General features: G+C 39.0%; 6 protein-coding genes across 21 annotated transcripts in view; 1 reads left to right on the top strand and 5 right to left on the bottom strand.

The window, feature by feature from the left end:
- The first annotated feature begins 13,592 nt into the window (after positions 1–13,592).
- On the top strand, positions 13,593–21,041 carry mfap5 (microfibril associated protein 5). Its single transcript, XM_046847546.1, has 7 exons — positions 13,593–13,705; positions 14,936–14,998; positions 15,111–15,140; positions 15,264–15,296; positions 15,387–15,474; positions 16,580–16,653; positions 20,309–21,041. Exons 2-7 carry the CDS (start codon positions 14,956–14,958, stop codon positions 20,407–20,409), a joined length of 369 nt encoding a protein of 122 aa, XP_046703502.1. The 5' UTR covers positions 13,593–13,705; positions 14,936–14,955; the 3' UTR covers positions 20,410–21,041.
- An 11-nt stretch (positions 21,042–21,052) lies between these two features.
- Positions 21,053–31,946, bottom strand: necap1 (NECAP endocytosis associated 1). The gene is made up of 8 exons (XM_046847545.1): positions 31,815–31,946; positions 28,330–28,430; positions 25,674–25,778; positions 25,494–25,575; positions 25,302–25,410; positions 24,986–25,133; positions 24,411–24,510; positions 21,053–22,191 (listed from the first exon to the last, which is right to left on the bottom strand). Exons 1-8 carry the CDS (start codon positions 31,907–31,909, stop codon positions 22,134–22,136), a joined length of 798 nt encoding a protein of 265 aa, XP_046703501.1. The 5' UTR covers positions 31,910–31,946; the 3' UTR covers positions 21,053–22,133.
- A 218-nt stretch (positions 31,947–32,164) lies between these two features.
- aicda (activation-induced cytidine deaminase) lies at positions 32,165–42,885 on the bottom strand. Of its 12 annotated transcripts, none has more exons than XM_046847528.1 (8): positions 42,580–42,885; positions 42,274–42,357; positions 35,456–35,545; positions 34,766–34,845; positions 33,883–34,048; positions 33,354–33,633; positions 32,489–32,604; positions 32,263–32,395 (listed from the first exon to the last, which is right to left on the bottom strand). In XM_046847528.1, exons 1-8 carry the CDS (start codon positions 42,697–42,699, stop codon positions 32,345–32,347), a joined length of 987 nt encoding a protein of 328 aa, XP_046703484.1. In that variant the 5' UTR covers positions 42,700–42,885; the 3' UTR covers positions 32,263–32,344. The 12 variants fall into 12 exon arrangements, with proteins under 12 accessions (XP_046703491.1, XP_046703489.1, XP_046703493.1 ...); XM_046847532.1 differs by having other exon boundaries at positions 42,274–42,344; XM_046847537.1 differs by lacking the exon at positions 42,274–42,357 and having other exon boundaries at positions 32,166–32,395; positions 35,493–35,545.
- A 106-nt stretch (positions 42,886–42,991) lies between these two features.
- On the bottom strand, positions 42,992–44,892 carry nat14 (N-acetyltransferase 14 (GCN5-related, putative)). Of its 3 annotated transcripts, none has more exons than XM_046847541.1 (3): positions 44,746–44,892; positions 44,215–44,360; positions 42,992–44,088 (listed from the first exon to the last, which is right to left on the bottom strand). In XM_046847541.1, the coding sequence occupies exons 2-3, from the start codon at positions 44,293–44,295 to the stop codon at positions 43,303–43,305; spliced, it is 867 nt and encodes a 288-aa protein (XP_046703497.1). In that variant the 5' UTR covers positions 44,296–44,360; positions 44,746–44,892; the 3' UTR covers positions 42,992–43,302. The 3 variants fall into 3 exon arrangements, with proteins under 3 accessions (XP_046703497.1, XP_046703498.1, XP_046703499.1); XM_046847542.1 differs by lacking the exon at positions 44,746–44,892 and adding an exon at positions 44,586–44,735; XM_046847543.1 differs by lacking the exon at positions 44,746–44,892 and adding an exon at positions 44,515–44,722.
- A 4,254-nt stretch (positions 44,893–49,146) lies between these two features.
- Positions 49,147–55,954, bottom strand: znf628 (zinc finger protein 628). Of its 3 annotated transcripts, none has more exons than XM_046847900.1 (7): positions 55,671–55,954; positions 54,683–55,558; positions 54,533–54,605; positions 53,360–54,451; positions 52,857–53,217; positions 52,496–52,650; positions 49,147–52,300 (listed from the first exon to the last, which is right to left on the bottom strand). In XM_046847900.1, exons 2-7 carry the CDS (start codon positions 55,060–55,062, stop codon positions 50,075–50,077), a joined length of 4,287 nt encoding a protein of 1,428 aa, XP_046703856.1. In that variant the 5' UTR covers positions 55,063–55,558; positions 55,671–55,954; the 3' UTR covers positions 49,147–50,074. The 3 variants fall into 3 exon arrangements, with proteins under 3 accessions (XP_046703856.1, XP_046703858.1, XP_046703855.1); XM_046847902.1 differs by having other exon boundaries at positions 54,683–55,549; XM_046847899.1 differs by having other exon boundaries at positions 54,683–55,220.
- A 1,071-nt stretch (positions 55,955–57,025) lies between these two features.
- Positions 57,026–62,857, bottom strand: part of il11a (interleukin 11a) — a 6,929-nt gene continuing 1,097 nt past the window's right edge. Inside the window, exons 2-5 of the mRNA XM_046847494.1 lie at positions 62,751–62,857; positions 59,504–59,596; positions 59,091–59,252; positions 57,026–58,521 (exon numbers count right to left, since the gene is read on the bottom strand). The exon at positions 62,751–62,857 is cut by the window's right edge and continues 54 nt beyond it. Of these exons, the coding sequence (XP_046703450.1) occupies positions 58,348–58,521; positions 59,091–59,252; positions 59,504–59,596; positions 62,751–62,857 (536 nt within the window). The 3' untranslated portion in view covers positions 57,026–58,347. The remainder of the gene's footprint in view (positions 58,522–59,090; positions 59,253–59,503; positions 59,597–62,750) is intronic.

Below are 62,857 nucleotides of genomic sequence, written 5' to 3'. Positions count from 1 at the left end.
TAAACACAGATACACAGCTATGGTGTCAGATTAATATTGCTCAGGGACTTAGGGGCTCATTTTAGACATGTGAAACCAATTTCTCAATTCCTGGCCTCAATCCATCACATATACATATTCAATAAAAATTTCACAATTTCACATAAAGAAGGTAATGCTTTTATGCAGTCCATTACCAAAACTCTAGATTTCTTTTTTTTTCAGTTTATTTCTTAATTCTGCACTGGTTCTGAACCCGGCTCTTTTGGCACTCTCTCTTTCTATTGGCGCTGAAGTTCACTGTGAGGAGCACCGTGAGCCTCTTTGGAGTTGAGAAATAGTTCTTGAAATAGTAACAGCCCCATCTAACACTGTCTAACACATCAGCACCTCGTACTGTCCTGCTCTGCACTCCTTCACAGTGGTGCCACTACTCTTCTGCTTTTCCCTCTCACTCCCTCCTTCAGGTTTCCACATGCACTCATTTGCTATAGTGCCATCCAGCATTATACGAGCACTGGTAAGGAAATGATTAAGAGTGCAACACATACACTCCTCAAATAGCCTCTATTTGCTCATATATCATTGCTGTTTGAGGAAAAGCCATCCCTCATGTGAGCATAGCTTTTATATATTTGATGTTATTACCAATTCATTACACAATTTAGATAGAAACAGTAAACAAATGTTTAATAACTAGTGTAGCTTTATAGCAGGCAACTCACTTTAACCCATGTAAACAATATTTCATAGAGCTGGCTTTTTTTCTATCTTACCTATGCAATGTTTTCTAATTTCTGTTGGCTATATTTCCTATAATATTTTATCAAAATAGTGGTCTATAGTCTAGTGTATTCTTTAGTAAGCAAGTAATGCATCTGGTGGTATTATACATGCACCATATACTGTATACACTTCTGGGGAAAAAATGGGCCAAGCCCAAAAAGTCAAAACATGAAGCTTTTAATGTGCCTAATGTAATTAATTAATGCACTCCTGAGACTCTCCTGTCTTACCTTTTGCTTATTGATTTTGCTGTCTACCTAGAAACAGGGAAGGGAAAGCCACTGATATAGTTTTCTGTACACAAAGTTACAACCATTGTAATGATTAAAATGTTTGGTCCAGAATTTAACTCACATTTAAATTCACAGAATATCCAAAATATATTCAGCCCAACTGTATTACCGTTGTTTTTCTTAGCTGCTTTGGAGCATTTCTCAAATCACCCTTAATATTTGCAGACCAGTGAGTGCATTTTCAAAACAATTTGTACAAACAGCACAAAACATTGGATTTCTTGCAAAAGCCTGCTCTGTCTGCATACACACTCCAATTAAAGGTTCACAAGATTCAGCTTTGACCTGTTTTAGAGATTATTTGATGATCTGATGTCATTCATTCTCCTTCATTTGTGACATTCAAGATTCATCTACACAATTCATCGATTCAAGTCACATTTACAAATAAAAGTTTAATAAACATCTTAGATGACAGATTCTGACAACTGTATATAATATATAATATGTATAATATATTTTGATCAACATCACATAAACAACTGATAATGTTGGAAACAGTAGACACTTGTACACAATCGATTAAATGAATTTACCAAAGCATTCGCAATTTGATCAAAGCAACAAGAAATGTTGAACTAAATGATGTGGAGTTTGAACAAGTAGTTTTAAGAATTTCATATCTGATCTGACATACACTCTAAAACAACTGAGAAAAACATTAAGCACCAACACCAACTGAAACAAAATTGCTTCGTCTTTTGTTAAAACTTAGATAGATAGATAGATAGATAGATAGATAGATAGATAGATAGATAGATAGATAGATAGATAGATAGATAGATAGATAGATAGATAGATAGATAGATAGATAGATGTTTTGCACATGAATAAAAATGCAAAAGAATAAAACTAACCGGGAATTGGCTAGCGGCTAACGCAATCGCTATGGATTCTTTAGCATATTTCCAGCTTCAAGAATTTCTCTTAAATGGAGAAAATTCTGACAATAAAAAAAAAAATGAAGGATGGAAGGAATAAAGACATTTGTTAAAGTATTCTGAAATAAGTAGAACAGTTAAAAGGTTAAACACACACACTTACATACACATCTGTATTAGCCAAATATAGTCTAACAAATTAAATTTAGTTTTTCCATTTATTTAATTTTATCTCACAGTTTAATTGATTACTCAATTAAATGAAAATAAAAAAGTGTATTGCATTAATTTATATCATTCCAAAAATCTAGGTACGTATTGAACCCTGAATTTTGTGTACCGTTAACCCCCTAACCATCTTTGAGATCTCAAAACTCTGGACTTCTAGTAGCAAAGTCCACTAAAGGTGGTAGAGCATGCTTACATTTAGCTCCTAAACTTTGGAATAGTCTTCCTGACAGTGTTCAGTGCTCAGACACACTCTCCTAAGTGTGTTAAGCCCAGATTAAAGATGTATCTTTTTAGCGAGTCCTACACATAACACACATCACATATCATAAACTTATGCTCCAGTACATCTGATCAAATACACATAATCATGTGTGCGTGTTAATATTATGAACAGCAGCTACATTAATTCCACCTCACTGCTTTTCTTTTCAAAGAAGTAGATGCCGAGCCCGCAAACATCCTGAACCATCTAGAGACGTACCAGCGCCATTTGGATCCCACTTCATGTACTGTTTGGACATTGAACCTCTTCAAATGTTTAAAGGCTCTGGCATGGGGAGTTGGTGTTGGATCTATGCTGATCTCAAATGTTAAGCTATTTAATGATTTGCTCAGTAGCTCCTGGTTCCACAAAGTCAACTGACTATAATACTGTAGAAAGGACATCACTCATAATCTCACACTCTGGTACTGATAGTAGTTCCCACTCTCCGATGTTTTGTACTGTTTTAAGATTTATAATTATACTCTTGATATCACCCAAATGAGGATGGGTTCCACTTTCGAGTTCGGTATATTGTTATAATGGTATATACACTTTTGGTATATTGAGCAAATACTTATTTTTTACTATAATTTGCAAATAAATTCTTTAAAAATCAGACAATGTGATTTTCGGGGTTTTTTTTCTCATTTTGTCTTTCATAGTTGAAGTGTACCTATGTTGAAAATTACAGGCCTCTCTCATCTTTTTAAGTTGGAGAACATGCACAATTGGTGGCTTACTGTATATATATATATATATATATATATATATATATATATATATATATATATATATATATATATATATATATATATATATATACAGTACATACAGTGGGGTATGTACTGTAAAAGTATTTAGTCAGCCACCAATTGTGCAAGTTCTCTCACTTAAAATGATGAGAGAGGCCTGTAATTTTCAACATAGGTACTGAGGAATTTTCATCATATATACGTATATATATATATATATATATATATATATATATATATATATATATATATATATATATATATATATATATATATATATAGTACTGTATATCTGTATATATCTGTATATCTATTATTTTTAAAGTAATTTCTGTTCATATTTAAAAGCACATTTTGCACACATTATTTGTTTACTTTAGAATTATATCAATAAATAATTATTTCAATTTCTATTCATAAGACAATGCATGCATAATACATGCAATACAATCTATGATTTTATTTAAATAAAAATAACCGGATATCGCTATTACATGCAATTTGTGTGTGTATGTTTGTGTGTGTGTATGTGTGTGTGTGTGTGTGTGTGTGTGTGTGTGTGTGTGTGTTAGACAGTAACAGTAAAAACATATGGGCCATTGAAGCGCACTTGCAAATCTCATTTCATTAATTGAAGAATATAAACGAAAGATTTGCATGATGTTAGATTCTCTTCAGCCCTTCAGCACTAAACTCCAACCCAAAAGACAAAGATGATAGATGTACCTTACAGATCTTACACAGAGCAAAAAATGCTGTACTCAGCTGCATGCCAGTACACAGCAGGTGGTCTAAATAGGAGTCTGGAGTCAACAGAAGGATAGAGTGACAGATGAATGAAGAAAAAGATATGGCTGATGATGCCAAGAGGTACCGAGAGGACGACTGGCTGAACGTAGCCAAGGAAAGTATACGTGATAAGCAGAACACCCAAGACCCAGGAAAAAAACAAAACAAAAGAAATAAAAGGATTCATCCATTTCACCTCTGCCTATATAATACCTCATAATGTTAACTGGGTGCATTTTTATGTCATATATTGTCATATACCATTGTCAAATTTTTTATCAGATGTAGATAAAGTATGGATAATGGATCTTGTGTGATATGACCTATTACCCGGAATTTTGCTGGAATTAACAAATTTCCAAAGGATGCCTTTGGATATGGGAGCATGAGATTTTCCCTTTAATTAAACCAGGAGACCCAAAACTGTTCCAGGATGACAATGCCCCTGAGGCAGTTCCAGAAAGACGTGGGTTTACATGGGTTGGAGTGGAAGATCTTAAGTGTCCTGCTAAAAAGCTCTAAATCTCAACTTTTTGAAAACCTTTGGCATAACCTCCTCTGAATGAACACAAATCCCACAAGTACGCTCCAAAATCTAGTGGAACATCTTCCCAGTAGAGTGGAAGTTATTATAACAGCAAATCTTTGTGTAGTATTGAGCAGTTATAGTGCTTGAAGGAGCAGTTGCTCTCTGGTGTTCAGTTGAATTCAACACACAGCTGTACAGTCACTATACTGTTCAACCTTCACTGACCTACAACTACAAATTGAATTTTATGTGCTAATGCTTCTGGCAACTCATTGTGCTGCCATGCTACAGCGAGAAGCTGATAATCTCTCTTTAGGCAAGATCAAGTAGTATTATGATCACTGGCGGTCAGATCTCAGTGGGTGATTATTAAAGAAATCCAAAGATCTACATATGGCACCAGTTACACCTTAGATTTGGGACAATTAACACGGGCTAAATGTTTATTTAAATTGGTTATATTTACTTTCCAGCCGAGCTGTTAACACAAGCCTTTAGCTCGGAATAATTGGGGGATCATTTAACCACTTATATTCATCTCTCTCATAACATCACTCTTTTACTATCAGTTCTTCCGTAGTTATTATATAACATGCTGTATAATATTCTAAATGCTACATAATATGTAAAGGCAACTACTAAATATTCAGATGAATATTACATACACAGATGATCTTGCATTGTTCTTGCCTTATATGGTCTTTTTTTCCTGTTAATAACTTCAAAGTTCAAGGTTTAATGTTGTTTAATTGTCACATAATCAGTAAAAATGTGATAAAACATAGTCAACAGTTATTTTTTTTTATGTGTTCCCCAATGCAACAACATACAGAGAACATACTCACACATAATGAAATATATTAATAAAAATAAAAAACATTTAAAAATTAAAATATTAAACATTCCTGTGCAGTATATACAGAAACTATACAGTGTGTAAAAAGATTTTGTGTCTAGTCTCTCTCTGTGTGTGAGGTGGGAACATGCAGACTCTGGGAAGTGTCCTTTTTTAATTACCGGGAATGCCTGAGGATAGAAACTCCTCCTGTGTTTCCCTTCATTAGTCCTTAGGATCTGGTCGATAACTATTATGACTTTCATATTGAAAAATCAAGCTTGTGTTTAAAAAAAAAAACATCATTACATATTCACACATTGATTTCTTTACTTCGAACCTGCTAAGAGATACTGCACCATGAAATCGAAATTAACTGAGTGAAACAGGTTTTCAGGGTCAACTAGTTTAGTTTCAATGTCTGCTTGTATGTTCATGGTTTCTACTTTCTTCGATCTGCTCATCTGCTCCTGTGCCGCTATTTCATTTGCTTAATTCAATTCAATTCATTTTTTATTTGTATAGAGCGTTTAACAATGAACATTGTCTCAAAGCAGCTTTACACAGATAATGTGGTAATAAAAATGAATAAGATGTTTTTTATAAGTTTGTCCCTGATGAGCAAGCCAGTGGCGACTGTGGCAAGGAAAAACTCTCTGAGATGGCATAAGGAAGAAACTTAACAGACTCAAGAGGGAACCATCATCATCTGGCTTGCACTGAATGTCCATTTATTACAGATAAACGATGTTGCGGGGTACACTGATGGTGATCAGAAGCAAAATGTAGTCCTGAGTCAGTGTAGCAGACTGTTGACATTAACTACAGTCCAAAGTTCCCGTTCTTACTCTGGAATTTCATGAAACCCCCAAGGCGTTGATGAGAAACCGTCCCCAGCTTCACAGAGTGGCCTTCATTCGAAGAGGACACTATCCAGAGGCAGGCCTGGACGTAGCTTACTTCATGCTTAATGTTACTACATAGTTGCTTGTTAGCACATCTGAAGTAGCCTGTGAGTTTGTTGGCATAGAGAGCTGTTCAATTATCAAAGTTTTCAGTTATAGACACGGGGTTCCTATGTTTTTTCTTAGAAACCTCTTTCATCATTATTTACAACATATACCTTGGTGTTTCACTTGATGCCTTTTTTGTGGTTGTTTCCCAGAACAGTTAGAGAAATTTTAATTACCATGCCAAACTGGAAGTCCCCTCTGGATGTTTTTTTTAATAGTTTTCACCTGTTACATGTTACCCCTGACTTGTTTGTCTATTTATACCTCCTGTGTTGCCAAATAATTGCATCAGTTACACTGAGTTCTTGACCTATGCACATGTCAAAGTCTTTATCAGTGATACTGTGATTTAATCAGTGTCTGGTGTGCTGGTAAATTAGCCCATTTATAATGTGCACTTATAACCTTCACTTCTTTTTCTCTCATACATACAAACATGTAACAGATGCAAATAAACAATTTGTTTGTCGATAATAATGTTGGTGAATTAAAGGACAAAGCACTATTGACTAGAGATGAAATGGATGCCCATATACAATATGTGTGAATGTGTGCAATAAAAGCAGGTCAAAATGTACCTGCACATTTAGATGTGTTGGGTTGTTCCACTAAAACCATAACCAGCCATTTACCCATAGTGTATGTGAATCTTCCTATAAAATATATTTGAGTTATGTAGCATTATAGTACATCTGCACTGGAACCAAGAGGCCCAAACACTGTTCTGGCATGACAATGCATCTGTGTGCAACAGGAGGATCATTAAGACATCATGTGTTAAGGTTGAAGTGGAAAATGTGTGTCCTCACAGAGCACAGAGCCATGACCTCAACCCCAGTGAACACCTTTGAGATGAAGTGGAATGCCAATTGTGCACCAGGGGCCTGACCTCACTGATTCTCGGGTGTCTGAATAAATCCCTACAGCCATGTTCTAGAGTCTATTGGAAAGCCTTCCCAGAAGAGTGGAGGGGGTTATTATGACAGTAAAAGAGGAACAAATTATGGAATGGCATCTTCCCCTTTCACACATGACCAGTGGTAGACAGTAACAAAGTAAATGTAGTTCTCTCGCATATCTGTACTTTACTCACATGTTTCCGTTTTGGGAGACTTTTACTTTAACTTCACTACATTTCAAAATCTTTTAACTCATCTACATTTCATAAAATCAGTCATTCCTTTATATTTATGAGTGGATAAAAACTTAACTGGTCAGGCAGGCACCAATTAGGGTAGAGCACACACTCTGTTTTAAACTTGATCTGACTGCTGCTTGGCAGTGGCAGATTTGAGCATAGGCGTCATGGGCAGTGGCCCAGGGCGGCAGCGGCCCAGGGCGGCATCTTCCCATCTTTTTACCGCTCATTTGCAGGGTCACGTCAAATATATCATGTCACAGTCAATGAACCTGGTCGGAACTGAGAGTTGTGTGCCCACCACTTGAAGAAGTTTCCTCAGTTATACACTCAGAAAGGCAGGGGGTTGGTAACTTCACCTCAGCCTTCAGGGTTTCCAGTGGAAGAACTGACAAGACCTGGAGTGACGTCATGTCAGAAAGGAGAGAGCTAAATCCTAATTACAATTATAGATGATAAAAAAAGTTGAAACCCTTAAAACACCCAATTCAGAAAAAAAGAGGAAAGAAATAGAAGGGAAATGTGCAAAAGATCATCTTGTTAACTTAGAAACATAGAGCTACAATATTTCTTTTAGCTTGCATAACATTATAATTTATAGTTTGTAGTTGTTTACAAAAAAACACCTCTCCTTGGATTTGCCCGCTTCCTCCTGCCTGCCTCTGGATGGTGTTCTCTTCAATTGAACTTCACTCTGTGCAGCTGGCGATGATTTTACATCAACGGCCTGGAGATCCATAAAATTACAGAGTAGCACAGGAGTTTTGAGGATGGATTTGGACTCTACTTAATCTCAACAGTCTGCTACACTGACTCAGGACTACAGGTTAAATTTTATCATCACTGCACACCTCAACAACATTTAACTGTAATGACTAGACATTCCGTGTCACCCAGATGATGATGGGTTCCCTCTTGAGTCTGCTTTCTTCCTTATGCCATCTCAGGGAGTTTTTCACTGCCACAGTTACCACCGGCTCGCTCATTAGGGACAAACATACACTTATATAGAACAATCTTATTTATTCTTTATTACCTCATTATCTGTATAAAGCTGATTTGAGACAATGTCCATTGTTAAAAGCGCTATACTAAGGGTCACTGACCTTTTTAAAACTGAGAGCTACTTCTTGGGTACCGATTAATGTGAATGTCTACCAGTTTGATACACACAGTTTTCAGTTCGATTTAAAATGACAAATTTGCTAAATTTACCTTTTATTATATGTTGTTTTTAATAATTAATGATCTATGTGAATACACTGATCATGTTAATGATTTCTTATAATAATTATCAACAATGATTTGGCAAAGTAGGAAACAGCTATTTTTAGAAAAGGCCCGCTGGCTACTCATGTGGTCCTTGCAGGCTACTCATGTGGTCCTTGCGGACCTGGTGCCCACGGGCACCACGTTGGTGACCCCTGCGCTATACAAATAAAATAGAGTTGAATTGAATAATGTGTGTAGCTTGCAACAAAACAATTACAACCTACTAGTCTAGTTGGTCTGATTCATTAAACTAACACTAACATTAATTAATTAGGGAGATGTTGGGTCATGGTGTGGTTCACCCAGGGAATCATTCAAGCTACAACCACCTTTGGTATCTACTTATAACGAACATACAGTTCAGCCTCAGTTCAACAGCAAGCAGAACATTTTGAGAGGAATAAATTATGGAAGAAACTCCTGACTCTAACTTGACGCAACACCTGTGGTTTTATATATTTGTGCAATTTTTCTGAAGTCGTTGAAAAGATTCATGATCATTTTTTAGATATCAATCAGTGTTTAACTCATTAATATAATTTCGGTAATAAATTGGTGTGCTAAGAGTAACATTAGAGTCTTTTAACATAAATCGAGTTGATAAGTCTTGTCTTGAAGTCGAGTGATAAAAATGATAAGACATTATAGCCATTATAAATCATATAACTTGTATACATAAATACATTTGAAGGCAAATACTTTTGTACTTTTACTCAAGTGTAATTTAAAAAGAATGGGCCTTTTCTGCTGCTTCGTGATTGTCATTCCGCTTTGTTTAAATACGCCATTTACGAGAAACAAGAACAGAAAAAAAAAGTGAACCGTTAAAGAGAGGTTAGGTATGTGCTCCTCTCAGGCCTCGAGAAGCAGCTTCACAGGTGCTGGGGAAAAAAAAATATGGCTGTTCCTAATAAACAACACTGGAGATGATCCAGTGTTTACAACCTGGAATGTAGCCCTTGTGTGTGCTTTATCAAAAGCCTAACACCCCACCATTCCTGCAATACCTGAGTAGAACAACAACAATAACAAAAAAAGCAGCTTGCACATGCTACACTGTGCTTGGTGCTAGGTATTGCTGAATTTAGCCGTCGGTGTGTTCTAGGGTCTGTGCGCTGGTGCCGCTCCGTGCAGTAAAAACAAGCTGTGGGAAGAACAAGCAAAATGTCACTTGTGTCTGGGTTTTTATGGGCTGTGCAGATCATGTTTCAATACTAAATTGGGTCACCTAATAATACCACAGCAATTAAAGGTTAACTTAAAATCACTTTCTTATAATTTATGTGAAAACTAACAATAAGCCAACACTGTTGTGAAACATATACATGACCTATGCATGTAAAATGGCCTGCTTTAGAGAATCATAGCTTTTATTTATGGGTTATGGTGGATTTATTAGGTAAGAAATCAAGCCGAGCAAACCGCTAGCATTTCCTCAGAGTTAGTAAGATCCAGTCGGTGGCCTCTACTGATCCCTGGTGTTCAGTGTGTGTAGCTGAAGTGTTTGTTACACTAGTACCTTTTCTTACATCTCAACTTCCAGAGAGGCTTCAGAAGTGTGTGTGTGTGTGTGTGTGTGTGTGTGTGTGTGTGTGTGTGTGTGTGTGTGTGTGTGTGTGTGTGTGTGTATGTGTGTCTCTTTTAATTGTATTGTTTACTCCATTTTTCTTTTATTTATTATTGCTACCAATTATTACCAATCTATCTATCTATCTATCTATCTATCTATCTATCTATCTATCTATCTATCTATCTATCTATCTATCTATCTATCTATCTATCTATCTATCTATCTATCACTCTTCCCAGAAGAGTGGAGTTTATTCTACAAACCCAATTCCAAAAAAGTTGGGACACTAATAATAATTTACTATCAATAATTTACAAATCTTATAAACTTATATTTGATTCACAATAGAATATAGATAAAATATCAAATGTTGAAAGTGTAACATTTTAAAATGTCATGCCAAATAGTGGCTCATTTTGGATTTCATGAAAGCTACACATTCCCAAAAAGTTGGGACAGGTAGCAATAAGAGCCGGAAAAGTTAAATGTACATATAAGAAACAGCAGGAGGACCAATTTGCAACTTATTAGGTCAATTGGCAACATGATTGGGTATAAAAAGAGCCTTTTAGAGTGGCAGACACTGAAGAAGTCAAAATGGGCAGAGGATTACTAATTCCCCCAATGCTGCTGCGAAAAATAGTGGAGCAATATCAGAAAGGAGTTTCTCAGAGAAAAAATGCAAAGAGTTTGAAGTTATCATCACCTAAAGTGCATAATATCATCCAAAGATTCAGAGAATCTGGATCAATCTCTGTGCGTAAGGGTCAAGGCCGGAAAACCATACTGGATGCCCGTGATCTTTGGGCCCTTAGACGCCACTGCATCACATACAGGAATGCTACTGTAATGGAAATCACAACATGGGCTCAGGAATACTTCCAGAAAACATTGTCGGTGAACACAATTCACCATGCCATTTATTTTGTAATAAAAATTACACATAGGTCAGTTCCTGAGGGAGCTGGCTGCGCAAATTCGGCGCAGTACATTGCAACACATACTTAATGCGCCGCGCACATGCTGCTCACATGTCTATGCGAAAGATCTGCTCCCGGGGAGCACTCCTCTAGGGGGTTGTTATCACTCCTGCACCTACATCACGACCTCCGTGTCGGGGTCGATGCCCCGGGCTGAAGTCTACGCCAGCCAGCTATCTTTCACACGTGTTTTAGTGGGTCCTGCACACTGTAGAACGAGGCTATTCAAATCAATTGGGGTCTTGTCCGCCCCGTTTCGACTGGGTCCTTCCCACAATGGTGGGAACCGAGCAAGCTCTGGTCATGGAACTGGAAGTAAGCACTCTCCTGAGGAAGGAGGCTATTGAGGTGGTACTTCATAGTTACCAAAAAGGACAGTGGGTTGCGTCCTATTTTGGATCTACGTCAGCTGAACCGATAGGAACTAAAGGAAGTGTGACCAACTGCTCATTTGCTACGGCCCTTCAAGAAGTGTCCTTCCTGCATAAGCAGACCTTGATCAGATGGATCATTAAAGCCTCTTATGTGTCCTCCAGTCTCCCCGCTCCATTCAGGGTCAGAGCTCACTTGACCCGGAGTGTGGCAGCCTTTAAGGCTTGGTATTCTGGAGTACCCCTACAAGACATTTGCAATGCTGCAGGCTGGTACACCCCACTGACCTCAGTGCCACTCCTGGGACGCAGATCGAGTTCTTGAAAGGAAACGTCTCTAGGTTACGTGTGTAATTCTAGTTTCCTGAGGAAAAGACACGCTGCATCTCTATGCCACACTTCCTTCTCTTTTACAGAAGCTGGTGCCGGCTTCACTTCATGTGCGTTTTATACATTCTGGTCATGACGTCACCCCGCCAGTGACGGCCTGCTTCAAATTTTGACTGATTACACAGATTATTTGAGAAAAACAAAACAAATTTTTAATTTTGTTATCTAATGAATGTATCCAGGCTGAACAACTGCCATATAAAACACAAGTAGAGAAAAAATTATGATGTTCAGGTAATCATGAATGTCTCTGTTTACATCGCTAACTCCCTCTGTCTCACCCACGTTAACCTTAAACTTCTTGTTGCCTTCTGTCTTGCTGAATGTAGCTTCATACACTAGTCTATGTCAGTGGTGTGTGGGAGCCACTAAATGATACACCAGTGGTAGATTAAAAAAGCCGCGCAATAACAGGAAGTAAGTTGATGGGCTAAAAAAGGCAAAATAAAACGAAAAAATACTGACATTTCACCAAATATATTAAAACTAAAGTAACAAGCCTGTTTTAAAAATGTAAGAAGTAGAAAGTACAGATATGTGTGTAAACAAGTAGTGAGTGAAAGTAAAAAGTTGTCCAAAAAATAGATAGTGTAACAAATTACTGATACTAGAAAAATCTACGTAAGTGCAATTACTTCCCACCTCTGACTGGGACACCTGGAATTTCCAATTTGAAGGCACATAATTGTATAGGATGTCTTTTATATCTTTTTTTCATGGGTTGTAGTCTGACCTCAATCCTATTGAACACTTTTGGGAATTGGAACGTTGACTCTCTTGTGACTGAATGAGCGCAAATCTCCACAAGTACACTGCAAAATCTAGTGGAACATCTTTCCAGAACAGGTGGAGGTTATACTTACAGCAAATATGGACCTAAATGTGGAATGGGATTCAAAAAGCATATACAAATCTTATGTTTAGGCGTCAACAAAATTTTGTCCATGTACTGTATGTATGTATGTATGTATGTATGTATGTATGTATGTATCTATCTATCTATCTATCTATCTATCTATCTATCTATCTATCTATCTATCTATCTATCTATCTATCTATCTATCTATCTATCTATCACTTCTAACTACAGCTTTTATACAGGGCCAGATATATATATATATATATATATATATATATATATATATATATATATATATATATATATATATATATATATATATATATATATATATATATAGCATGTAGGTTATGAGAACAGGGTGAAAATAGGAAGAAGTCAATAAGACAGACAGACAGATAGATAGATAGATAGATAGATAGATAGATAGATAGATAGATAGATAGATAGATAGATAGATAGATACATAGATACATAGATACATACATACATACATACATACATACATACAAAAATACATACATACCTACATACAGTATAGATTCATAAAACAAAGCATTTTCTACACTACATTTGTAAATACTATATAGGCATCTGCCAAGCACAACATTTCTAATGCCCACATTTAGTCATTTTGGAAACAACAGGGAGAGAGAGAGAGACACTGAGACTGAGAGAGAGATAGAGAGGCGGAGAGAAGTCGCAAAAAGTAAGAAGAGAGAGAAGACAAGGAGAGATCAATACATTTAGATAGGGCAACAAACAGAACATTGTAAGTATTTATTCCTATTTTGAATTTCAACACACCACTATGGCATTTTCACAGCTCTCTATAACACTTTTACATTTTACTACAGCACAGTGAGTATGTATGGTATCTGTCATTAACCATATGATGCTCATAAATCAGTGTTTTTCAATCTGATTTCTTTACCAAATACAGACCACGATTCAGGCAAGTTTCACTATGACATCTGCTGCCTTTTACAAATATTATAACACCGTGTTTGTGTTTCTGTGAGTGTATCTCTATCTGTGAATAGTTGAGTAAATCAATGCATATAAACAGGAACTTGTACATATATAATTTGTTTATTCACTGTGCATAAAGGTGTGTGTGTGTGTGTGTGTGTGTGTGTGTGTGTGTGTGTGTGTGTGTGAGTGAGAGAGAGAGAGAGAGAGAGAGAGAGAGAGAGAGAGAGAGATAGAGAGGGTGAGTTAAAGCAAAGAACATTCTTTGAAAAGATTGAAAACATTCTCTCGGACATTGAAAAGAACATTCTTTTGTGTGAACTCATGACTTGGAGGCTTTACACCAAAACAAAATGAGGACAGAAACGAGTGAGAGAGAGAGAGAGAGAGAGAGAGAGAGAGAGAGAGAGAGAGAGAGAGAGAGATGGAACAGCTGCAACTGATTTCTATTTATTGCAGAGCAAAACAAAAATAAGCAAATAAATAAACAGAAGTTCTTCACATATTTTAAATGTTTTTTTATGTGCTGTATTAGATAGGAGTTGATGTAGGGTGAGGAGACCTGAGATGCAGCCAGTGTTCCAATTCATTTCAAAGGTGTTTGATAGGGTTGAGATTCTGAGTTCTATAGCAGGCCACTCAAGATCTTCCACACTCACCCATGTAACTTATATGTTCATACAGCTGGCTTTGTGCACAGGGGCATTGTCATGCTGGAACAGGTTTGGGTCTCCTAGTTCAAGTGATGAGGAAATTCAATGCTTACTTTGAGGTAACAGTTTGGGGAAGAACCACATATGGCTGCAAAAGTCAGGTGTCGATACTTTTGTCCATATCATGTTTCTGTATACAAAATCTGTACTATGTTATCCTGACTGCATATTATTAGTAGTAGTATTAAGTACTTTTGTCTTTATGGTTTATGTTGTATAACTACATCAGAAAAGCATTAAATACAACCAACTCCATTTTAATGAGTATGTTTAAACAGGAAGTCAACAGTTGTTTACTCCTGTTTTTTTCCCTATAGATCCCATACCACGCTGAGAGATGGCCTGCTACCCAAGCGTTGTGTTTCTGTACTGTTTCTGTGGTAAGGGTCCAAATTGCACAACACAAACCAATTATACTGACTGGTGTCCACAAAGGATTATTTGTTCTCCTCACTGTTGGTGCAAAATTGTATTATTTTCCCCTCATTGCAGGGCTTGTTGCTGTTTGCGCACAACCAGCAGGTAGAACAAAAGCGTGCTGTTTCTGATTAAATAATCTAATGTGATCTACACTGATCAAGCTGTCTGTTCAATTGTTGCTAAGACATCTAATTTATAATGATTTATTCTTTTTTATTTCTTCAGAAACAAAGAAACCATCTATAGAAGTACCAGAAGGTTAGTGTCATTGTTTATATAGATCCAGATCAAGGATTGGAGACAGGGATTGTGAGAGTCACCAGTGTGATAATGTCTGGTTTCTTGTAGATTGTCGAGAGGAAACGTACCTCTGCACTAGGATGTATTCTGTCCATCAACCTACGAAGACGTGCCTCCACACTACATGCATTTATGGGTATCTTAGACACACGCATGTTGCTTTATGAAATTTTATATAGTCCATTCTGGTACCGAATTTCTTTTTAATTATTACTTTTGTTTCCTTTTCACAAAAGTGCAGCTGTTTTATGTCCATATACATTTGCATCTTATCTTTTAACATTCATTCAGAGAGAAATAAACATGTCAACGGTTAAAAGTATAGTAAAAATATAAATAAAAAAATGCACCCAGAGAATCTGCAAGATTCTGGTCATCTTGAATTTAGTTTTACAAACCAGACCATCAGCTCCATAAAGGTCTGCTTGATTTAGTCAATAAATACAAGCAATTACTAAATTTTCAATAGAAAAGGCATTTGGATTGACAACTTACAACTAATTATTAAATGCCGCAAATGTAAATTATTGACAACTTTAAATGGATGGTTTTCCTGTTTATATGATGTCTACAAAATAAAAAAAAATTCATCCAAGTATAATAACTAAATACAAGTTAACTTGGGTCAGAAGTGGACAAGAATCTAATCTGTGGAAGTAATAATATTATATCAACATGGATTAATAGAAAAATACATGCAAAAATGAAATTAGATTCATCATACCAAAAACATGCCTTTCCTATTTAGATACAAATGGAGAAGGGAAGAGGCGGGGCTAAGTAGGAAGCCCACTGACTACAAAATCAAAAGGGAAATGTGTGACCTATATGTACTTGATATACTGGTTACACTGGTAGCAGGTATATTTTGGTTGTGGGTCTTTTTAGGATGCTGGTCTGATGGCCAGGAAATTGAACTCCAGCCTTTTAAATGACAGGTGGAGAAACTGTCCACTATTCTAACAACAAATTCAGCTGAACATTGTAAATGCAGACTCCAGCAGCAGTGCAGTTTACACAGAGGTTTCTGAATGGAACATGAGACTTTGTGACCAAAGAACCTATTTCCCAATATTCAAGAAACAGGTCTTAAGAATAGTGTTGTCAATCATGATTAACAGGTATAGAAGAGGGAAGCTTTCTTTGCTCTCTCAGATGTTCTTCTATACACCATCTTTACTTGTATTGAACATGTCCACAGTGAAATACGTTGTATTAGACTTTCATTCTGTCTCTTGTAGTCTTCGTCGTGTCTATCGAATCAACAAGGAGCTCTGTGTGAGGACTGTGTGCCCACAGGAGGAGTTACTGAAAGGTGAGACAAATAATCATTGTTTTCTGATGAACAGAAAAAGGAATAATAGTGTTTTTTATACAGTAATATGTGTATTGTTTGCTGATACCCAGACGAAATCTGCTATATAGCAATATATGCAAAGCACATATATTGCAAATACACATACGTATGACATGACATGTATATGTCATGTCAATCTATAGGTAAAGGATATTTATCCTTGTTTTTATAACACACACACACACACACACACACACACACACACACACACACACACACACACACACACACTCACACACATTGTGCTTGTGTAATACATAAAATGTACTCTTTTCAAAAAACTTATTGTTACTTAATTTATATAACTACCTTTCATTTATTTAAATCTATTAAATAAATGGTCAAAAAATCTTTTATTTTTAAACATTTATTGTTGGTTCACAAATGCATCTGGAGCCAAAAAAAAAAACAGCAGCAGGACATAATGCAATACTTAAATTAAAGCAATTGTTTAAAACCTGTGTGACAACAAGTAACAGGGATCAACAAAAAAAACAAATCTAGCATAAACATAATGTAACAAAACTGTAACATTTCAATATTAAACATTATTTTTACATTTTGACATAGCGATTTCATTGCAAGGTAATGAATTAGTACTTTCTCCTGATCTGGAATTTGAAACACTCCATTTATTTATTTATTGTCCCAAACTGGAGTCAGAAATGTTGGAATAATGTCACTTTCAAAACTCATATATAACTAAAAGTAAAAAAAAAGAGAGAAAACAACATATATTTAAATATACAATTTCACAAAGTATTACATAAATAAAGTTACGTTTCATCCAAAAAAAAAAAAAAGAAGGAAAAAACATACCGTAATTTAGTGATTCTCCCAAACCGGACTTAAAAATGCAAAAATGTGAAATGATGTAACACTAATGAGGTCTGTGAAACAGTACAAATATATAATAGTTACATTTTTTGTAATAAAAAATGCATGATAATACATGTTTCACTTCATGTACAAAATTGGTTTTAACATGAAATCAAACCTTTACGAAACAGTCAGGAGGTGGTAGCACAGTGATTAAGGCATTGGACTTTGGATCAGAAGGTCACAGGTTCAAATCCCACCATTACCAAGCTGCCACTGCTGGGCCCTTAAACAAGGCCCTAAACCTCTCCTCTGCTTAGTTGTTAGTTGCTCTGGATAAGGGGCAAATGCCTTAAAGGATATATACTGTGTATATATATATATATATATATATATATATATATGGCCATATATCAGATTTCAGTATGGGATACCTCTGATAAGCATGTAAATGCTAAAATATAATTTTCTAGAGCACAGTTACCTCCAGAATTATTGGTACCTTTGGTACATTTATAGTAAACATGGGTATCTTCCACTAAAAATTCAACAGAAATGTAAAAACAAAGATTAAAATCATGTTTATCTTCATAAATGTACATAAAAAGACTATGACAAAGTTTGGAAGCACCTGTCCATCACTCCAAACCTGTGTGGACTTTTCCCAAACTGCTGCCTCAACTCCACTGAGCACCTTACATGGTGAATTAGAAACGATGGCTGTCTCCTCACCTGACATTTTAACCTTACTAAATCTCTTATGGATGAATGAGCATAGATTTACACACTCACACTCCAAAGTCTGTTGGAAAGCCTTTACTGGAAGAGTGGATATAATTGTAAAAGCAGAAAAAGGATAATTGATTGTAAAAAAAAAAAAAAAAAAAAAAAGGGTGATAGTGTGGTGTCCACAAAGCTTTCTGGTCATATTTTGACTATCCACTGATAATATTTAAGAAAGTTAAAAGAGGAAGCAAAGATATTTTGCTCACAATAATTTCCAAAATTTGGGAAATTTGTAAATGCTGTTTCAGGGTAACTTCAACATCTACAACCACAGTTCTAAAAATGTTGGGACAATGTGTGAAATAGAAATAAAACTAGAATGCAATGATTTGCAAATCTCAAACATATTTTATTCACAGTACATTTTAGAAAACATTGAATGTTTAACTGAGGAAAGTAATTTTGGATTTGAGTAAGTGTGGCAGGACCATGTTTTTTTTTTTAAATAGTTGGTATATATCTGGGAATCGATGAGTCCAGTTGCTGGAATACTGGGAGATAAGTATTGTCTCTTTTGTCTTTGCTACAGGATTTTAGCTGCACAACAATCCTGGCTCTTCTTCCTTATGTGCCATATGTTTTCAAATGTTTGTTCAACACTCTTCTACTAGGAAGCTATGATGTAGTAGATGCAGTACGCAATTTAGCATTATCTGGCAGAAATACGCAAGGCCTTCCTTGAGCATATGTGGAAAGCATATGTTGCTCTAAAACCTGTGCATACCTTTCAGCAATGATGGTGCCTTTCCAAATGGAAAAAACTGCCCATTCTGAGGGTGCTAATGCTAATGCGCTAATGACATAGGAGATGCAGGCTTCTGAAGTGTGTGCTGATAAAAAGCTAGATGGTCCCTCTGCTCTTTTGTCCATGGTTTGCAAGAAAACATTTGAACTTTAATTTGACTGATAAAAAACAGCTTTCCACTTTGTATCAGGCCATTTGAAATGAGTTTTGCCACAGAGAAGACAGTGGCATTTCTGGATCATGTTCACATTTGGCTTCTTCTTTGTAGAACATTAACCTGCATTTGTGGATCACATGGCAAACTGGGTTCACAGACAATGGACAGTGATTTTCTTTACAGAATTACGCCTGTTTTTAAAGCAGTGCTGCCTGAGGGCAGAATAATCAAAGATTACAGGCATTCAATGTTGATATTTAGCTCGTTTCTTGCACACAGAGATTTCTCCAGATTCTCTGAAACTTTTGACGATATTATGTACTGTAGATGATGAGATATTTAAAATCTCTGCAATTTTATGTTGAGAAACATCTTTACATCTAAGACACTCTTTACTTCTTTACCTCTCAAAGATACTCTTTTTATACCCAATCACCATACTGACCTGTTGTCAATTAACCCCATTAGTCAAATTGTTCCTCTGGTTGATTTTTATTAGTAACATTTACATTTGACATTTGCAAATAGTTGTATTCTGTCTATTTACATTTGACATTTTAACCAAAGCTTTTTGGGCCTGGGGTTGTAAAATGACACACCATATACCTGCCAAAAAACTATTTGTCAAGCATGCACTCTAACCAGATTGGTTAAAAAAAATAGCACTATTTGACAACAAATACACAAGAACAGTTTGGCATACAGTATCTGTTAGCATGTGGGGCTTTTCTTAAAAAGCATATCATGGAGTGCAGTAAGGTGTTTTACAGGAAAATTCAAAAGCAGCTCTCCTCACAGCAAAATCCAGCAGGACAATGAATTCCAATATACAATTCAATCTAAACAAAACATTTTTTTTCACTTATTCAGTTATTGTGTAATTTGTTACAAAAAAAAAAAATCTAGACAAAGTACTAAATGCAGGGCTATAAGTAATCGTGACGTACATGTTTTATTCTCCTACAAGAAATTTTATTTGATTAAAGATTAGGAGATTAATTCATAAGAATAAACATTTCATCTGCAGATTTCTCTGAGTGTAAATTTCCAATGTTCCTATTTTTGTTGCTAAATATCCAACCCCACCCTTCTTCTTTTCCCTCTAGCGGAAATATGCAGAGAGAAATCTGGCTGGCCCAAACGACTTCAGCGGTCAACCAAAGAAAATGATGACTTCCTTGTAAAACCAGAACATGGCAACCTCTGACAAACACAGAGGCATAAGGCTGTGCAGGATTGATGGACAGACAACTCATATAAACAAACACAACCAAACATTTGCATAACATGGTTTTATTTTGAACTTCATGTTTTTGAACTCTGTGCTTTTTAACTGGTTTTCCTTTTCTTTCATTACTGCATTTCTCACTACAAGCTGAGGTACTTACAGTGGGGTCCAAAAGTCTCAGTAAATCGAATCGAATCGAATCTAATCAAATGGTTTATACCTTTATTACTTTCTGCTTAAGTCGAAATAAAGTGAATGTATCAAAATTATTGGATTTTTAAGATTCTACACTATTTCTATGTTAAATGTTTTCTACAAAATGTCCAATTTTTCTCAGGTCTAATCTCTTTTTTCTGAAGTGTGTGATCAGACACCAGATTGCATGAATCATAAGATTTTGTGTAAACTAACAGATGCTCGGGACCCCACTGTGTACATATATTTTTGCTAAATATATCCACATTATTCATGTTCTCAATAGCTCACAACTATATTTTTATTATACTATACTCAGTGTAAGCAATAATTTGAATACTTGTATACCAAAAAGATTTCCTTTTATAGCAACCATTTCTTCTTTAATGATATTAAAGCAATAACTCAAGTCCGAATGGCTTCTATCCCATTTTTCAACTTTATGTTTATTACATTGATTTTTTTTATATTTAAACAAATACAACATAGTGTTTTGAGATTATACATATTCGCTTTATATGACTAGAATGAACACACACTATGCGTAAAAAAAAAAAAATCTGCGTCCTGCTAATAGCAGTAACATATATAAAGTAACGCTAATTCACCTCAGAATTCAGAAATAAACGTCATCACAGTTACAGTCACATAAAATATCTCAGTTATCTATACTGCACACTAGAACACTGCAATCTGCCGTGTGAGACACGCGTTCGCATATGTACAATCTTTTAAAGTATTTCAAAATTGGTCTAGCCACAAAAAAAAATAAAAGTGTGCTGTCGCAAAGGCATCAGGACTTGTTGATCTCTGATTTCGGTATGATGGAGTCTGTCTGAATATTGCTGTTTGGACAGATCAGGCTTTATTCGAGCCATTCCACATCTTAGTACAGTTCACAGAAAGCAAAAGGTGTCAGGTGCAGTATTGACACCTGAAATCTTTCAGTGCTTTCACATAAATGAACGAATGCCTGATTTGTTAACAATTGCATATCGTCAGGAAAAAGGAGCACTGATCTGATTGCTGGAAAACAAAAAAAAGCAGTGCTGTACCATAATCAGTTGACATTACTATATTTGTTGTTGTTGATGCTGCTATATTTATTTTTTTGCATTTTCACCACCAGAGGGCGACACAACCCTTTCATTTGCGCTTTACACCTTCTAGAGCAACTCAAAGTTGTCCCACAAGTTCAACATTTGTTCCTGGTAAAGGTAAACAATTTTTCCAAATATACACATAAATATATTCTTCTCCTTCTTGAGGCTCTCATGACTATAAATCCAGAATACATAAATAAATAAAATACATAAGCTTTTGACCAAATATTTATGTGGACGTCATGATTAATAACAAAACGGAGCAAAAAAAGGACAGAGGACGAGTGTGTGGGTGTGTAGAAGAGAGAGGGAGAGATAAAGGGATACAGGTAATCTAGAGTGATAGCTTCCATGTGTGACAAGTAGGAAGAGGGAGACAATGAAGTGAGCAGCGGAATCACATTCTCAGAACTGGACCCAGTCTGTGGAAGCACAATCCGGCTTGGAGGGCTGAGAAGATAAGCTGAGAGGAAAGAGAGAGAGAGAGAGAGAGAGAGAGAGAGAGAAAGAGAAAGAGAAAGAGGAAGAAAGAGAGGGAGAGAGAGAGAGAGAGTGACATTTATTCATCTAAACACCTAATTCATCAACTTAAGCTCTGTTCACATACGGTGACTTGTACTTATAAAGCAATGGCCAGAAACCATTTATCAACCATTTATTTCTTAGCAATAGCAATAAAAATAATAATAATAATAATAATAATAATAATAATAAAAATTGATCGCACCAACTGCCATTAGAATACACAAAAGGCACATGCCACAAAATCTAGTGAAAAGCCTTCCCAAAAAAGTCATGGTAACAGCAAAGGAGACTTAAAATGCCTATTTAAAAGGCTATTTATCAAATCACAACATATTCTATTAATTTATTTACTTATTTTTTTTGTTTGTTTGTTTTTTAAGATTGCGGGTTTCTGTCTGGTCCGATTTTAACTCCAGGATACCCTTCCAAAACCACAGCTTGGGAATCTCTGTTGTAGTGTGTATGTGTATATATCTGTATATATACAGTGGGTACGGAAAGTATTCAGACCCCCTTAAATCTTTCACTCTTTGTTATTTTGCAGCCATTTGCTAAAATCATTTAAGTAAATTTTTCTTCCTCATTAATGTACACATAGCACCCCATATTGACAGAAAAACACAGAATTGTTGAAATTGTTGCAGAATTAAAAAAAAAAAAAAGAAAAACTTAAATATCACATGGTCCTAAGTATTCAGACCCTTTGCTCAGTATTTAGTAGAAGCACCCTTTTGATCTAATACAGCCAGGAGTCTTTTTGGGAAAGATGCCACAAGTTTTTCACAACTGGATTTGGGGATCCTCTGCCATTCCTCCTTGTAGATCCTCTCCAGTTCTGTCAGGTTGGATGGTAAACGTTGGTGGACAGCCATTTTTAGGTCTCTTCAGAGATGCTCAATTGGGTTTAAGTCAGGGCTCTGGCTGGGCCATTCAAGAACAGTCAAAAGGTTGCTGTGAAGCCACTCCTTCGTTATTTTCGCTGTGTGCTTAGGGTCATTGTCTTGTTGGAAGGTAAACCTTCTGCCAAGTCTGAGGTCCAAAGCACTCTGGAGAAGGTTTGAGTCCAGGATACCCCTGTACTTGGCCGCATTCATCTTTCCCTCGATTGCAACCAGTCGTCCTGTCTCTGCAGCTGAAAAACACCCCCACAGCATGATGTTGCCACCACCATGCTTCACTGTTGGGACTGTATTGGACAGGTGATAAGCAGTGCCTGGTTTTCTCCACACATACAGGCCAAAAAGTTCTATAATGGTCTCATCAGACCATCTTGGAGTCCTTCAGGTGTTTTTAGCAAACTCTATGCGGGCTTTCATGTGTCTTGCACTGAGGAGAGGCTTCCGTCAGGCCACTCTGCCATAAAGACCTGACTGGTGGAGGGCTGCAGTGATGGTTGACTTTCTACAACTTTCTCCCATTTCCTGACTGCATCTCTGGAGTTCAGCCACAGTGATCTTTGGGTTCTTCTTTACCTCTCTCACCAAGGCTCTTCTCCCCCGATAGCTTGGCCGGAGGGCCAGCTCTAGGAAGGGTTCTGGTCATCCCAAACGATTTAAGGTTTATGGAGGCCACTGTGCTCTTAGGAACCTTAAGTGCAGCAGAAATTTTTTTGTAACCTTGGCCAGATCTGTGCCTTGCCACAATTCTGTTTTTGAGCTCTTCAGGCAGTTCCTTTGACCTCATGATTTTTATTTGCTCGGACATGCATTGTGATCTGTAGGGTCTTATAAAGACAGGTGTGTAGCTTTCCTAATCAAGTCCAATCGGTTTAATCAAACACAGCTGGACTCAAATGAAGGTGTAGAACCATCTCAAGGATGTTCAGAAGAAATGGATAGCACCTGAGTTAAATATATGAGTGTCACAGCAAAGGGTCTGAATACTTAGGACCATGTGATATTTCAGTTTTTCTTTTTTAATAAATTGTTTTTCTGTCAATATGGGGTGCTATGTGTACATTAATGAGGAAAAGAAATGAACTTAAATGATTTTAGCAAATGGCTGCACTATAACAAAGAGTGATTAATGAAACGAGAAACTTCTGGCTGAAGCTTGTCTCCGAGTCTACATGGCCACCAGACAGCGTCAAACAAGTCATATTTACATTACACATGTAAATGGAGTCTGTGTCACGATCCTTCAAAGGTGCTGCTTTACCTGTCGGATGTAAAATCTCCCCATAGGTCCGCGTTCGTGTTAGGAGGATTCGGTTGGACCAGAGTGTTAGCATCATTGCTGTCAAGGTCCAGCAAACAACCTGAGGAGAGAAAACAAAAAAACAATAGTACTGAATAATACTCGGATTATAGGTCATATCAGACTATACAAAACGGCCCATGATATAAAAGTGGGGAACAAAAAAAATCACTTTATATGACAACACTAATCTCAAAAAAAAAAAAAAAAAATCGTATAAGTTCACATTGAATTCGTATCGATACCTTTGCTGTGAAACCATTACATTCGTTCTGCTGCATGACAAATTAGTTAAAGGACACGGACTGGTATTTAAATATTATACATTATATAACATGATCTAAATTTGAATACACACGTTTCCTGGATCGGACCTAAACAGACAGCATTATGAAGACCAAGCAGCTATTAAAGTCTGCCTGGAAAACAGTTCAGGATAAATCAGTAGATCAGGGATCCCAAACTCTGAACATCCTGTGGAGGTTCAGTCAGGGATCCTTTTAAACTGTAATAATAACTAATAATTCACAACTTACCTATGTCTCTACCGCTCGTTGGCGGTTCTGTATTGTTATTGGTGGAGGAGACTGAAGGAGGAGGAGCAATTTTGCCACTTGGTGGTGGCGGAAGCAGTCCAAGGCCACCTGTACTTTGTGGACGGGACTTGTCTCTCTTTTTACTTTGCTAAAATATAATAAAATGGAAGAGTGTTAATCAATAAACAATATTCTGTTTTGAAAGACTCCTTGTTGTGAGCTTTTTTTTAATCTTATAATAAGCAGCACAATTAAGCTTTATTACAAGCAGCAGCCAGCATAATCATTTAATGCATGTAAAATTTTAAGAATTTACCCCAATGTTAAGAGTGATGGTCTGGCCTTCTTTAAAACCCAAATCTAATTTAGGGCCCAAGTCTGGGGTTTGAGCCTGCTTACTAAACTCATTATCCTGCTTTACCCATCTGAGAGAGAAAGAGAAAGAGATGATTAGAGAGAACCATATTGACCCAATTGGTTATAAAATCAGAATGATATCAGCACATACTTGAAATGATCCTGCAAAGCCACGTTGAAATCGAACGCATCTCCCCGGTCACCAAATCCGATGCCAATAAAAGCACTACGGCCTGCAAAAAAAAAAGTGGATGGAGGAGGAGATTTGTCGTCTAATTCTGAGAGATGATATTTCAATCAGATTGAAAATATAAAACGCTGTGTCACTCACCGCTGTCATCTTGAATCCTAAGAACAAAGTAGCGGCTTGAGTCACTTACAGTTTCGATTGCAATACCAGGATACTGTTCCACCGGGGCTTGAGCAAACAGCTCCCCTACAGGACGGGATGGAACAGCATTAGCTAGCAGAACCTCACTCGACTCTTGCCGCGAAACGAGAACGAGAACGAGGTGAGGTGAGGTGAGGTGAGGTGAGGTAAAGAAAGAAAGAAAGAAAGAAAGACCTATATATGTTTTTTTTTTTAATCAATTAATAAATAATAGCTATGTACAAAATTATGTGTTCCATTAGAAGAATAGGAGAGCATATGGATTTCCATTATGGCTAGATCAATTGATAGATATAAAAAAAGAAAGAAAAAAAAGAATCATGTCACCTGTTAGGAAAACAGTTCTATACATGGCAAAAACACTATCTTCTGTTTCAGTTTCATGATGAAAATTTCTCCGTGATATACCGTATTTTTCGGACTATAAGCCGATACTTTTTTCCCCACGTTTTGAACCCCGCGGCTTAAACAACGAAGCGGCTAATTTATGAATTTTTCCTGGGTTTTTCCCGGTTTCACAAACTTTAAGCCAAAAAACTGAACCCCATAACATTAGACCAATGAAATTTCCGAACGGAAACGAAAAACACACCTCACCTGTGTTCTGAGCTGCACGGCATTGGGAGAAAAAAAGTTTTTTTTTTTTTTAAACGCACGACGATGCCAAAAGATAAACTTGAGAGAGAAATAGTTGTGAAAGGAAGGAGGAAGACAGTGAACAATGACTTTCTTGGTCGGCTACTGTTTAGATACAAGCTGTTGTAGCGCGTTGAGTCTGGGTTAAGGGAGAGCTCGCTAACTCCAGTTACAACAGAAATCATATAAGCACAGACAGATTTCCAAAACTCGTGCTTTTTTATTTTTCTTGGCAACAGCGTTATGGGTTAGTCAAAGAAACGTATATAATGATATATTCCTCGGTCGTGCACACATGCAGTAATAGCGGAAAAATGTGGCGGCAGGCAATTCCCAAAATGCCACTCTGCTCTTAAAGGAGCCACAACATATTTCACCCGTTACACCATGTAACAGACACTGTCTTTCGGTAAAGCCTGTGTAAAGTTCATTAGTTTCAGTGTGACTGCTATGAGTCTATAAAAGAGGCTTATAGACAGGTGCGGCTTATTTATGTTTTAAATAAAAATCTTTGTCAAATTTAGTGGGTGCGGCTTATATATGGGTGCGCTTTATAGTCTGGAAATTACAGTACTTTACAATAAAATGCACAAGCCTTTTCAGAGACCAATCTATGAAAAAAATCAGTGACCTCTCTTGTTAATTATTTCACCCACAGAACATTTGTCTGGAGCATCTAGGATGTGAAAATACTCACAGAAAAGAAATCAGAGATGTTCATTTACATGTCTCGAGTTTCTGCCATAATTATTAATATTCCTTTCCTATGGGGTTCTGATGTGATGACATTGAATTCATGACAATTGCAGGTATGGATGTACAAAATGTTTCCATTGATTCATAGCCACAGAGTTTACCTTAAAAACAACAATACAATTGTTCACTTTGGGATTTCCCAAATTGGAAAAGCCATGAGTGAAAAAACAAGCTGAACTTAAGAAATAGTATGTGTAAAAACGTATGATTCAATAGCTTGTATAACCACCTTTAGCATTTATAACTATATGCAATCATGTTCTGTATGATTTGATCAGTTCCTGTCTTTGAGCATTGCACATTCTGACCTTGGAGTGAATTTGCTGAGACGTCTACACTTGGGAAGATCGGAAACTGTCTAGAATGTTTTCCACTTGTGAATGATCTTCCTCCCTGTAAAATGATGAGCTTTAAATTGTTAGGAAAAGGCCTTATAACCCTTCCCAGATTGATTAACAGCAACACACAGCTAAATGACAAATAAACTGCTAAAACTTTGGCTTTTATAAAAATGGTCACACTTGCTGATGAATAATTAATCAAGGGCATTGGATTAGCAGCATCTGGCTGCTACTTAACCTCTTAATTCCTATAAAAGCAGTAAGGGCATACTTAGTTTTTCCACACATGGATTTTTCCAGTTTGCCTTCATTTTTGCAAAAACAGGGTGTAATACGCGTTTGCCGTTCATCTGATTCGATATTTGGACACATGGCATGTGTATGAGCCAAGGCTCTGATATCAATCAGTAATTTTAGGGTACACTATATGGACACCTGACCAGAAGATTCATGAATGAATAAAGCTGATGATGGTGAAGACGACACCGTTGCAGAAACAGAACAGAATTCATGTTTGGTTTCTTGAATGGCTTGATATCCAGATTTGAAACCAGCAAAAATGTGTGCAAAAAAAAACAACAACAACAACAAAAAAAAAGCTGTATCCTTGTTTGTGAAAATAAGAACAACAAATGAACAAATCCTAAACAGACTATAAATAAGTTATTTACTTACAAGTGTGACGTCTTAACCTATGTACATCATGTCTTTGTTTCAGGATCATTCCTGATTTTTCGCTTTGTCAAATCCATGTTCGTGTTAGTTTTGGGCCTATTAACCTGCCCTGACTGTGTGTGTGTGTGTGTGTGTGTGTGTGTGTGTGTGTGTGTGTGTGTGTGTGTGCGTGTGTGCTCTGCTCTGACCTGAGATCTTATCCTCTAGTTTAATATAGGCCATTTTCCCCCTGGCCGTCACTCTCATTCGGCCTGTCCAGTCAGGAGCGTCTAACTTCCAATCAGCTGCCCTGCAACAAACAAACAAGATAATTATGTGCATTTGCATTATTAATTATACACACTTCAATGTAAGGCGAAGAGCAAGAATAGTTGAGTTAATAGGAAGATATCGCATATGCAAATGTCACGAAAAATTAAGATACTCTAATAACAGATACTTTATAAATGTACTTAAGTCCAGTAATACTAAATACTTTTTACTGTCAGCTACTGGTCGAAAATATTGCCCCTCTATTCTTGTCAAATAACAGACTAGCAAGTTCAGATGTAAGCCCAGCAAGGTATTTATACTCGTCATATACAAAAAAAAAAAAAAAAAAAGCTGCAGCAGAGCTGATAAACGTGCAAAACAAAACTGGCCATGGTTGAGTGACTCGTTTTAATCACATGACCCAGCACGACTTATGCACCAGATCATCAGGAGTGGTTTTACCAAATCAGACACGTTTATGTAAATGATTTAACTGAAGGAAACTCATCAGACCAGTGAAGATATGAGTTGAGAAAGAGGACAGTTTCTACACTAATTTATAGATGTTGTGTTTTTTTTTTTTTTACCCTTTTTCACCGGACAGTACGGCTTTTTTTTTTTTTTTTTTTAAGCCAGCAATGAAAACAGAACATTTAAAGATGAATGGTCAGAGAAGTATGTGTTTACTCTCTTCACATAAATGGAAAATAGACACGTGTCATCTGTTGCACAAGAAAGCAAAACATCACACCAATTTACATTTGTCTTATTTATAGCCATAAATAGTTTAAATGTTTTAAAAATAGTAACTGATTTCATCATTCAGTCATGCTAATAATTCATTCTGACCTTGTTTCTTGACCCATTGTCTCTAATGGTACCTTAATACATTCGAGCTGAATACCCCTGGACTAGCTATGAGCTCACAGAGTAATGTCGGCTTGAACTTTCTGGCTTGTAGGCTGTTTGTTTCTCAAAGGTGTCACTGTGGCATAAAAAAAGTCCCAGCAACACAACAGGGCTTAATAGAGACTTGTACCACACATACCATACAAACATCAACTCAATGTTACTGCTGTGATCAGAACAACACTCAGACCAGTAGTTGCCTGAAGGTGGTCTCTTTCCAATAACCAAAAACAGAAGTGGCTTAAAAAAATGAACAAACAAAGCAAACAATTATCCAATTAAACCACAACATGCTGCTGAATGCAATAATCTGAAAAGTGTATAAACAGCACATCACTGATTGGAAATCATTCACTGCTGAGGAAACATGAGATTCCAACAAATGGTTCCAATTTGGGAACCATGATGGGCATGTAATTATTAGGAACAGATCTAATACAATAGCTTGGGACTTCAATTGGCATGACTAGTTTTGGACTACAGCATCCATCATTGCACAGATGACAACCTCAACAATTATTAAACTATAATGAATGGATATCTGGTGCCATGCAGATAAGGATGGGTTCCCTTTTGAGTCTGGTTCCTCTCAAAGTTTCTTTCTAACGTCACCATTATAATTATTGGTTTGTGCATCATATACACTGTATATACAAACTATATTTTATAAAGTATTAGGTCACCTGGTCATAAGTGTGGTATGTGATTTTTGAGCACTGCTTTCCACATTTATTCCCAATTTGCTCTAATAATTCCACTCCACTTCTCCACTCTTCTGGGAAGATGTTCCACTAGATTTTGGAGTGTGCTTATGGATATTTGTGTTCATCACCCACAAGGGTGTTACTAAAGGCAGGTACTGATATAGGTGAGGAGATCTGGGGTGCAGTCAGCATTTCAATTCATCCCAAAGGTGTTCAGTAGGGATGAGATCAGAGCTCTATAGAGGGCCACTTAAGATCTTCCTCTCCAAACCATGTAAACCATCTTCAAGAAGCTCACTTTGTGCACGGGGGCATCGCCATGCTGGAGAAGGTTTGGGTTTTCAATTTTGAGTGAATGCAAAATCTTATTAGAGTGCATCTAAAGATGTCCAATTGAGTGCCTCCAGCTTTGTGGTAACAGTTTGGAAAAGAACCACATACAGCAGAGAGGTCATGTGACCCAATACTTTTAGAAATATTGTATGTATGTATGTATGTATGTATGTATGTATGTATGTATGTGTGTAGGTAAGTAGATAGATAGATAGATAGATAGATAGATAGATAGATAGATAGATAGATAGATAGATAGATAGATAGATAGACAGACAGACAGACAGACAGACAGACAGACAGACAGACAGACAGAGTCAGTTGAAGGGGTCCCTGACTGTATGAGGTTTAAGAACACAGGCTGTAAAGTTTATGTCGTAATAAATTAGCTTTTTATATTGAAATCTTGAGAACATTAAGTCTTTACACATATACAAAAATGAAAGAGAAATATAGATATGCATGACGTCTTATGGCTTGCAGGATATTATTGGGATGATTAGCATGTCAGGATGAGAGAGAGAGAGAGAGAGAGAGAGAGAGAGAGAGAGAGAGAGAGAGCACATGTGTTGTCCTAGCTGAAATGAGGAACTCATCAAAAGCAAACCATGTTTCATTTTATGGCTCATTTTCCATCTGCTTTATCAGTGAGATATAACAGATGTCATGCTCTGATGCCCTTTGGGTTGATTGTGTCCAAGAATCATTTATTACTCAGCAATCAAAGCTGCTCTAGTTTTCTCCCTCAGCTCTCCCACGCGACTGCGGATGCGCCAATCATCATCCAGGAACCGGATTCAACCCAAACCCTGGCGTCCAGTCATTGTCCGGAACCGAGCTGACGTCAGCATATTAAGTATGAACGTAAACACGGTGTCTCAAACTATCCTTCAAACATCCTTTTAAACACACGCACGCACGGGGCATCGCTTAATGATTACGCACTCCAATAAAGCAAACAAACCGGTCATGAGTTCACTGAAATGAATCGCGGATGATGCAGATGCAGATGCAGATGATGATGATCTTGATCATGATGAAGTCGCCATGCAGTCTAGGGTTTTTGATGACAGATGATGAGGCTGTGTGACGTCATAAAGTACAAACCATACCAAGCAACTAAGAATCACATTATTCCTATGGCCAAGGATTTTTTTTTTAAATCAATCCCACCTATGACAATCACTTTTCCCTTTTATTACGTAATAATTTGTATGACGTAATAATTTGCAAAGGGCAGAAATCCTGTGTGAACGTGCACAACGGATTAGGAAAACGAGCGTAATGAACGGGAGCTGTGAGTGTGATGGTGGTGGTGATGGTGGTGATGATGATGATGATGATGATGATGCGCGTCGGCTTGTGCACGCCGGTGGATAGGTGAGGGGACGTAACGCGGAGAGGACAGGAGGGACGGGAGGACACGCGACGGCACGGCAGGGTCACGGCTTTTTTTTTTTTGGTTTTCCGTTTACCTGATGGCGCGGTTCGACGCTCGCGGCGGAATGCGGTACACGTTGACGTCGGGTTTGACACACAGGACCGACTCGTACTCCACCTCGGCCGCCATCTTGGATTGTTCATTCAGCCGCTGGTGTGTGCTGCAGCCTGCGCTCTCGGTCGGTGGTGGCGGTGGGGGCGCTTAACGGTTCCGTTCCCGTCGTAATACACCGAATATCCGCGCACTACTTACTGACTTCTTCTCCACGAAGAGCACTCGGGTTTGTGTTGCGAAGGAGCTCTTTGTCAAAATACTTTACGACTGAAAAATAAATAAGTAAATAAATAAAAACACCGCACACACACGCACACGAGTCATATGAAAACGGTTTATTTGTAGTAGTTGGGGGGGGAAAGCACCTTTGAACCCCTGTATCAATACCAGTAATGCTATTAAGAAGTAAAAAAAAAATAAAAAATTAATGTTTCAGTGATTCAAGTCTCAGGAATTTCTTTTCTCATAACATTAGCACCATAATTCATTGTCAAGTAAACTCTTGGTCATTTAAAGCCCCAGCAGAGCGAAGCCATCCCTCAGGTCTTCACAGTCACTAGGCTGTAGAGACAAGAAGAGAGGTACACACAATCTTTTATAAATCTGAGAGGCGACTTATTATCATCAGATCTCTCCCCAATTATTCCTCCTTACCTGCAGTATTCGGTGAAGTTTCCGGGACAATCTGGTAGAGTTCTGGTGAAGGCCATCCCAAGCCTTGAACGCTCTTTGATTACGAGCCACAAAGGTTTGCCAACAGTAGAAAAAATCTGGGGAGAAGATATGGCACAGAGAGAAAGGTTTTATGATAACACGGTTGCACTCAACAGTTAGGGTTGAGGGTTAGGAATAAGCTCTCTGACTGTATTGTCCAGGCACTTAAGTAACTGTTTAGGGCCATTAAAGAAGCACACACAACCCTTGAACCCCCAAAATGTACAGGTACACAGCTGCAGCACGAGCAAGGAAGGTGGTAGATGAGTGGTTCATGAATTGCTCATTGAACCTTAGATTGAAAGGCCATGAGTTCAAATCCCAGCAACCCCACAACTGCTTTAGTTATAAGTCACTGTGGATAAGGGGGTCTGCCAAATGGCGTAAATTTATTATTACTCATTCTAATGTGATTTCTTTCATATTCATCTGAGAGCTTTTTAATGTTAACCAGTCCATTATCACTGTTTTCTGAGAAAATCATCCACGTGTGTCTTTAGCAACAAAAAGTTTAATTTTGATGTGTACATATAGCAAACCGATTTATTTAGCAAAGCGGTGCTAATTGAATCTTATCTGATGAGATGCCGAGGCCTCCGTCTCGGCCGTCATTGATCAAATAGATGTATAAAAGAGAATTCTACAAATGAATAGACTACTAAATAAATCTAATGGCAACATTATTCATGAAACTGCATGCATCGGTGGGACAGATTATACTGACCGTATGTGATTATAAAAGCCTACTGAGAAACCTGATATATTACAACAATGATGTAAATGGTATAATGTTTTTATTTTTTACCTTTATAGGTCATGACAGTCACTTGCACGCCAGCCCTTTGCAAGCATCGGAGTCCCTCTCTCTCTTGACTGTCCTCCTGGTCACAGAAGTAAAGGCGTGAGACAAAGATGCGCAGCCGCAGGTTGGGCATCTGAGACATGAAGCGCGAAAGGCGATGGGCGCAGTTTGAACAGGGTGACCAGGAACAGAACCAAGTAATGGCATATGCCACCCGTACACCGTCCACACCAGAACCCAAGAAACCGGGGCACAGTACCCCAAGATAGCTCAGGAAAAGAAGCTGAGGGATGGAGAATGGAAGATTTGCATTATCTACTGTAATTATTATCAAAATTTTTTCTCATCATCCCATCATGTTATTAGCAATGCAATCAGAATCTTATTAGACTTATTAAAATTCCCAAATCCATATATAAAGATTGTTTTCATGGTACTGTGTGAATGTAGGTGTGAGTGCAATCATTTCAAACTGACTTTATCTCATAATCTCTTTTCCTCTTGCAGTTGCATCTGTTCATACACATCTTACCTCCACATGGCAGCCAGAGCGATTGCGCAGGTGTCCAAAGTCGAAGGAGAGCGAGTCGGGACTGTTGCGTCTCTTGACAACAAAACAGAGGTAGGTCTCGTTTCTCCCACGTGCCCAGCGTACGTTCTTATAGTGATAAATAAACTTCCTCTGAGTCAGCAGCACACTACAACGAAAGAACAATGGGCCAAAATGTTTATTATTAGCATGAGCAATGCTAGAATATACTATAATATGCTTATGTATTGTGGAATTTAGGTCTGAGGTTATTATCTCTATTTGAAAACATTCACTGTATGTCAAAGGTGGATTGAAATAATTGTTCTGTAAATGTAATGCATTTTAAAATATTTATACATTTACTGTATATTTTCATAGTGAATTTGTAAATAATTGATATGTAATTGATACAATTATAAATTATAATATTATATATGATTATAAATTATATAATTTTATATAACAATAATAATGTATATACAGTATATCTATATAGTGTCTTTTTTTTTTTACTTTAAATGTCTGGTGCAGTCAGGCATATAGGAAATGCTACAACACAACAACAGTTATACATAGATATTCAGCTTGTGCTGTGCAAAGCTTCACCATGCTCACACAAATACACACATCCATGCAAAAAAAAAAACATATCTCGCATTCTCAGTTTCATCCTCTGGTCCTAATATTTGAAAAAAAATAGCTTCAGTTTATTTCTATACCAAGTATAACACAGACATATTTCTATACTTTAAAAAATCTAGGAATTTAAATATATATACATATATTTTGGAACTCTCTATCAGCAGCAGGCTTTATGGGCTGTACATTTGCAGCATTTACAGTAGCTTTCTTAGTGTTATGGGATTTTTTTTTTCTCACTCACCTGTCCAGCTTGCTCATCATTCCGAAAGATGAAACCAGCTCAGTGGTTGAGTCATGCAAAAATGAGTGAGAGTTTTGAAACTGAAGAGGAGGAAGAAGGAGGTATAGAAAACGTGTGACATATTGATACAGTTGGTTGAAAGGGGGTCCCTGATTGGGTGATAACAGTTTTTAAACACAGTTGGGAGGGCTGAAGTTTATTCTAACTGACAATGTCAGAGAATCATATTAATAGCAGGTGCTATTTAAAGCGACATAGAAAGCAGTTCTAACCTCATAAAACAACAAACATTGGGCAATAACTAGAGAAGGAATATAAAAATCTACACACCGCCCCCAAAGTGGAAGGTTTTTTGTAATTAAAAAAAATTAACCAATATTATCAGTTGAGTAAACTTTTTCCAACATCAGTGTTAAATTACTCATAAACGTATTAATTAATTGAAAAACAATCAAACATTTTAGGGACGAATGAATAAATTAATTTCTGGTTGCCCGAGTGTGCGAATTCTTTACAATTGTGGGTGTGGCTGTATTCGGAATGAACCAATCACATTCAATTCCATGTTCAAAAGTAATTATACACCTGTCACCATTTGATATTATTCTAATTAAAAGATTAAAAGATCAGCGGTTATTGTAGGATTTTCATCTTTTTGCTTTGTGAGGTTGTGGTCCACAAAGAGCTTACACGGCATATAAAACAATTTCCAAAATATTCCAGGTACCATGGAACAATGTAAAGGCCATCATCAGCAAACAGGGAAAATGGATGTCCATCCTAAATGTTTCAAAGTACAAGACAAAAACGTAAAACGTGAATCACCCCACAATGGCGCAAAAAATGTTTTAATGTTAGGTACTATTTCAGAAACGTATATTAATTCCATAACTTCCAATTACTAAAAAACCCATATTTTATTCACAATACAACATATCAAATGTTTAAACTGATTAAATGTACAAATTTAAAAAAAGGGCATTTTGAATGTCTCAAAAAAGCAGGGACGGAAAAAAAGCCTCAAAAAGGTAAGTGTTATTAAAAAAGTGTTGAATCAACACATTTTGGAACAATTTCTGAATAATATTACTCAATATAGAGTTGTAAAACAGTTAAATATTCTATAATTTACTTTATATAATATCATCAAAAGTTCCAAAGAATCTGGAAAAAGCTCTGTGCACAAGAGACAAGATCAATATTGGATGCCTGTGATCTTCAGCCCTCACGTGGCACTGCATTTAAACCGTCATGATTCTGTAATGGAAATTACTGCATGGGCTCATTAACACCTCCAGAAATCGCTGTTGTCATGTCATTCACAAATGCAGGTTAAATGTACATCATGCAAAGAAGAAGGCATACATGAACATGATCCAGTAACACCACCATCCTCTCTGGACCAAAGCTCATTTAAAATGTACTGAGGCAAAGTGGAAAACTGTTCTGTGGTCAGACGAATAAAAATTGTAATTTCTTTTTGGAAACAATGGACACTACATCATCTGGAGTAAATTGGAGAGGGACTATCTGGCTTGTTTTTAGCATCTCTGATGGTATGGGAGTGCATTAGTGCCTGTGGAAATGGCAGGTTGCACATTTGGAAAGGCTCCATTAATGCTGGACTGTATTAACATGCTTTAGAGCAACAAATGATTCCATCCAGAAAATGTCTTTTTCAGGGGAAGGCTTTGCAGTTAGACCAAGATGGCGGTGCGTGCAAATTCTGCAATTTGGTAGTAATTTATCCACTAACTGCAAATTTATTCACTCAGAATTGCCTTGCACATATCTCATACAACACTAATAAACATCACACATGTGGATTAAGTAATTTAATTTCATGATTTTACAGAAACATGGTTCAACGACAACATTTCCAGCAGCGCCATTGAGCTTGAGGGTCGGACAGAACTTCAATGTACTCTGGTAAGTGAAAGGTGGTAGTTTGTGCATTTATGTTAACTAATCATGGTGCACAGACTCTACTGTTACTGAAAGTCATTGCTCTGCTCATCTAGAGTATTTGATGTTCAATTGCAGGCCCTTGTATTTACCGAGAGAATTCTCAGCCATTGTTGTGACTGCAGTGTACATTCCTCCGGGTGCTAACGCTAAGCTAGCTATGGAAGAACTGCTTCAGCTATCAGCAAACAAGAGTCTGCACATCCCAAAGGAGCTTTCATCATTGCCAGAGACTTCAACCACTCCAACCTAAGAGTTTTACTATCATAATTTTAGAATAATGTCTCCTGTGCTACCAGAGGCGACAACACACTGGATCAGGTTTATAAAAACCTACCTGAGGCATACACAGCCATACCTGGATCACCTCCGTTTGTTCATGCTACTCAAATACACACCACTGAGCAAATGGTTAAAACCAGCTGTGAGGACAGTAAAGGTATGGCCAGAGGGAGCCATTTCTTCTTTACAGCAACAGTTTCAGGATACTGACCAAAACATGTTTGCCTCACAGGCCACACTGGACTCTCACACAGACATTGACATCTACACTTCATCTTTTTTAGATCATATCATATCATATCATATTTTCATATCATTGACAATGTCACTACAGGCCAACACGTGAAATGCTTTCCTAATCAGAAACCGTGGATGAACTCCGAGGTCCCAAGAGATGCTCCTTTTGAATATGACAATGCAGAGGACACAACAGAGCCAGGGCCAAACTAAAAAGGGGTATTAGGAGAGCCAAACACACATACAAACTACACATAGAAGAGCACTTCCACAACTCCCAGACACCAGACGCATGTGGAAAGGCATCCAGACCATCACAGACTACAAACCGACACCACGATCTCTATCACATACAATCCAATCAGCGGTCCAATCACTTTTTTTTGCTCGTTTGTGTTAAGGCATAGGACATTGCACCTTAATTGCTGACTCTTCTACTTCTCACAGTCCATTATGTCACTCCACAATAGATGTCAATTTAGCATTTAGCAAAGTGGACGCATGCAAGGTAGCTGGTCCGGACAGCATACATGTGCTCAGAGCATGCACTGGACAACTGGCAGAGGTCTTCACTGAAATTTGTAATCTGCCACTGACTCAAGCCACAATTCCCACATGCTTTAAAACTACAACCATCATACCAGTGCCTAAGCATTCAGCTGCAGAATGGCCGAATGATTTTCACCAGGTTACACTCAACCCTACTTTTATGAAGCGCTTTGAGAAACTGGCTCTAAATCACCTTACTGTGGGCCTACCACCTACACTGGACCCACACCAGTTTGCCTATCACTCAAACAGGTCGACAGTGGATGCAGTTTCCACGGCTCTTCAATCAGCCCTCACCCACCTGGATAAAAACAACACCTACATCAAAATGCCGTTCATTTAATTTATTTATGCATTTAATACAGTCTTTCACACTGTACTGATCACTAAGCTCAGTGACCTGGGTATCTGCACCTCCACACGCAGATGGATCCTAAACTTTCTCAACAATAGTCCTCAGTCTGTTATGTTTGTCAAACAGGTATCCATAACCCTTATTCTGAACATCGGCATCCCACAGGGCTGTGTTCTGAGCCCACTACTCTAATCCCTGTTCACCCAAGACTGTGCTCCGCTGCATAACTCCAACATCTTCATCAAATATGCAGATGACACCAACATGGTGTCATCTGCAGATCAGCAATGACGAAGAATCGGCCTACAGGGAATTGATCTGAAGCCTGACAACTTGGTGTGCCACCAACAACCTGACCTTCGATGCCATAAAGGCTAAAAAGCTCATTGTGGATTTTTGGAAATCCAACAGAAGACACTCCCCAGGCTACATCAATGGAACTGAGTTAGAGAAGGTCTCTAGCTCTCTTAAGTTCTTCAGAGTTCACATCTCTTCATCACTTTAGCTCTGGTTAGGAAAGCACAACAGTGCCTGTACTTCTTGAGGAGTCTTAAGAAAGCTCATCTGTCCCCGGGGATTCTAACAAGTTTTTACAGCTGGATCATTGAAAGCATCCTGACCAACTCCATCACTGTATGGTATGGAGGCTCCACTGTATGTGAATGTAAAGCCCTGCAAAGGGAGGTAAAAACCGCCCGATGCTTCACTAAAACCCAACTACCTGCCATTAAACACCTTAACCACAGCAGATATCTGTGCAAAGCTCACAACATTATCAAGGACTCTTCAAATCCCAGTCACAAACTGTCTAACCTCCTTCCATCAAGAAGAAGATACAGGAACATATGCACCAGAAACAGCAGGTTCAAGGACAGCTTTTTTTCCATCCACTATCACCCTGCTGAACTCTACACTACACTGTTAGGTCACTGTATAAACACTGTATATATCTTCTGTACAATTATACATACAATGTACATATTGCATATTGTAAATGTATATACCCCTCATTCTCTCTACACATATTATGCCTTACATACATCTGAACTAATATTTCACATATATGTGTATGTCTATCTATCTATCTATCTATCTATCTATCTATCTATCTATCTATCTATCTATCTATCTATCTATCTATCTATCTATCTATGAGCAAGACAATGATAACTGTATACTGCATCATACTTACAATAGCATGACTTAAAAAGAGTAGACGAGTGCTGGTGCACCATTTGAAAATATTTGGCGCATAATGAAAGGAAAAACAACAACAAAGGACACCCAAATCTGTGGAGCAGCTAGAATCCTGTATCAGAGACATATGGGACAACATTCCTCTTCCAATACTTCAGTTCCTCAGATATAAACGGAAAGCAGACATGATGCTTCACAATGGTACACATGGCCCTGGACCAACTTTTTTGAGACCTGTTGCAGCCATCAAATTTAGAATGGCCTCATTTTTTTCTCTTAAAATCGTATACACTGTCAGTTTAACCATTCGATATGTTTTATTTTGTTTGTTTGTTGAATTGTGAATACAATATGAATGTATGAGATTTGCCAATAATTGCATTCCTTTTTATTTACATTTGTCAAACGTCCCAAGTTTTTTGGAATTGGGGTTGAAGATGAAAACCCTTTTACCATAAAAAACATCTGAGGTCAATTAAATCACTCCACTCAATAAGACTAAATGTTACGGTCTGATCAGACTACTTCGGAAAGGTATAATAATTTCATAATTCCAAGGGCTAATAATTCCATAATTCCCAGGCTTTATTAACATGGAGGGCATCGTGAATACCTACAAACACAAATGATTTTAGTGCAGAACCTTAAGGCTCCTGTTAATAAGGTGAAGACAACCACAAGGGACCACCACAACATACATCCAAATTATCAAAAAAAAAAAAACGTGCTTAACTGAAAGAAAATTAAAGCATTTGAATCCAGAGATCAGACATTAATCCAACTCTAAATCTGTGGGGTGACCTGAATGGGCTATGCACAGGAGATGCTCTTAGGTTTTTACAGATCTAGAATGTTTTTACAGAAAAGATTGGGAAAATATTGCTGAGTCACGATATGCTACGATGATAGACTGTAATAAAATCAAATGGTGACGCACAACAATTAGGTCAATGCAAGTATTTTATTTTCCTTTTCCCCTTAAAGTATTTTTAGTTGTTTTTTACTTGGTAATTTCACAGGGTGAAAACTTATATGTATCATTTTTCTATCTATCTATCTATCTATCTATCTATCTATCTATCTATCTATCTATCTATCTATCTATCTATCTATCTATCTATCTACAGTATCTCTATCTATCTGTCTGTCTATTAATTCACTTATTTATTCATTTCCACCAACTGTAAAGTGATATTGGCAGGGCATCAAAAAAAAATATATGTTTTAGAATAAATGTATTACCCTTCCACCCCTCCCACAATAAATGCACCGAACAATTGCAAAGACCGGAAATTTCTATTTTAATTTTCCAATGATTTATTTCATTTATTTTAAAAATGAAGTTGCATAGATTGGGATTTTCTTCACTTTCCTTGACCCACATGTTAGACTCTTAATTGTTTGACGTGACTTGTAACCTTTTTTTGCTCTCAGATGTGCGTCACAATACGCAGCCTGTGGCGTAACCATGGCAAGCTGGAAATTTCCAGAACTCTTGCACCCAACCAAGGAAGCCTCCACTTCACTTTTCCCACATGGCCTTTAATCATTCCCATTATACCCTCTCTTCAGCATTCTGGATTCTTCTTTTTCCCTTCTCTTTTTTTTTTTTAATCTAGGTCTTTCCCCTTTATTTATTTTTCCCCGAGACACCATATGAAGCAAGTTTAGTAAAAAGCTAGAATACTTTCCAAAGATCTTCCTTGAAAACACGAATTCACTCCCTCACTTGAAACCCCTTTAGCACAGAGGAGCGCCTCGAAAACTCAGCTCGACCGCATAACGTCACAAGTGCTTGATGGAATGCATAAGCACACATATCACTGCTATTATGTATCCTGACCGCGTGCAATTGTTTTTAAAACCCTTTCCTAGTTTCAGTACAGTTGGCATCACGAGTCTGAGTCTCACTCTAACTCAGCCCTTTCCTGCACTCTGTGGCCAGGGAAATCACCGTTTCCCAGAGAGCTCCCTCTGATCTCTTTGTGTGTGTGTGTGTGTGTGTGAGGAGGAGAGTGAATGAGAAGACAAAAGCGTCTGATTTTTTACATCTGTCTGCTTCTACAATTCAGCCTTTGACCACAAATCTTGCAGAGGTCCAGCTGTATAGCTGGTTGGTGAATGCATTAGAATAAAAGAGCGCTGTGAAGAGAGGAAAAGAGGAAACTGAAGTGAACGTTTTGCAACACCCTTCTCTTTTACAATTATACTACTATTACTACTACTAATAATAATCAAATCATTAATAATGGTCAAAACAACCCAGTCTATATTTTGGCACAAGAAAAAGTATTTAAAAATGTGTAATTGGCAGTAATATACAATTGCATTACTTCCTTTTATGTTCACACCTACAAATATATATTTACACACACACGCACACACAATCATGGACAACAGCCGCTTCAATGCATCAATTGGCATAGCACGTATGAACGAATTAGGGCAGGAAATGCAGAGTCATTCTTTCCGAAACCCACCCGCCCACACAAACACACACGCTCGTACACACAAACACACAAACACACACACACGCACACACCCAAGGGCCTATCGTGCAGACAAACTCAACCACAGCTCCAAACATACTTTTCCAGAGCTGTGAACTTGCATCTGTTTCCTGAAGACAATAATAGGTACACTTTGGTTAGGGGACAATACTTGCAGGTGTTCACTAATGTGGGCTCCGGCGTGGCAGAACAACAAAGCCCACAACAAACAAGGCACGGCGCCAATTCACGTGAAAGATGATTGTGCAGTAGTAACCGTAACTGTGAGCATGTTAATAACCGTAACAGTAACTGTGAAGGTGTTAATTACAACGCTGCCTGCTGTGACCCATTTAGAAAATAATCCGACCTTGAAATGAGTAAGAAACTCTTGTTACTCAGATCATGTGTGTGATCTGTGTTTCGCAAAATACCTGAAGCCGTGTCTGGTTCAATCGAAGTTCTTTGACGTTCATAGCAAAGTCCAGAATTGTGCAATACGGTCCTAGTGAATTCATCTGCAACGTTATTTTACATACATTTTGCAACTTTTTTTTCCATTTGAAATACCCATTACTCATTCCTATACTAATCAAGCAGACATGATTTTGATGAGTATCATGATCAAAGTATCATTGAGCAGGAAACTAAATTTGACATGCCTCTGAAAATCAGACTGATGGATGAATGTGCAAATCTTAAGACAGAAGTTTAGTGTTGCACCAGGTGCATTTTCTCACCACATGCGCATAACTGTACAAACATCCGGTGGTGAATGAGGTAGTAGGTGAGACAAATTTTTCAATGTGTGCGGTTAAGGTAAAAGACATAACCGCATGCTCAACTTCAAATGCATACATGCTCACTTAATGCTGTTTAATAGGCAAGCACAAAGCCTGCAACATGCATTGTCAAACAAACAGCATGCTTTTGTATGTCGTTCTTTCGTTTAGCCGTGTTGACATGTATAGTCGCTCGATTCGCCTCAGCAGAACCACGGGCTGCGTTTCTCTACCTGGCGAGGGAGGAAAAGAAAAGAAACGCCTGCTTCCGAGTCATTTTCATATTTCACAGCTCATTTTGAACCTGTGCATTCAGAGCAAAACCGTTTTGTGAGTAGTAATTCTACATTAATTGGACACAACCCATGAGTAAAATCAGTCTTTGAGAAAATTTATTTATATTTTTTCAGGCAAAAAAAAAACAGTTCTATTCTGTTGCAGTTTAGCAACATGTATCAAAATGGACTGAACTTTGAAATGACATCAGAAAATGTTAAATTTATTTAACAGAACGGGGGAAAAAAAAACACCACCACAATAAATAAATAGAATAAATAAAACGAAAAAACTTTTCACTCATGGTATACAGAAATCGGGGAAATGACACATTAGAAATGTCACGAATCATCTCACTGTTTGATGATTTTAAGCAAATTCCCCCCCAAAAAATATCATTCCCACCTATAAGTCTTTAACAAACACTTTTGTCACTGGAAAGCCCAACCATCCTTTCTCTGGCTCCTCGTTATCCTCGTCCTCTTCACCTTCCACCCCAGAAGTCTCTCCCTGGAGCCGATAACCCAGTTTTCTGAAGAAGGCCTCTCCTACTTTGGAGGGGAAGGGCACATGAGCGTAGACTCTGCGCACTCCAGACTGCTTGGCTCTAGACTCCAGGCGCTGGACTAGCAGCCTTCCAAGGCCTTCTCTACGGTACCAGCTCTGCACTACCAGCCTGCAAATGCGATACACGCAACGCCGGCTCCAAACATCTCGAGCAACACAACCGAGCACCTCGCCGTCACACTCGGCGATCCACACTTCTCCTGCGACGCGCGCCCGTTCCTTCAGGTCATCTTCATCCACCATCTCCCTGTCTTCAGCTTTCTCTTTCTCTTCCTCTTTACTCTTGTACTTCTCTTTGGCTTTCTTGCGACGTTTCGCTTTGTCCTGGTCGTTAACAAGTTTCGCTTTTGCAGCATGTGGGTTTGGTAGGTCAGGTTGGGACCTAGCATGGTAGCTGCTACCCAGGTAGTCCCAGTAGGGTTTGCTGGAGCCCAGGATACCAGTGGACCGTGGGATGGTCAGCTTGAGGTACACGATGAGAAGCAAAACAGGTATAAACAAGGCTAACAGGAAAGAATGCATTACAAAGCGGAGCACGGAGGAGACCGTGGCGAGCAGGAGGACCGCCAGGGGTCTGGTAAGGAGGTGCAGGATGAGCCGGTTCTCCATCCCTTCACATCCTTGCTGCACAGACGGAGGACAAAAAGGGCATCAATTCAATTTAGTCAAGGAAGTGCCATACATTATTCACAAGACAACAAATGGAGCTGAAATACATCATGATCTGGAAAATAAATAAATACACCCTACCTTGATGAGAGCTTTCACAGCCTCAATGTCGTCCTCTGTCATCAGCCGGAGCACTACATTTCCCAGGTTCAAGTGCGCCATCTTGTTCAGGCTTTATCGCGATTCAAACGTAGGTCCAGGAACAGACAGAATCATATGAATGATAGCTGAAAGCATACAAGGTTTACAAATTACATCTATTTCTTTATTAGGTCTTTCAGATACGAGTAACGTCTCGTTCAAGCTTGGACAGCGGGATTAGCGTGTGTTACTAAAAATAGAAGAGAGGGGGGGAATGGCGACAGGGCAAGGCTTTAATACCTCTGAAAGCACACAGATAACGGAAATACATGTTGCATGCACAAAATAGTGATGATTACAGCTTGCGGAACCTGTTGTGCTGTATGAAGCGTGTAGGAGTATTGTTAGGGTTTACAGCGTGGCCCGTAAAACAATTACTGAGTGACAAGCGACTCTCGGCGGATTTGATGCTTCTGTTGTTGTTCAAACCGACACGGTGTTGTGTAGCGGACCAACATCTCACCTACTTACCTCATACACAAAGGTTCAAATCATTTTTAAGGCTGCATAGCGCTCACGAGCTCTCACTGCGTCCTCAGCGTTACTGCTCCACGCCAAGCGCGTCTCCAGCGCTTCTGCTTTCGTGAATTCCAAACGCAGCGTAAACTCCAGGGGCGGACCGATCCGAGAGTATCTACACCGGCGATACTGGGCTTGAATCGATTCTCACATTCTCACGATTTTTTAAAATAAATCGAATAATAATTCTATCTATCTATCTATCTATCTATCTATCTATCTATCTATCTATCTATCTATCTATCTATCTATCTATCTATATAAAATTATTATTTAATTTATTTAAAAAAAAAAACGATCGGATCGATAATTGAAAATTAAAAAAAAAAAAAAAAAAATATATATATATATATATATATATATATATATATATATATATATATATATATATAATAAATTAGAATATCAGTAAAAAGTTTCTTTATTTTAGTCATTCAATGGAAAAAAGGAAACGATTATATTGTATAGATTTATCACACACAGGCTAATATATTTCAAGTGTTTATTTCTTTTAGTTGTGATGATTTTGGCTTACAGCTAATGAAAACCCAAAATTCAGTGTGAAAAAGTCTGGTTCAGGCTCCACAATCATGGTGGAAGACTGCTGACTTGACAGTTGTCCAGAAGACGATGATTGACACCCTGCACATGGAGGGTAAGACACAAAAGGTCATCGCTAAAGAAGCTGCTGTTCACCGAGTGCTGTATCCAAGCACATTAATGGCAAGTTAAATGGAAGGAAAAAATGTTGTAGAAAAAGGTGGAATGAAGCCCATTCAGGAATTTGGAGGAGATTCACAAAGAGTGGACTGCAGCTGGAGTCAGTGTTTCAAGATCCATTAATGCACAGACGTATTCATGGGTTACAACTGATGCACTCTGTGTGTCAAGCCACTCCTCAACCAGAGACAGCAGCAAAGGACAAAAAGGACTGGACTGTTGCTCAGTGGGCCAAAGTCGTCTTTTCAGATGAAAGGAAAGAAAATGTTGCATTTCATTTGGAAATCAAGGTCCAAGAGTCTGGAAGAAGAGATAAGAGGCACAGAATCCAAGTTGTTTGAGGTCCAGTGTAAAGTTTGCACAGTCAGTGGGGGTTTGGTGAGTCGTGTCATCTGCTGGTGTTGATCCACTGTTTAATCAAGTCCAAGGTCAGCACAGCTGTCTACCAGGACGTTTTAGAGCACTTCATTTCTCCCCTTTGCTGACCAGCTTTATGGAGATGCTGATTTCATTTTCCAGCAGGATTTGGTACCTGCCCACACTGCCAAAAGCACCAAAAGTTGGTTAAATGACCATGATGTTGGTAAGCTTGACAGGCCAGCAAACTCAACAGACCTGAACACCATAGAGAATCTATGGAGTATTGTTAAGACGAAAATGAGAAACAAGAGACCAAAAAATGCAGATGAGCTGAAGGCCACTGTCAAAGAAACCTGGGCTTCCATACCACCTCAGCAGTGCCACAGACTGATCACCTCCATACCATGCTGAATTGAGGCAGTAATTAAAGCAAAAAGAGCCTCTACCAAGTATTGAGTACAAATACAGTAAATAAAGATACTTTCCAGAAGGTCAACAATTCACTAAAAATGTTTTTTTTGATTGGTCTTATGAAGTATTCCAATTTTTTGATCATCATCACAATTAACAGAAATAAACATGAAGTATATCAGTCTGTGTGTGATGAATCTATACAATATACGAGTTTCACTTTTTGTACAAAATTGTACAAAATTGTACAAAATTGCACATTTTTATCTGTACTTTAAATTAATACTTTTCAAGTTTTTAATACTCTAATCAACATGGGCATGGACAATTAAGGGCGCTTTACCCAGATTTTGTTTGCGCATGGGCGAAATCTTCCTATATTTTTACGTCAGTCTTTGCGTGCATTTTTTTTCTGTGCAAGACATTTTGTTAATGATTTCAAATGAAGGCAAATTGTGTTTTGTGCAAACTTTACAGGAAAGAAAATGCAAAAATATAAATGATTCATGAAAAAGCTTAACAGATTGTAACTTATTCGGGTGAGCTTTTCTCACAAGTGTTTTTCTTGAAAAGTCTGTAATGTAAATTCCTTGTAAGTATATCTGTGACCAAATACATGTATTCTTCTCTGTCAGCTATTGTGGAGTAATAAATAAAAAAAAAACAGATATTAAATACACAATATATCTGAATATCTTTGAGCTTGTGTAGTTTGCTACGGATGCAGGTTGTGAGCTCTGACAAGTGCGCTCTGACTTTCCAATGCTTGAAAATTTCAATAGTACTGTAAGCCTGCTGATGGCCCTGGTGTGGCCAACTCACAATCTGATTGGTTAAGGCAGCAGCTTTGGGCAACATGTACTGTAAGTTATTGGCTCCCGCACTGCTGAAAGTAAAGGCTCAACACATATCTTTGGCCTTAGCAGCACCTTATGTTATAGTAGTCTTTCTTTCTTTTTATTTTCAACATATTATGTACATTTATTCTGATGACATCCAAACTACAAAGAACACTTATAGAATATCTAGTAAAAAAAAAAATGTTAAAGATCCCAGAATATGTTTAATATTTTGAATTGTCCAAAGTAGCTAAATTTGCTTTGACAGCAGCTTGGAAAACTTAAAGCATTCTTTCATTAGAATTACATGGTAGTCACCTGGAATAGGTTTTAATTCAAAGGTGTGCCTTGTCAAGGGTTCATTTGTGACATCGCTTGCCTTCTTAATGTGCTTAATATTATCAGTTGTGCAAAAGAAAGGGTGAGTAGAGTAAATTGCCCTATTAGTGTTACCACAACTACTGTACAAATCCATATTATGGCAAGAAACACTCAGTTAAATAAAATAAAAAAAGAGGGTCCATCATTACTTCAAGAAATGAAGGTCTGTCAATTAAAATTTTTTTAAGAACTTTAAATGTATCCCTAAGTGCAGTTTCCAAAACTATCAAACGCTATGATGAAGAGGAAGACCACGAGCTACCTCTGCTGCAGAGGACGTGTTTATTACAATTTCCAGCCTCAAAAACCACCAATTTACATATATGTTTCTCGGAGTTCAAGTGAAACACATATTTCAACACCCACTGTTCAGAGGAGACTGCAAGCGTCAGGCCTTCAAGAACCACAAGCAGAAGAGACTTCAGATCAGTGGATAACTGTCTTTTGGTCCGAGTTCAAATTTGGTTCTTAACGCCATGTCTTTGTTAGACCTACAGAGAATGAACAGTTCCTGAATGTATGGTTCCCACTGTGAAGCATGGATTAGGTGGTGTGGGGATGCTTTGCTCTTGACACCATTGATACTATGGTGAGCAAGACTGCCACAGTATTTTGCAGCAACATGCATCTGGTTTGCACATAGTGAGAAAATTATTTGTTTTCCAACAGAACAGTGATCTCTAAACACACCCCTAGGTTATAGAAGAGCTGTTTGTTCATGAGAGTGATTGAATACTGCATAAGTACCCAAATAAAATCCACTTCAGATGAACCAAAGAGTGAAGGAAAAGCAGCCAACAAGCACTCAACAATGGTGGGAAAACCATTCCAGGTGACTGGAATGAGGTCTGTCATAATTTCAATGTCTTCCGTATTGTTAAAAAGAATATCAGTAGTGTCCAAACTTTTGACTGGTGGTATAAATATACATACATACATCAGAGGTGGAGAGTGTAATATTCTACTCAATAAAAGTGCTGTTTATTGAAATTTTACTTAAGTACAAGTGAAGCTGCCGGTCCATAAAACCCAAGTAAAAGTAAAAAAAAATAGATAATTTTTTTATTTTTTAGCATTTACCAGCAGGGTGACATGGGGATTTAATTATCAAACTAGTTATTTTAAACTGAAGGAACCCCTTACAAAATTAAAGTGCATTAACAAAAATAAATAAATTAATGCAAATTTATTTAAATAAAGAAACGACACTCCATGACTTGAGAATAATGTGAGTTATGCACTTGGGAAATTTTTTTTTTTATGATAACGAGAGAAATGATTTCTGGGTTGTGATTTTTTTCCCCCTTGCATTATTTGTATTTATTTACTCAATAATGGATATGATTTATAATGTAGACAAGTACAATACTTCAAAACAAAACATACTAAAATAAAAGTAAAATTACAGATTTTAAAAACTACTTTAAAAAGTAGAAGTACACAAAAAAACCTACTCAATTACAGTAATGTGAGTAATTCGTTACTTTCCACCTCTGACATACATTCACACATACACGCACTCTATATATCAGTCAGGAGAGTTGATCAGTCAAGCGAAAAAAAACGAGTTAAGGAAAAATGTTAATATTCTCTTTTCCTTCCCAAAGTCATATAAATTAAAAAAAGAAAAAAACGACTGAGGTTTATGTGACACATATTTTGTTAAAAGCTTGTTTGATTTTAATACTTTGAAATAAATAATTAATTATTTATAATAAAAACTATAGAATATTAATAATAATGGCCTTCAAAAATATCGGAATTGGTTTCGATACAAACAATACTGGTTTTGCAAGTAAATGGTTTCAGGTCAAAAAGAAAATAAGTGGCATCTTTAGTAAACTCCATGTAGTGTAAAGCAACATTATTATCAAACCCTGAGGTGATCTACAGTGCAACAAGGCTTTCCAATGTACACCTTATAAAATATGTCAGAATAAAAAAATAATAACAGATCATTAATATCACAGGTGAGAAAAATTGGATATTAAAAGCATAGCTCTAGTTCTTTGCTTCTTTTTATGTCCTAATTGAATAATAAAAAAAAAGACATGACATTGACAACATTTGTTTGTTGTACATGATAATTTACTATCAACATTTATAGTGAAACTAAACAGACTATAGGCATATTCGCAGTTCCTGTTCATGTTACACTTTGGCTGTCAACATGACAGCATATTAGTTTACAGTTGTCCAATATTCTTCAGCAACTTCTCTTCATTTTACCTTCCATTTGTAATATTATAAAGAAAAAAAAAAAATCATTATATCTGTTGTGTGTGGGGGTCTGTGAAACGACTCCCTCTATGGGCTGTGGTGAAACTTATTCTAGGTAATTCGGTGAGCGTTCAAAACACCCAGAAACACTGAAGTAAGAGGACAACACAATGATCAGCCACTGCACAAAAAGCTGTTCCCCTCCATTTTTACTAAGTGTTTGCTTTAGGTTTAAGTACGTCAACAAAAGACTTGGGTTGCTGGTAGTTAGTAGTGTGCATTGATTAGTAGGACTGTGTGGTGTTGTACAATACAGAGCCTTCAATATGAGATTCCTTCCAAGAGTCGTCTTATGTCCCATTCACACTTGCTGATAATCTGCTCTCTGTTTCCAGTATCTTTTGCTCTTCAGATGCCACTTCTTGGGATGCAGTGCTTTCTTTGTCCAGGTTTCTTAATCCTACCGAAACTCCTTCTGTTCCCTCTGTTAAACTGCTGGTACTAACCTCAATAATAACAATGCCTTCTCCTCCTTCTAACTGAAATATGCTTCCCATTTGCCCTGCTCCTGTCCCAGTGACTCCACCAGGGTTTGTAAAACTACCCCCTGTCTCAGAACTGCTGTCCCCACCTTCTATTACTGCAATCATTTGAACACTCTCCCCACCGCTTGTGTCTGCATCTATTTTGTCCTCACTGCCTAATTCAAATACAACCTCCTGTCCACCAAGAGGCATTAGGGCTTGGGCAGAATGGCAAGAAAGCCCCAAATCTTTACTAGGGCCTTCAGGAAAGCCAGCATTTGGTGGGACATCATCATTTGGATCATCTTCATGGAAATGAAGAACATATGCTTTCTCTTCCACCCCAACCCCTTCTTCAAACCCTTCCATTCTTTCACCTCCACCTCCGGCTTCGCTCCACTCTTGCAACAAGTTAAGAGAAACCATTCCAGTCTTCTCCTTTTCTCCATCTCCCTGCAACTCCTCCCCTGACTGAAATCGGAGAATGTAGGATTTCTCCCCTCTCTCCTCACCGCCTTCTTCCCCTTGTTCACTTTCTCCTTCGAAATGTAACACATATGACCTCTCTCCCTCAACGCCATCATTCATTGCCACCTCCATCTCGCCTCCTCGCTCCCTCTCTTCAGCCTCCTTCTCAAAACACAGAACAAAGCGCTCCTCTGGTAGTGGCTCTGGAGGTTTCTCTACTTTCTCTGCAATGAAAGAATTTTGGTGGTCACTTGTCAAATTACAGTGGCTGTTCGTTGAGAGTGTAGTAGCGGTCACTGTTTCAGTAGCTGGGGTAGAAGTTGTATCAGGCACGGAATCTGAAATCAGCGGTGGTTGAACGTTACGTTGCTGGGACGAGGTTGGCGAGAGTGCAACAGTAGCAGTAGTTGTTGAAACAGTGGAAGGAACCAATCCTTGAGTTGCTGGGACAGATGGTGGAGTCTGTTCTAAAGACCCAGATTTCGGAGTCTTATTTTTACGCCCACGCCTGGTCCTCGGGCTCCTGTTGGGGCTGAGCGTTCCTAAAATCGGTCTAGTAATTGCTGATGTGTTTTGTGGTGGGGCAGTGATGAGGGGAGTACTGTTGTTGGTAAAAATAAATCTGTGCTGGGTCTGGAGTGGCTGAAACTGTGATATGTGTGTTTGGGCTGGAGCTAAAGTGGCTATATGTGGCAGTGTTGGTATGGTTTGCACTAAGGGGAGGGGCCGTGGTGCTGGAGGAACAGGAAGCGTGTTCGTATTGGACGCTGTGGGAACAAGAATCAGACTCGGCTGGCTCCCATTAGTGGACTGGCACTGAAGAAGGAGGAAGTTCTGGGATGGTGGTGGAGGAGGAGGAGGTGGAGGAGGAGGGGGGGCCGGGACAGGTTGTGTGGGTGTTGGATTGGACAGCGGGATCAACTGTAGCCCTGTGGGTGTCTGGATCATAAAATAATTTTGTGACGTGTTTGGAGGAATGTCCAGATTCGACGGCGAGAGAATGAGTGTGGAATTCCCTTCATTAGCAAACAGAGAACTCAGCCCTCCTGCCGTATTCATATTTAGATTCAGAGTGGAAGTCGAGACCTCTGAGGTCCCACTGTCATTCTTAGCGGTTTTCCCTGCTTCCTTTGTGCACGTAGCCCCTGCAGCGCTGCTATGCGTCTGAAGGTGTCGCTGCAGGTAAGAGTGAATGATAAACTCTTTGCCGCAGTGTTGACACTTATAGTCTTTGCGTGAGGAGTGCGTGCGTACGTGAAGCTGGAGGTTGGAGGAGTGCGTGAAAGTCTTGTGGCACTGCGCACACTGGAAAGGCCTCTCGCCCGAGTGTGTGCGTTCGTGTTGCTTTAGGTTGGAGGTTTGGGAAAATGTCCTGCCGCACACAGAGCAGGCATGTGGTCGCAGACCTGAATGCAACTGGCTGTGCCGCCGCAGACAGCTAGTGTTCTTGAACGATTTTCCGCACTCCTGGCACACATAGGGCCGCTCACCGGTGTGCTGCCTCAAATGGTACTGGAAATGAGAACTCCACTTGAAGGTCAACGTGCAGTAGGGACACTGGAATGCTCGCACCCCCGTGTGCACCTGCACACACAAATGGAAAAGAAGCTGGAAGTGTTCATTTGTGTTTGCGTTTTATAAATAAATAAACGGGTGAAAGGAAACCTTTGATGGCACTGAGATTTGTCATGCAATCAGTAAAAGAATGAATATGGTCTCAATGGGATTATATACTTTGTCAATGTAATCGTTTAGCATAAGAAGCGTGGCATTATTTACCCTTTGATGAATGGATAGTAGTGAAGACCTCTTAAAGCTTTTTCCACACTCTGTGCAGCGGTACGGTCTTTCTCCTGTATGGTCTCGCATGTGGTAGCGCAGACCTGATGAACCCTTAAAGGATTTCCCACATTCAGTGCACCGATATGGCCTCTCTTTAAATAAAAATAAATAAATAAATACAAATAAAAAGCCGACATTAGGAATTATGGGACCAAGGGAATTACTTACAGGGGAAAAAAAACAGTAATTCATAGGGAACGATTTTGCCTTTGTTACGTTACATCATGCAAAATAGTATAAACTTGATGAAAAGCGAAGTAAATCAGCATTCACTCATTGAGAACTCGTTAAAGCTCACCGTTATTTGCAGCGGTGCCCTTGCTCCTGCCTCCTCTCCTTCCTGTCTTCCCCGTTGCCCTGTTGCCTGGTTTTACACTTTGCCTCTCTCCCTCTTCGGTGACAGCAATGAGGCTGACATGGATCTCCCTTTCTCCTTCTTCCTCCTCCCCCTCTCTCTTGGCAGAGGATGAGGAAGACAGGGGCACAGAGAGGGAGAGTGAGGGAGGGCAGATTATCTCAGCCTCTGCCTCAGCCAGCAGCCTCTGCTCCTCAGTGTGAGAGAGCTGGTGGGTAAGAAGGGACGACAGCAGGGGGAAGGAGCGGTCACACACCGAGCAGTTGAACTGAGATCTAGACTGGGACAGTGCCAAAGGGTGCACCTGGTTGAAGAGCAATCAAGAGGAAAATGTAAAAATCATAACAAATCATACTGCTATTCTTGCAGTTTTCTGCCCTTTGACAGTATTAAAAGATTCTCACCATTCACTTAACCCAGATGGAACCTTAAAACACACCACTCACCTGTGCCATGTGTCTGCTCATTGAACTGCTGCTCTTGAAGCTTTTATCACAGTAAGCACACTCGGACAATGTAGCCACAGTTGTGTCCACTATGGACGTGGTGTCATCTGAGGGCATCTGGGCCACGGAGCTGGTGAAGCTCTGGAGCAAGTCATACTGAACCTGACCAGATCCACCTCCAATACCACCCAACCCGAGCAGTTCTGAACCCTGCCCACTATCAGACACTGTTGTGGTTTCCACCACCTCCTCAAAGTCCGCCAACAAGGGGGCCATCCCAACCAATGAAACCCCACCTCCTTGAGCCTCTATACCATCCCCTCTCATGTCTTCACCCCCATCCACTGCCCCAAGGCTATGCAAATGCAAAGCTTGATGTTCTTCCAGATGTGTTTGGGTTCCAAAAGTCTCATTGCAACTGCCACAGCTGTACAGCAACACATTAGCACCTGTTTCAGCTGACTCCTCCATGCTAACCTGTACATGCTCTGAGCCTGTGGCTGTCCGAACACTCTGACTCCCCTCAGCTGAGGACGATGTACAGGATGAGGGCACATGGTGAGATAGAAAGACCTGACTAGTGCCCCCTTCCTGCCCACCTACAAGGCCCACCATATCCGATATCGTCATTTCGACCGCCTTCAAATCTTCAGAGGTCGCCCTCTCGAGCACCACCTCCACATTTGTCTGTGACCCTACCTTTCCTGTCTTCCCCCCATCCTGAGCTTTGACCTCTATGTGAGAGTTGCGATGAAGTGCTAGGTTGGAGGAGTGCGTGAAGCTGCGACCACACTCCCCGCAGATGTATGGCCTCTCCCCCGTATGTATGCGCATGTGTTGCCTTAGGTTGGTTGACTGGCTGAAAGCCTTGTTGCACACCATACAGACATAAGGTTTGACACCCAAATGCACGTTCTTGTGCCTACGCAGGCTGCTGGAGTTCTTGAAGGCTTTTGGACATCTGTCACACGGATAAGGGCACTCTCCTGTGTGTTGGCGTAGGTGATATTGGTAGTGGGAGCTCCATTTGAAGGTGAGCGGGCAGTAGGGACACTGGAAGGTTCGCAAACCGGTATGCACACTGCGATGGACCTAAATTAGAAAAATAAAAAAATTATCTATTCATATAGAGCTGCAAAGTTTCTATTGTAGATACTGGCAGGAATTGCTCACCTGGAGGAGAGATGAGCGCTTAAAAGCTTTACCACAATCCTCACATTTATAAGGCTTTTCTCCTGAATGAGACCTAGAATAAACCGCATAAAAATGAATAGAAATCAAATCAAGAATCAATAGAAATATGATCAGTAGCTATCATCTTACCTCTGGTGATAGAGCAGAGCAGATGAGCCTTTGAAAGCCTTGGGGCAAAGGTTACAGCGATATGGCCTCTCATTGTTATGGCTCCGCTGATGATGTGCCAACCTGGAAGACCACTTAAAACTCTTCCCACAGTCTAGACACTGGAAGGGGTGTTCGGGATTCTGGGACCCCACGGTCCCTGGAGACGTGGACGACGTAACCATCTCGACTCCCGTGAGCACGACGGCTTCAGTCTCTTTCTCGTCGTCTGCACCTTTCTCTTCATCATTATCCTCCTCTCCCACCGAGGGAAGAAGTGATGGAAAAGGAGAGAGGGACGAAGGAGTCTCGCTGGGAAGGAGCTCTGTTTGGACTACCAGCGTAGCAACGGAGTTGGCCATTATGCCCTTGGAGCCGAGGAGGATCGCTCTGGTGCAAATTACTAGTCCCGTGGATCCTCCCAAATCACGGAAGCCATCGCAGATGTCTAGTGGAGCGTCGCTGATGATGTGTATCCCAGCTGAAATGAATACTTCTTCACTTCTTCGTATCGCCCGAACTGTTCAGACGAGCGTAATACTAAATTATACAGTCACAAAAACATCTTATTCCACCTAAATCACAATCCTCCTGTTAAGGCCAAATATATTGTGTCATATGGCTTGATAGTCTCATAACCAGAAAGTCACGTGGTTTAAACCCCACATTGTAACGTGGGCATGTTTGAGCATAAACAGACTTGGGGAAGAGGAATAAGGTATGTAAATAAGGGGAAAAGTGTAATAAATAATGTGGTTTAATAAGTGATCATCATTTCCCCTTTAAACTCCCTCCTCTTCCTCCTCCTCCTCCTTCGTCCCTCCCTCCTGTTCAGTCCCAGTGTCCCTGCTGCGTTGTCTCCGGGAAATGAAAAACCCAGGATTAAGACAAATCAGAGCAAATGCCAAGACACGCACACTCTCTATTAGATATAATGTGGTATCAAATGCACGTTTGTTTATTATCTTACCGATTGGGGCATGTATTTATCAGGTCTCGAGCCGGCCTTCCCGCATCCATCTCACAACCCGTCGTGTTTCCTCAAACGCCGCAGGATCTCTCGGTGTTTCTGCGCTTCCGCCATGCACATGTCACATGCCGGTCCTTATTACACGCTGCTAAACACTTTGGTTGTATTTGAAACGCGGCTAAAATCCGCAGTGATGGTCCACACAACCTTAACAATAATGTCGAGCACAAACTAACCAGCAGTCACCCGCCTGCTTCCGGCTCTCAGCAACGACGCACGCGATTGGTCCTCCCTCCCTCCTAACTCGAGCTTCTCATTGGCCAGCGAGCTCAACACCGATCAATTGATCCAAAAGATCTTCAAATAATGGGTTTTCGAGGCCTGTTGCATTATTTCATACTTCTTACTTGAAATCAGGTGTACTACTCATGCCGAAACAAACAAACAACAGAAATTCTGATGCTTTCCATTTTACATCCCTTTACAAACAATCAGCTTTTTTTTTTTTTACAATCGAAACCATTACAAAGCTCATTTGTAGTGTCCAGGCTTAAGAACGTCATTATGGCCTCCACTGATGTCCAGTACAATCCGATATGTCATTTAACTAATTGCAATACATCCAATAGTTAATGGTATCCACATTTAAGGCAACAAATTACCAGTAGAGACCCAACATTATTAGTACCCCATTACAAATGATCAGCTTCTTATAGTTGAAGCCATTACCTGCATTAATCCGCAGGTTTAAAGATGTCATTATGGCCCCCATTTGTGTCCAGTACAATCCAATATGTCATTTAACTAGTTGCCAAACATCTTCCACTAGACAAACATAGAAGGCAACAAATTTCCAGTGGAGACCCAACACCATTGCGGATTCACTCAAACCAATGCAATTCCAATTATAATTATTACGAATTAGATCCCCCAATCTTTAGTAATGGTTTCCAGTACACATCGAATTACAAACCAATTTTTACAATTGAAACCAAACTTGAAAACGGGAGGCATAGTATTGTCATTATGGTCCCCATTAGTGTCCAGTAGAATACACTGTGTTTGGAAATTAGATGCTTTTCATATTCTTTACTAGTATCCACTAGATACCATTAGGATAATAGTATCCATTACAAATTCTTTATAAGTTTCTATTGTTTTTTTCCCCCAGGTCAGAGGGCGTTAAAATGTGCAGGGAATGGTGTACTCCCTGACCAGGAACTTGTGATATAGACTCAATGTTCCTTCTTTACCCTTCAATGAATAGTAGAATGCACGTCATAATTAGTTTTTCGCTACCGAACACGAGAAAATAAAAATAATCCTACAAAAGCAATTGCTATTAACTCCTTTATTGTATCTGACACACCTTTGACACTTTCCTGTCAACCAGCAATGTCACTTACAGCATGTGAGAAAATGCAGTTGAACATTTCAATAGCAATGATAAAGTCTGGTTATAAGTAGTATAAAAAGTATAAAAAAAAAAAGACAGAAGGCTTGCTTCTCTTCAGTGAAAATAAATAACATGAAATCATAATAAATAGTATACCAAAATACTAAAAAAAAAAAAAAAAAATTAATAATCATTAACAGAATAATTTTGATATTGCGATACAACTGCCAGAGCAAGGGGCTTTATATCATAGAAAACTATAATATAATACACATTTGCACTGTACATAACAATTTACATTCAGGATGATGTATGTACACCTGTACATTACCAAATAATCACGATATCACAATACATAGTATTTTAAGGCTTGGGTCGTTTCTTTTTTTCCCCTTTCTTTTAACATTGCTTAAGGACAGGTTAGCCGTCAAAGCCCATTTTCTGAATCGGAGGATTCAAAACACAAACACAAACATACTGTGCAAAGAAGGAGACTTACAAATGAGATAAAAGGCAGTAATGGTGTAGGTCAGTGCTTTGTGACACTTTTTTCCCCTCCCCATTTGATAATTTATCATCTTACATCTAACAGACACTTTACAAACCCAGCAATATTGCTACATATAGTGGCAAAACAATCTAGGGAACAACTGTGAACACATTACGAAATAAAAAAAATTAGAGAGACGCCGAAAGTAAGAGACATGAGAATGAAAAAATATGTTAAATAGCAGGCATATCGGGACAATAATATAAGAAAGAAAGGCAGAGGGACAACAGTACAATTTCCTTATAAACCTAAACATAAATGGTAAAGAAAATGACGGTGCGTGTGTGTTTTTTTGCTCAAAGAATCAAATAAATAATGACAACAAATAAATAACTAACTGCTCAATAAATAAATAAATACATAAATAATGAATAGGTTGAGTTATTATTATTATTATTTTTTTAAATGAAAAGCACGAAAAGAACGTAAAAAAAATTGAAAACTAGAAATGTAAAATTATGATTGAATGATCAGAAGCACAGAAGCAGGCTGTTGTGACGTGTCGCTGTAGTCCAAACACTCACGGCTGTGGCGGACGAGTGGAGTTTTTACACTCATGTTCAATGCTTCAATGTGCCAATGACTACAGATCAGTGATGACAACATTGCCATTTGATCTGCTCACATATGCACCAGGCTGCTAGTTCATATACGGAACAGAGGAATGGCCGGAGAGGACGTACTGTGGAAACAGTAGGTGTCGATCGGCTGCAGCGCCTCTACGCCAACTCTTATGCCTGCGTTTTGGACTTGAGGCTGAGGAAAGCACGTGCCGCCCAATCGCAAAAAAGCCTGAACCTCTGGAGGAGCGCCTTCGAGGATTGATTTATTTCCCACTGAGAGGAGGGATGAGGAGGGAGGGAGGGAGGAGACACGGCGATCCGAGGGGCATCCACTTGCAGCATCTGAAAGTAAAGAAGTAGAAAGGAACGTCTAAAGAGGCTGAATGCTACGTTTTTTTTTCCATGCTTGAGGTTATAAATGATGTTTTATGGTAATGATTAGAGGTCCACCGATTAATTGGTAGTGATAGTTGATTGCTGGAACTAACAGCTAATCGCAAAAACCCATACGGGTAGTTTTTCCGCCATCCGTTCCACTGTCATTACGAGCGCTGCCTCTAGAGGCGCATCATGAACACCACATGCTGTATATTTTTACACGCTGCACAGAGGAGAGTGCTTTTATAAATGTATTATTTTATTTATTTATTTTTTATTCTATAATTATATATTTTAATAAACATATATTTAATTCCTTTAGCACATTTTTAGGATTTAGACCTTTTCTTTGTTATAGTAAATTTTTTTTTTTTTTTTTTTTTTATGTTTGTTTATCCAGTATCCATTTGAAAAACTATCAGATTTATTTGGTTCTTAAGAACTTAGCTATCAGTATTGGTAAAATCCACTATCGGTTGACCTCTAGTACTGATATTCAGATGTACAGTAAGCACGTGATGTGTTTTGCTTACCTGGCGCTGTAGCAGGCCGATGAGACTGTTGATGTGCGAGATCATTTCGCCTAGCTTCGGTGCTGAGGAGTGATGGTGCTTCTGTGTCACCTTGTTCAGCCACTGGAAATGGTGCTCAAAGGTTTTAAAGTCAGCATGGAGCTGAGAGAGTGTAGGCTTCAACTGCAGACCAATGAGAATGAGAAAAGGTCTGTTAGATCAGGTACATTCACATTCATAACCAGAACTCTTGCTTTTATAACCACGATGACATTAAATTGCATATAAAATTCTGAAAACATGCTGATCTGTCCACTCGACAGCAGTGTAAATGTGTTCAAACTGAATTGTATGAAAGACCACAGGGCAGACAGACAGACAGACAGACAGACAGACAGACAGACAGACAGACAGACAGACAGTTGGAAGTTTACCTCCAGTGAGCTGAGGTCATTAGCTCTGATGTTGATGGCTGGAAGAGACTTGAACATGGGGTGGTCGTTCACCGGATCGCCGGATAGAAAGGCCTTCAGTTAAAAAAAAAACAAAAGAAAAAACATGTTCACAAGGAAAACGCTTGTCCACAAAAGCAACATCATGGCACTATGCAGACTTTTACCATGTTTCTAAAAAAAAAATGTAAATAAAATAAAAGAGACAACCTCTGAGCTCTGATCTAAGAGCAGCCCGCAGTGGCTGGAGTACTAAAATTGGCAAGCTGGAGAGGATGCCTCCTGCTCTTAAGTCAGTAGCAGGAGGTACCCTCTACCAATACCACAGAATTACTGAGCATCAGAGTCACCAAGAGTTCACCAGGGTACAACCTCTGTAAGTCAACAAGTAAAGTTTGTGACCTGAAGCCACAGGATGTTTTGTAGAGGAAGAATAACAACATATGCAATGAGTAAGGCGCTTGGAGCAGAATAGACAACATTGGGATGGAGGGAAACTCCAGGGTCAGGTCTAAAAAAAAAAATGAAATGACATACAGACCCAAAAACAGACCCCTATTATTTTTCATTCCGACCACTAGAGGGAGACAGAAACATTGACATTGACAGGGTATAAGGCAGCAGTGGTGGGGGTTTTGGTGTATAAACTTCTTTGCTCTTGTTTGTTAGTGTTCAAAGGGGCAGGAATGAAGTATGAATGCAGTTATGAAACTGATGTGCAGGAAATAAGATAAGTGGCCATCAGAAGCAAGTAAGTAGCGCTGATTAGGTGACAGGTGTACGACACGCTATGCGTCATCGAGGTTTCATCAGATGAGAAAAACATCATGAGCAATTCAGCAAGCAGCTTGGTGAGGTCAGCTTTCCGTTGCCATTCTTCCACTGTTTTTTCCCCCCTCATATGTTGTTGCTGTTTTTGAAGACCCAACACACATTCCATCCACTGCTTAATTCCTCAGAGCTGCCTGTCACAGCTTTTGAATTTTGCTTTCGAAAGACACTATTTTTTTTACTCTGGTCCACTTTTGTTCTCACACGCACCCGAAGAACACATGCACACTCTCACGTGCGCGAGGTCACGGAGACCGCCGTGCCTCCGCTGCTTTCTGTCGCCCTCTGCTTCGGTGTTCCTGAATGCAAATACGGCTACGTGATAAATCTACCTGATTTCTATCGGGAACGCTTTGCTGTGACAACCAAAAAAGCTAAACAAGTGATCCCACACCTACACAGCCCACAGCTATTTACAACACACACACAACCAGGCAAGCACCGAGCGGAGTAAATACACCCTCACAAACTAACACACATTAACACATTCTGTGCGTGCAACCACAGCAGCCGGCACACATAGTTTTTATTGCTTTCTTGTGGGGACTTTCCATCAACTCCCAACTATTTTTCTTTCCTAGGCTTGACCCCTGTAAAGTATAACTTCATGCAAAAAAAAGAAAAAAAAAAGAACCAAAATAAACTGACTGGAAGAAAAAAACAACAACAAAGGAAACAAACAAAAAAAAACCCGACTTCTCCGTGTGGACTGGGGTCCTTTTGTCGCAGGTGGTGTCTTTGATAACGATCTCGCCTTCACATCTGGCACAAAGCGATGCAGACAAATGCGTGCATCTAATCTCTCACATATACTGTGTATGTATAGATATATATACACACACAGTCAGGCTCGCATCAGTCTGCTGCATCTCGTCCTACCACATACACTGAGTGATCATCCAGGTCATACCTGAGTGCACTCACAAAGCCATGAAAGGGAGCACTATAACCTCAGATACAATCAAACTCAAGCACAAGAGGATGAGGTCAGACTTTCTGAGCTTCACAAGAGCGCTTGCGGTCTGTCGGCAAGAGCGTCGAGGAGACCCCGCGCCGGTGACTCAGACGCATAGAGACAAGCGAGACTAAAACCCGTCAGCCATGCTGCTGCATAAAGCAGGGCTTATGGTGCTGCCTCACCTTTACAAGTCGCCCAGAATGGAAGACTGTGCTGCAGTTTTTCAAGTTTCGCCTCGCTTGTGCTTGTAAACAGGCCTTCGGAAAAGCCATGGCAACGCAAGGGAGGACATGCTTATGTTTCCGTAAGCAAGTTATGGCAGGGAGGCCTCTCAGAGGTGAGGGAAGTGCAGAATGAATAGGTTCGCTGCCCCCTAGGCTATAGGACCTGGATCGCCTAGCAACCTGGCAAAACCTGACCAGGAACCATTTGTAGCCCACTGACACATGCTCCAGATTAAAAAAAAAAGGAATGACCCTTAAAAACCGAGACGCAGCCCTGCAGCAGGAAAGCCTCGCTGGCTCGGGCCGAGCGAACAGATTCAGGTTTTTTTACGGCTTACTACTGTTCTAGGTTAAGTTCAGTTTAGTCTGGGATGATGGCCAGTACCGGGCCCGAGTCCAGATCTCTGTTGTTTTAGCCTGATGGAAATGAGCGTTATCTGCACCCTCACGGATTCAAAGCCGCCGCAATCTGCCACCCCTGCTCTAACCATGATTAATGCAGACCAGATGAGTTGAAAGGCCACATGTGTGAGTTCGTGTGAGCTCGGAGAGAAAGAGAGAGAGAGAGAGAGAGAGAGAGAGAGGTAAGGGAGGCTGAGTGCTGTAGCCAGATCCCACATGCTGAATGAGGCCAATTTGAGATCTGAACACCATCAGCATAACGACCGAATTTCCCACACCTCCCTCTCCATCTCTCGCAATTTCTCTCTATTTCTCTGAAGCTTTTTCCTCAGTTTCACTCTCTTTCTCAATCAATCTTTCTCTCAGTTTCTCTTTCCCTCTCTCAATCTCTCTCCTCACAACTCTCTCCATCTCTCTTTCTCTCTGATTCTCTCTCTCTCCATCTCTCTTTCTCTTTCTTGATTCTCTCTCCATCTGTCTTTCTCTCTCTGATTCTCTCCATCTCTTTCTCTCTCCATCTCTCTTTCTTTTTGATTCTCTCTCCATTTCTCTCTCAATAACTCTCTCCATCTCTCTCTCTCTCTCTCTCTCTCATTCTTGCTCATCTTTCATTATTTCTTTCCATCTCTTTCTCTCTCCATCTCTCTCTCTCTCTCTCTCTCTCTCTCAATATCTCTTAATCCTTCTCTCCTTCTCTCGTTCACTTATTCCCTCTCTCTATCAATCTCTCTCTCTTTTGCCAAGATTGCTATGGCATGACACTGAGGTGTCCACGGTATAACAGATCAATTAAAGTCGACGGAGATCAACTTACGATCAGGTCGTGGGTCAGCTTTTGCAGGTGCCTCGTCTGGTTGGTCAGTTTGTCGAAGTCGGCGTGGGGACGTCGCGCGTGGGCGGGCAGCGCCGAGGTAAACAGCG

This window comes from Silurus meridionalis, chromosome 4 (genome assembly GCF_014805685.1).
Source record: "Silurus meridionalis isolate SWU-2019-XX chromosome 4, ASM1480568v1, whole genome shotgun sequence".
Classification (NCBI taxonomy): Eukaryota; Metazoa; Chordata; class Actinopteri; order Siluriformes; family Siluridae; genus Silurus; species Silurus meridionalis.
The sequence above is the reverse complement of the archived record's forward strand: the minus strand, read 5'-3'. Positions and strand labels throughout refer to the sequence as shown.

Bases quoted from the DNA above. Each gene is read 5' to 3' on its own strand.
- mfap5 (XM_046847546.1), top strand. From the start codon at position 14,956: ATGGCCTGCTACCCAAGCGTTGTGTTTCTGTACTGTTTCTGTG. The intron at 15,141-15,263 runs GTAGAACAAAAG...TTATTTCTTCAG, and splicing joins TGTTTGCGCACAACCAGCAG to AAACAAAGAAACCATCTATA. The intron at 15,297-15,386 runs GTTAGTGTCATT...GGTTTCTTGTAG, and splicing joins ATCTATAGAAGTACCAGAAG to ATTGTCGAGAGGAAACGTAC.
- necap1 (XM_046847545.1), bottom strand. From the start codon at position 31,909: ATGGCGGCCGAGGTGGAGTACGAGTCGGTCCTGTGTGTCAAACCCGAC. The intron at 28,431-31,814 runs GTAAACGGAAAA...TGTTTGTTGCAG, and splicing joins GCGTCGAACCGCGCCATCAG to GGCAGCTGATTGGAAGTTAG. The intron at 25,779-28,329 runs GTCAGAGCAGAG...CCCGTCCTGTAG, and splicing joins ACTAGAGGATAAGATCTCAG to GGGAGCTGTTTGCTCAAGCC.
- aicda (XM_046847528.1), bottom strand. From the start codon at position 42,699: ATGTATGCATTTGAAGTTGAGCATGCGGTTATGTCTTTTACCTTAACC. The intron at 35,546-42,273 runs GTATTTTGCGAA...TGAAACATTTAG, and splicing joins TGAACCAGACACGGCTTCAG to GATGGACATCCATTTTCCCT. The intron at 34,049-34,765 runs GTGAGTGAGAAA...CTTTCGTTGTAG, and splicing joins ATGATGAGCAAGCTGGACAG to TGTGCTGCTGACTCAGAGGA.
- nat14 (XM_046847541.1), bottom strand. From the start codon at position 44,295: ATGGCGCACTTGAACCTGGGAAATGTAGTGCTCCGGCTGATGACAGAG. The intron at 44,089-44,214 runs GTAGGGTGTATT...CCGTCTGTGCAG, and splicing joins CTGTGAAAGCTCTCATCAAG to CAAGGATGTGAAGGGATGGA.
- znf628 (XM_046847900.1), bottom strand. From the start codon at position 55,062: ATGGCCAACTCCGTTGCTACGCTGGTAGTCCAAACAGAGCTCCTTCCC. The intron at 54,606-54,682 runs GTAAGATGATAG...GGTTTATTCTAG, and splicing joins GCTCTGCTCTATCACCAGAG to GTCTCATTCAGGAGAAAAGC. The intron at 54,452-54,532 runs GTGAGCAATTCC...TTTCTAATTTAG, and splicing joins AGCGCTCATCTCTCCTCCAG to GTCCATCGCAGTGTGCATAC.